The sequence below is a fragment of the Amborella trichopoda genome, chromosome 2 (assembly GCF_054954075.1).
Source record: "Amborella trichopoda isolate Santa Cruz 75 chromosome 2, AtrichopodaSantaCruz75HAP2 v2.0, whole genome shotgun sequence".
Taxonomy (NCBI): Eukaryota; Viridiplantae; Streptophyta; class Magnoliopsida; order Amborellales; family Amborellaceae; genus Amborella; species Amborella trichopoda.
In genome coordinates, this window is record NC_142337.1 from 22,988,160 (window position 1) to 23,060,248 (window position 72,089).

At 41.5% G+C, this 72,089-nt stretch overlaps 2 long non-coding RNA genes across 3 annotated transcripts; both read right to left on the minus strand.

Annotated features, from left to right (window-relative positions):
• Window positions 1-31,709: 31,709 nt before the first annotated feature.
• Window positions 31,710-35,786, minus strand: LOC110007782 (uncharacterized). 2 transcript variants are annotated; one of them, XR_002281967.2, is made up of 2 exons: window positions 35,656-35,786; window positions 31,710-32,104 (listed from the first exon to the last, which is right to left on the minus strand). It is a non-coding gene; the product is annotated as an uncharacterized LOC110007782 (long non-coding RNA). The 2 variants fall into 2 exon arrangements; XR_002281968.2 differs by having other exon boundaries at window positions 31,710-32,112.
• Window positions 35,787-36,459: 673 nt separating this feature from the next.
• LOC148783166 (uncharacterized) lies at window positions 36,460-51,223 on the minus strand. The gene is made up of 2 exons (XR_016050473.1): window positions 51,146-51,223; window positions 36,460-36,684 (listed from the first exon to the last, which is right to left on the minus strand). It is a non-coding gene; the product is annotated as an uncharacterized LOC148783166 (long non-coding RNA).
• Between the last annotated feature and the right edge of the window lie 20,866 nt (window positions 51,224-72,089).

Sequence of the window (72,089 nt, forward strand, 5' to 3'; positions counted from 1 at the left end):
TTGTTGGTAGTCTGCTGAAGGGCCTTTAGTTGGCGACCGTCTGCAAAGTGCACCAGGTTTGTACTCAGTTGGGCGGGTACACCATGGGTATAACCCCTGCCCCTTGCTAACATTTTTGTTTGCATAACAGGTCCAAGTTCTGGTTGACTTTGGCGTTCTTAGAGCATTTAGCATTTTGGAGTGTGTTTGTTTTTTGTTGTTTGTTGTGGATGGTATGCTGAAGGGTCTTTGGTTGGTGTTTGTCCTCATGGTAAACCAGATTATACTCGGTGGGCAAGGTACCTCAGTTTATCGAGGTGACCAGCTGTGGGTATAACCCCTGCCCCCTGTTAGCAGTGTCGTTACATAATAGGTCCAAGTTCTGGATGACTTTGGCCTTCTTGGGGCGTCTTCAGCATTTTGCAGTGTGTTTGTTGACCTCGTGAGAATAATTCTCTTCCTCATGAGACTTGTCTTGCCTTCTTGGCGAATCTTTTGTCTTTTCTAGTCCTTTTTGTAAATGGACTCAAGCTGCCGAAATCTTTCTTGATGCTCGTATTTTTGGGTCCTAGTATTGTGACACCAAGGATTTTTCCCTTGAATGTGGGCTAAAGCCTTTTGTTGTGGCGAGTGTTTCATCAACCTGTTTATGGGTCCAAGTGTCCTTTGCAGATTTTCACTTGGACTGGGAAGCGACGCCGTAGAGACGATTTTCACTAACTTCCTTTATTTGGAGCTCTTTTACCCATGACCTTTTGGCTATGTCCACCCTTATTTTTCCATTTTTACTTACGATGCCCTTTCACGGTTTTCACCGTGCCTGAGTTTTTATTTTCAATGAACTCTTTTACTCATCATTTCATGACCATGCCCATCCGTCGTTTTTTCTCATGACGCTCCCTTGTCTAGGTATACACCATGCCCATTATTCTTTTTTTTTAAAGGTGTATTTAAGGTCATGCCTTCAAGACCTGTGCGAAGCCTTTTAACATCATGCGGCTAGCATGTGCATTACAGTTTAAGGTCATACAGCTAGACCATAGTGGAGATGGATGGCAGTCTATTGAGGCCATGGAGTGAGTATTGTGGTGGTTTTGACTCAATTTGAGGAGATGGCACAAGGCTACCTATGAAGGACGGATGATGTATGAATGGAAGGTAAAAAGTGGTGACTTACTAGCTGACGATGTGTATGGATGGCGGGATGGCTTGCCATTTTTTGAGTGTGGGTGAGACTTATTGGGGAATGATGAATAGTAATGAAGGAATGGACTCACTTGAGGTGCTAAAGGTGATGAGCACACATAAATGGGTTGCTTATCGAAGACGTGTGTGAAAATGCATGTAAAGGGCCTATGCGTGTGTGTGAGGGTGTTTTTAAGGTCATGCCTTTGAGACCTGTGCAAAGTCGTTTATCATCATGCGGTCAGGATGTGCACTATAGTTTAAGGTCATATAGCTTGGACCGTGGTTATGCAGTTCAGAGTCATGCGACTAGGACCATGCAGTTTAAGGTCGTGCAACTAGACCTCCGCTACAGTTTAAGATCATATAGTTTGGACCATGGTTCTAAGCCTTTTAATGTCATGCGACCAAGACATGCACTATGGTTTAAGGTCATATATCTTCGACCATGGCTATGCAATTTTAAAGTCATACAACTAGGATCATGCAGTTTAAGGTCGTGCAATTAGACCTCCACTATAGTTTAAGGTCATATAGTTTGGACCAAACAGTTTAGGGTCATACAACTAGATCGAGGCTGTGCAGTTTAAAGTCATCCAGTACGAACCAAGGCTGTGCAGAATAAGGTCATACAACACGGACCAAGGCTGTGCAGTTTAAGGTCATGCAGCACAGACCAAGGCTATGTAGTTTAAGGTCATGCAGCAAGAGCCATGGCTGTGCAGTTTAAGGTCATGCAGCACGGATCAAGGTTGTGAAGTTTAAGGTCATGCAGCACAGACCAAGGATATGCACAACATGGACATGGCTCTGAAGTTTAAGGTCATGCAATACGGACCATGGCTATGCAGTTTAAGGTCATGCAACATGGACCATGGCTGTGCAGTATAAGGTCATGCAGCACGAACCATTGTGTGGGTCGCCTAGCAGGTGAAGCTTTATAGGGGATAGGTCTGTGGATAGTGATTTGACTCCCTTGAGTTAAAATGATAACAGGGGTTTTAGATGAGAAGCAAACTTCACTGGGGATTAGGGTACAAGTATGTCTCCTTAATGTGACATATGGAACTCCATGGGGTATAGGCTCATGAAAGGTAACTCGACTTTTGGGGATAAGAGAGCTTGGTGCGAGACTGACCAACAAGGGATTGAAGGGTTAAGCACGACTTTAACTCCGGTGGGGATCAATGGGTTGCAATACGGGTGTAATTCCTACTGGGGATGAGGGACAGTGACCTGCTCCTGACTCCATTGGGGATGACCAGTCATGGCCTAGGTGGAATGGCTTGGATGCAACTCCATTGGGGATGACGGACGTTACGGCTTTGGTACAACTCCACTAGGGATAGTGGTAGGTGCTAGCACATGCATTGGCACACATGACACTAGCATAAGCGGTGCAAGTATGCATGGGGAATGGTCATAGGTGACAGTAATACTGGTACGCATGGGGCTAGTATATGCAGCATTAGTTGCACACGGCGTTAGTCATGCACAGCGATACAGCCAGCGTTAGCCTATGTTCAACATTGGATGCACGCGGCGTTAGTGACGAGTGGCGATAAGCCTCTATTCGGGCCTAGGGTCTGAGAAAGACCCGGTCCAGCCCATTTGAAGGTTGGTGCTCGATTTGCACGGTCGGCGGTAAGCCTCTGTTTTGGGCTTCGGGTCTGAGCCCGACTTGGTCCGACCCATTACCTCTTGACCTTCAGGGACCTGTCTAGTATTCTAGCTTTGTGAGGTGTACCTTGGGGAACCGTCTTCTAAATAAGGGGGGAAGACCCGTTTTTATTGTTTTATCGAAGGTAAAATAGTGAGAGAGAGAGAGAGAGAGAAGAAACCTCTATAAGAACTCCTGCAAGGGAAAGGTATTCCGGCACAGCTAACGGCTTTAGCAGGGTATCCACAGGAGTTTTTCGGGGAGCACCGAGGTTTCCACTGTGGAATAGAAGTTTCAGGTGAAGAAGGGAGGACACTGGTAGGTTGCAAAGGTATTCCGGTAGAGGTTCTTCGTCACCAGAGTGGTGGGAAAAGAGGCAAGCGAGGGTCGTTGGACAGTTTCGTGAACTTCAAGTGGTTCCCGATGGTTTTCGATCACCGGGAGTAGTGGGAGAGTAGCAGCGGTGAGCAAAAGGTTTTTTCGACGTCAAGAAAAAGTGAAAAAGGCGTCACAATTGGTTTTCAATGAGCAGGGAGACGGTTTCCTAGTGGGCAACCAAAGGTCACTGGGAAAATGAACATCCACAGGTAGTTGGGCAGTCGCGGGGAGATGAAAGGTTGCCGAGGATTCGAGTCATCGCAGGAAAGCAAGGAGTCTCGAAAAAATGCATAATCTCCAGGGAGACAAAGGGTCACAGGAAGGTGAAAGGTCACTGTCACGAACGAACACGTGGCGACAGTGAACACAGCTGGCGTTACCCCCTTTATCCAACACAATCGACATTACCCCTCTAAGTCACAACCGACGTTAGTTCTCATGTAACGCAACCGGTGCTGAGCTTTAGAGACACAAGCGGCGCTTATCAGTGCCTCAGTCAGGCATGGCTAGCGACATGACTCATATGACGTTGATCAAGTGCGGCAGTGGCTGGTCACTTGACAATCCTTCATGAACGGCAGTAATTTCCTTTCGACTGTGATTATGCTAAGCGAAGAGTCGCGCGTGGCAATTGTCACACACAACAATGACTTGGGTAGGCAAAGGGTGATGGCCAATGGTAAGGTCGGGCTTATGATGCCTGTTGAAAGCTAAGTCCTCCTGCACAACAGTGAAGTCCATGTTGTTCTGTGGAAGGGCCCTCATTGTGAATAGGGTAGGCTCTCCATCATTGACCAATTCCTTGCCAAAGAAGTCTGCTTCGTATGTCTGGTATACCCCATCAAGCGCTTCCACCTTCTCCTATTGTGAGAGCCACTTTTGGCCTGTAACCGTCCTCTTTTTCTTAAATGCACGAGTGACGCTTTTGATGGTGAGAGAAATTTTTTGGCCTGTAACCGTCCTCTTCTCAGATGCAAGAGCAACGCTTCGGATATGAGAGCAATTTTTGGCCTGTAACCATCCTCTCCTCAGATGCAAGAGCAACGCTGGGGGCAACCGTTCTCTTTTCCTCAAATGCTAGAGCGACATTCCGCCACAACTATTTTCTTTGTGAGAGCAATACAGCAGGATAGATTTGTAACGTCCCTAATAGTGGCCTCTTTTAGGTTGTACCTCCTTCTAATGCAATAAAAAGAGTTAAACCTTGTTTGAACTGTCTCGCTTGTCTTCTTTTTACCATCCTTTTTAACTCTTTTCTGTTTGTACATTGAGTCTTTTTTAGTATGCATCATGGGTAGTATTTCTTTAGGTATCACCTATTGATAAGGGGCATTGCCTCCTTTTCATCAGGATGTGCCAGTATGTATGCTCTATTTGGTGAGACCTTGTTTACTATAAAGGGACCTTCCCACTTGAGTTCAAACTTCCCTTTACGTCGTCCATGCATAACAATTGGCCTTTTGACCACTAAAACCATATCTCCACAGGTGAATGAGCGAACCTTGACTGACTTGTCAAAGGCTCTCTTCATTATCCCTTGATTGTGCTTAAGATTTTGCACAAAATACTTCTTCATCAGGAAGGTCACTTCATAAAGGGGATTCTACCGGTATGGGGTGTGCTACGAGAAAATCAGCCAAAGCGTGGCCCTTAATCACCTTTTGTGGGACATATGTGATGTCAAATTCCATCAGCAATAATGCCCACTTAGCAATATGTCTTGATAGGCGTGGGCGTGTCATGAGAAACTTTACAGGATCTGCCTTTGATATAAGTTTTACTTCATGATCGAGCAAGTAGTGATGGAGCTTTGATATAAGTTTTACTTCATGACCGAGCAAGTAGTGTTGGAGCTTTTGTATCGTGAAGATTAGGCCCAAGCACGTCTTCTTTATAGGGGATAATTCTTCTCGGCCCCTTCGTCATTGTTTTGCACCAACATTGCCCTGAGCGACTCGTCCAGAGTGGTCACATACAGGATGAGAGGGCTTCCTAGTATCGGTGTAGATAGCACTGGAGGATTGAGTAAATACTGCTTGATGTCATCAAGGGCTGCCTGACATGCTTCATCCCAGATGAATGGGGTATCTTTCTTTAACAGGTGCGTAAAGGGTTCACAGCAACTTGAGAGGTTTGAGATGAACCTGCGGATGTACGCCAGCTGCCCTTGAAAAGAGCATAGCTCTCGCAGTGCGGTTGTTGAATGCATTTCTTGGATTGCCTTGACCTTGACTAGCTCAACTTCCAGCCCTCAATGTCTAACAATGAACCCCAAGAACTTTCTTGAATGCATGCCAAAAGTGCATTTCAGCTAGTTCATTTTAAGCTAATGAAATCGTAATCGCTCGAACACCTTTTCAAGGTCTCTCATATGAGTGTCTTTCTCTTCAAATTTTACCACGAGGTCATCTAGATAACATTCAACCTCCTTGTGCATCATATCCTTGAAGATGGTTGTCATCGCTCTCTAATATGTAGCACCAGTATTCTTCAATCCAAAAGGCATCATTGTGTAGCAAAAGACCCCTTTTAGAGTCAAGAATGCGGTGGCTTCTTCCATATTTGATTATACCTGGAGTATCCATCCATGAAGGAGAAGATCTAACAATGAGCCGTAGAATCAATGAGCATCTCCATGGATGACAACGGAAAGTCATCCTTTGGGCAAGCGGTATTCAAGTCATGAAAGTCAATGCAAACCCTAATTTGACCATTTTTCTTCTTAACTAGTACAACATTTGTCAACCACTTTGGGTACTTGACTTCACAGATGAAGCCTATTTGCTTGAGTTTGGTTACCTCAACATCTATCGGCATTTCAAGATCAGGCCTGAACCTCCTTGATTTCTGCTTGATGGGCTTGACAAAGGGATCGATGCCGAGATGGTGAACCGTGACTTGAGGATGTAAATTGGGCATGTCATGGTAATGCCAAGCAAAGACGTCTTGATTTGCTCACAAGAAAGCAGTAAAATTCTCTTTCTCCTTTGAAGACATGTTTGTCAAGATGAAAGTGAGCCTGGGATCGGCTTTGTCTCCTAGATTTATCTCCTCTAGCTCATCAGCTATGGCTTGACTGCTTTCTTCTCATTCTTCTGGGACCTCTTGCAACTCATCACCATTGGCTTCAGAGCTTTTCTCATTAACCTCAAGTGTATAGACCCTTGATCCTAACATCTCTGCTTCCAATAGAACTCTAGCTTAGGTCATGATTTCTGCACCTTGCTCAAACTGGGGCACAAAAGGGTCGACCTCAACTATGGATGGCATATCAAGCTGCAGGAGTTTGAGTTGAAATTTACTACGAAGTTGAGATTCAGTGATGGTGGGGCCAGAGGCACCCTCATATTAATCGCTTGGTCTTTGCACACGTGTTTGCGATGTTTTCCCCGTGCTAACTGATACTTCATAGACATGTACCATGTGGCAAGCTTTCTGAGAATAGAAGCTCTGCCCTCTTGATTCTCTCAGTCTTTGCTCAAAGTTAGACTCAGGAGGCCATTGGGGTTTCTTTGACTTTGACTTCTTGTGCTTCCCGGTAGAAGAGGATGGCTCTGACTTATCTCGAGCCGCCAAGGCATTAGCAACTATTAAGAATTTAGCCACCTAGGCTAACATCTTCTTCAAACGTCTCTGGTGCGTCGTACTTATATTTCCTTTGAGCGCTCTGTCAATAGCCTCAAAGTTTATGCATTTCAAGAATAAGAAGAAGGAGAAGGGTTAGTAGGTGAGGGACTTTTAAGGTCGTTCCCCTCATTTGACCCATCTGGCTAGCGTTTTACGTCATCACTAGAGTTGGACGTGTGCAGAGGGTCTTTCGGGTCGTTCCCTTGCTTAGACCATTGGGGAGTGCTTTTAACATTGTCACCCTCATTGAACATGCCTCGAGTAAGAGATGACTCAGGCGTATCCAATTGATGAGATGAAGGAATGAGGTCATTGACGATCGGGATAAAGTCTTTTAAAGTCGATAAGGGAGGAAGAGGCGTAGAAATTATGGCACGACCAGTTACTCAGGAACTTTGTTCTTCCGTCGAGCAGCCCTTGGTACTCGTCTTTTTCTAGTCGCCTTTGGAGGTGCTTGGTTCGTCTTGCTAGGTTTGTGAATAGCCCTAGCTTGGCGAATCGTTTCTCACTTTAAAGACTTGAGCGTGCTCCGCCCGTGATGGACTTTCCATGGTTGTGAAGTTGAGGGTTCAACGAGATCAAAGGCTTCATCATGGGGGTCTTGTATTGTGACACTCTTTTGAGTGGAAGTATCAACTTGTGGGTGTTCAGCATAAGCAATGTGACCTGCCCGGACTTTTTCAGTAACCACAGCTTCGAACCCATAACATTCATCCAGCTCATGGCCCCAAATTTGATGGTATGGGCACCAGTGATTCTTGGTCCCTTAAGCAAGGTGCTTAGGTTGCCTCGCAGGCTTAAGAGTGACAAGTCCTTGCTCAAGTATCTCCTTAAACAAGGCTAGAAGGGGGTTCGAATTACCATTTCCTTGGTCTTGGGTCGAGTGGAGGAGAGACTTGGGGATCTCTGTCTGGAATGTCACCAACTTCTTGGCCTCTCTACATTTTCTTTGCTAATAACTTGTGAAAGTTAGAGCAATTGCTTAGGTCATGCCCCGATATCTGATGATATGGGCACCAGAGACCCTCGGCTCCTCGAGTCCAGTGCTTTGGTTGTCTTGTTGGTTTTGGTGTGATGAGGCCTTCTTGAAGCATCCTAGCAGATAAGGCATGAAGGATGTTAGGTGCCGCATCTTCATCCAGAACTGTCACTGCGTGGGACGCTTCTTCTGCCTTGATTGCTTTTTTGAGTTCTTCGAGCTTGATCTAACCCTTTTGGATCAGAGCCTCAATGTGATCTTTAAGTGTTCAGCATTCTTCCATGAAGTGGTTTACCATTCGATGATAAGCACAGTATCTTGCATGCGTATCGAGACTAGCTTGATCGTGAAACTTGATCTCCGGCAGCTCAATCATATTTTGTTCCAGCAACAGTCGGAGCAACGCAGGAACCCATATCTTTTCAAAAGGATAAACCTTGCTCTGATGTCTACTCCAACAGTCATTTCGGTTAAGGTATGTTGGTGGGGGTACCCAGTTGTATGACGGTTGCTATTTTCCGGTCTGAGGTGCTATCTTTGTTGTGCTTACCCCTTTGGAGAGGTCCAAAGTCTGAGAGGCAGTCTTCTTTGGATCACTAACAATAACAGTTGCACTGATTACCCCTTTTTGTTGGTTTCCCAGGGCGTTGGCCCGAGAACTACCATTACCCTGGTTGTTTCCTGAGCTTGAGGACTATTGTCGTGACCCACCATGGTGGTGTGACAGACTCTCTATGCGAACTTACTTAGAGATCAGTGTTTGAACGTATCTTTCAGCACCTTGGTCATTGATAGGAAGCAGGTCAATAAATCCTGCAAAACAGTGGAAACTCCTGGCAGTCTCACAATGGCCCCAAAATTGGTCAAGATCTTCATCAGCACTTCAAAATACCACCTGCCAAGTTTCATCACGATCAGACATGTTTAAGGCAGTGAACACAAATAAACAATTTCAGCGAAATCAATCTCTAGTGCCCTGAAATGGACCCTGCAACTAGAGTCATACTTTTGGTGCGTCAAACAACTGTGGGACCACCGCCATTGGATTCGGCACGATCGAAAGCCCTTATGGGTCAATTTCAGCTTAATCAGGCACTCCAAGAAAAAGTTTTGTGTGAAATGCTGAAAAGGGGTAGGTCGCACACTATTCCCGTGTTGCTTCACTGCATCAAAAAAATCATTAAAGGTGGTTGTTTTTACAATCACAACCAGTCAATTTTGGAGCCTATATCACACTCGTTCGAAGTCGGATCACTCTCAAATTTGGTGAGTATGTTCGTCTCATCAAAACGAGCAATTTGATATGTGGTACGCCCTGTGAGGATGCTCGAACAGAGAGAAAAACTAAATGAAAGTCACTGATCCATGAAAGAAGTTGCAGAAAATTCAACAAACAGCACACCTAGTTTGAGCAGCCAGATCATGATGCTAGCATATCGATCGAAATGAAACTAATTGTATTATGTGCGTGAGGTTTGAGGTTATCTCTGGTCCGAACCTCGCGTATGATGAACTGTTGGATTTCACACATGAAGGTGTCAAAATTGCTATTAATTTCAGTCACCGGATTTCAAGATTCCAGTCCAAAACTCAAGACAACAAAATCTTCATCCGGACACAAAATCAAGCTACATTTTTTGCAATATGATCTTGACGACATGCTCAATATGATTCAATGAAGAAGTCACGAAGAAACATCAAGGAACGAGTGCTCAATCTATCTGAAGCTTTCAACATTCATCCAAAATTCAAGTCTCATGATCATGGCTCAAAAACATGATTCATGGCTTGAAGTTGGTATCAAAATGATCACCATGCCGAGCCCTACAAGAAAACAAGAATCCTTCTATCAAATGGGCATCAGAACGACCCCGGGTCAGCCATGGAAGATCACGCAAGTTCTCAAGCAACAGTAGGGACTGTTCTGGAATTCCACACATTATTAGGTCGGGGCAAAACAGACCTTTTGTACCCATTTTTAGAATTTCTTTAAATTCAATTAAGTTGTTATTATCTTCAATTCTAGGTAGTTTTTGGGCGTACACCCACGTTTTAGGCCAGCTCTATATAAACAGGCAATGCCTCACTGTACAAAGAACGGATTCATTCCTCTTGGATCAGTCAATAAAATTCTGAATTTTGCTAAAGCTTGTGGGTACATCTTGGAGGGAGATAGAGAGAGGAGAAAGAAGAAAGGGGTCGGTACCCTTCAGGTATGTAACTTTCTCTCCTCCCCTCTTTCTCTCTCCTCCTCTCTTTCTCGTCTCTATCTCTTTCTCCCTTTTTTTCCTATCTCTATCTCTTTTTTCTCTTCTTCTCATCTCTATCTCTTTCTCTCTCTTCTTCTCGTCTCTTTCTCTCCTGCCTTCTTTCTCATCTCTATCTCTTTCTCTCTCCTCCCCCTTTCTCATCTTTATCTCTTTCTCTCTCTTCTTCTCATCTCTATCTCTTTCTCCCTCTTCTTCTCATCTCAATTTCCCTCTCTCCTTTTCTTTTGTTACAGTCGGCGAAGCGTAGCACTAGTTGGATTTCTCTCTCTTCTTCTCTTATGTTGCACTCGATAAAGCCTAACGTCGACTAAATTTCTCTATCCTTCTCTTCTATTGCAGTCGGTGAAGCCTAACACCGGATTGAGTTCTCTCTCTCTCTCCTCTTGTATTGCAGTCGGCGAAGTCTAATGCCGGCTGGATCTCTCTCTCTCCTTTTCTGTCACAGTCGATGAAGCTTAGCAATGGCATGATTTTTCTCTCTCTCTCTTCGGAACCATTGGTGAATCCTAATGCCAGTTCGATTTTCCTCTCTTCCTTTTCTTCCATCACAATTGGCGCAAGCCTAGTGCCGGCTGGGTTGCTCTCTTTCTTCTCTTCTGTCACAGTCGGCGAAGCCTAGTGCCGACTACACCTTCTCTTTTTTCTTCTTTCACAGTTGGAGAAGCCTAATGCTGGCTCGATCTCTCTCTCTCTTGCTTCTCTTCCATCTCAATCGACGCAAGCCTAGCACCGGCTGTGTTGCTCGCTTTCTTCTCTTTTGTCACAGTTGGTGAAGCCTAGTGCTAACTACACCTTCTCTCTTTTCTTCTGACATCGTCGGTAAAGTCTAGCGTCGACTATGTTTTATCTCTCTTCTTCTGGCACAGTCTATGAAGCCTAGCACCTACTGTGTCTTCTCTCTCTTATCCTCTGTATAGCACAATTGGTGAAGCTTAGCATCGACTGTGTTTTTTCTCTCTTCCTTTTAACACAGTCAGCAATGCCTAGCGCCAAGTGTGTCTTCCTACCATGTCTCTCTTTTATTCTCTCTCCTTTCATACTCTTCTCTTCCTTTCTCCTCCCTCCTTCCTTTTATTCCCTTCTTCTCTTATTTCATTTCTTATTCTTTCCTCATAACCATCATTTTGTTATTCTTTCATTCGACTAAGAGGGATTGAGGTTAGCCTCTCAGGGTAATCCTGTCATCTACTCGTAATATTGTTGTGCCAAGATTACTTAGCTCGCTTTATTGCCACGAGAGACTAACCATCGTGTCTAGCTAGTCGGTACTGGTAATGACGTCTAGTAATAATCCTACGAGTCGGTCTTAGTTACCAAGCCTGTTTATCTACCACGTCAGACCAATTATCCATCAGCTTAGTCACTGCTCTGATCCTCCTGCTCAGCCGAATTCTTCTCTTCCCTGTCTTTCTTCTCTTATTTTTCTCTCCTTCTTTTTGAGTGTGTATGCTTCTGTACGTTCATCAAAGAGGAAAAGGGTGAGGTCTGACCCACCTGTCTTATAACCTTTACCATATGTGTGTGATTGCAGAAAACAGAAGAATACACGCTAAGGGAGGCGATTCCGAACAAGTTTTATTACTGAGGGCTTTCTTCGTGATGTATGAGGGCCCCCACGCGAGGCAGCCCAAGTAAACCCACCTTAAATTCTTCTCTCACCGGCTGGTAACACCTGTCCTCGTTCTTGAAAGTGATTCCCTAGAGAACAATCTCAAAAACATCCCGGGTCGTCCCTTGAAGCCCGAGATACATGCCGCTGATCCTCAAAACGAGATCAAGGCACCTAACCAGCTTGGTGACTCCATTGGGGACTTACTACCCCTTAGTTGGATCGTTCTTGTTCGGCTAGTTTCTTGTTTTATTATTTGCTTTCATTATCTTTTCACATTTTATTTAAGGCTTGCAGGTTCTGTAAGGACTCTCTTATCCCCACATTCGAGAGTGTCCCAAGGGAACAAGTCCCTTCGACTTCGTTCCCAACCATCTTCTTGAGCAAAGGCCCCTTGTCTAGCTCTCAGGTCTTAACTTGGACCGATGTGAGGAGAGACTTAAAAGTCCCTTACTGCCCATCTTCTCACACTGGTGGAAACTCCACCAAGGCGCCCTACATCGACAACACTTCAGTTTCTTCACACAGCATGCACCCAGCCACCAGCAAGTCACTTGCCGGTCGTGTTCCTGAGGTACGTTGAAAGGCTGCCCAGTCCCTTTCTGCAAAAGGCTTCTATGGGTCGCTATAAGGCTACCCCCCACATTTCTGCACCATTAGTCTCTATCCCTAGAGGCTCAACACGTAGAGGCTGAAACCCCACGATCTCCACCCCTCACGGACACCACATGGCTCGTGGGTCACCCACTCGAGCCACATTTCAGGGCAACCCTTGTGCTACCCTGAGTCAGCATCCAAGATCTGACATTCTAAGGTCATATCCTGTGCACGCTGATCACGTGCATCTCACTGCTCTGGGCAACACTGTCGTTATGCCAACTCCAGTACACATGAGATGACCTCCGCATCTTCGTATTCAGCCCACACAAGTGCACTCTGTAAGGGGCAGGCCTACGCCTGTTCTCTTACAGACAGTTGCTCGTAGTTCTCGGCCTCCTAAGGCAAACTCACTTGCACGAGCCCGGGCTGACCCTCAGGTCTCCCGTAATCCTTCTTCAAGGAGCGCACACGCGTCGCCATCACAGACATCCCCTCGCCCTAGACTCGGGCCTTCTCATGACTCAATCTTGCTCTGAATCACTCCTTCATCGAGCAAGCACCTTCAGCCTTGGCACTTGAAGGTTTTCCCCAAGAGTCCTGAATGAGCCCCGTCACGTTTGTCATGTCCCTAGAGCTCATAAGAGAGCTCAAGGAATTGACCTGATGAAAGATCGAGTCCTTCATCCTCCCCAGCCTAAGATGACTCCAGTTCTTGGCCCTCACCTTGCCGCACCTGATGGAGATAGCTCTCTCCTATGCAAGAAGAGCTAACCAACCGCAACCTAGATCGCAGTTTTGGAGTGAGGTCCATCAAAATTTCAAAGCTAAACGCGATGGAGGTTTGCAAATTTTGACTAGGGAGGTGACCAAGGCAGTCAAAACAACCAATTCTGATAACCCTCTTCACCTGAATCCCTTTTACCCCCTTCAGACGATGAAGCCAGAAGCGGAGCTTCATGAGCCCTGTGCTGTGGTTATTGTCGTAGAAGAAGACCCAGCCACTTTGCAGCTACTGTCCCAAGACCGTCGAGAACCGATGCAAATGCGATTTGCATACAAGAGTAGAGTTCAGTCAGGGCATGCTGACCCCTGCTGACTGGCCTACCACGTACAACCCGTCATGTTCGCAGGCCCTCAGTTGCCACTAACATTGGCCTCCTTAGAGAAACTGTCAGTGTAATGGTTGTAAGCAATCCTAGTGATGCGTAGGAAGAGCGCATGAACAAGTTTGAGGATATGGTGTGTGCGATGACGGAAAAGATCGATCGTATCGACGCCGCACTACAGTCGGCTAACCATAAGGTCAATTCCCATCACTCTGATGGTGCACCTCCACAGAAGCCCCCTCCTTCTACCTCACAGAACAATTATGTCCCTCATCCCGTCTCTTAGACAGATATTGACGCTATGGTCACCCATAGCCTAAAGAACACACAAATGTTGGGGATACAAGGTGCGACTCCTTATCAAAGGCTATACCCCTCGTATATTGATCAGGTCCAGTTTCCCTCAGAATATAAGAAAGGGAAGTTTCCTTTATTCAACAGAACCACGTCCCCAAAGCAGCATATTACCCACTTCTAGGCAGCATGTCGAGAAACAACGGCTGACGGGAGACTTCTTCTTCAACAGTTCGTTGAGACCCTTGATGGTTCAACATTTCAATGGTATGCCCGACTTCCTCCAAACTCAGTGCATACACAGGAGGAGATGGAGAAACTGTTCTATCAATGCTTCTATGAGGTCGAGAGAGAGTTCAAACCATCGAACTTCTCACCCTAACTCAAGACGCCGAGAAGCCTATGGATCAGTTTATATCAAGATGGAGAAATTTGGCTTCCCGCCATTCTAATCCAATGCTTGAGAAGGAAGCAATCCAAACTTACGTGCGGAACATCCGACCCAAGATCGCTCTACATGTCGAGACCTTTAATCGGACCTCCATGTCAGAGTTGATCTCTAAATCAGTTTGCATAGAAAGGTTATCATGCCACCATGGTGGGACACAACAACCATCTACAAGCTCAGCAAACAACCGGGGCAATGGTAGCTCTCGGAATAACACACGGGACAGCCAACAGAAAGGGGTAATCAGTGCAGCCGTCATGGTCATTGATTCATAGAAGGCTCCCTCCCAAACTTGGACCTCCCTAAAGGGGTAAGCATGGCAAAGGTAAACACCCTAGGCTGGTAAGCAACAACAGTCATACAATTGGGTACCCCCACTAGCCAACCTTAATCGGGGTGATTATTTCACCAGACATAAGAGCAAGGTCTATTCCTTTGAGAAGGAATGGTCCCCGCGCTGTTTCGGCTATTATTGGAATAAAATATGATCCAGCTTCCAAAAGCCAAGTTCCCCGAGCAACCTGGCCCTGACACTCAGACGAATTATTGTGCCTACCTTCGGAGGATCAATCATCCTACAGATGACTGCTACACACTGAGGGATATTATCGAGGCCCTGATTCATAAGGGTCGGATAAAGCTTGAAGACTTAAAGAAGGCCCTTGGGGCAGCTGAGGCTTCCCATGCCATAATCATCCAAGAGGAAGACAAAATGATTGATATCCTTTACGCCTTCTTCATTATAATGCTACAGGAAGGCATAATCACACTGAAGCAGGCAACGCAACCCCGTCACCTTGCTAAGGGGACTAAAGATCGTTGATGCTTGAACCATCAGATAAGAGGCCATTACTTGTCAGAATGCACAAATTTCCTCGATATATTCGCATAGAAGATGCGTGAGTGTTAAGAGTTTTACAATCTACCTGTAAGTGATCCCCAAGTCATTCCTCTATCAAGGCAAGAAGATCTAACAAAGCAAGACCTTCATATCAATGACTCGGACTCCACCAAATCCTCGACTTCCCAGCCATGGATAGTCTACCATGGCCGAAGCAGACGCAAGTCCTTAAGGCAAGAAGCAGTTTGCCAAGCTAGAGTTGTTTGCAAGCCCAGCGAGACGAATCAAACATCACCTTAGAAAACCAAAAAGAGACAGGCACCAAGGGCTACTTGCCAAAGAAATAAGACTGCTCAAGCCACAGTCGAGCAGGAATTTCTTAGGCCCCTTCCTCCACTGCCAACTTTACTGGACTTCATCCCTTACACGATCCTTCTTCCTTCTTGTAGACACCCCACTTTAAATCTAGAAAGTTATGTGGTTTTCTTGGACCCTTAGGATCACATTGACTTAGTGAAACCAAAATCCATAGGTCACACAACTTACCCTTAGACCATAACCATTCTACCAACCTAGAAAATCTCCTGTTTTGAAAATGCGCTGTTTTACAAAAAAAAACCATTAAAAATGGTAAAAAACTCCATTTCAACCCAAATGTTTTCTGGAAGCTTCACAAAGGTTCAACTACATGTGTGAAAATTAGTTTTCTAAATCAGAGGTGTTTTGACCTAGACGACACTCTGGACGATACAACCTGTGTCACCAAGGCAACACTGCTGCATTTTCACTAAAACATGTTTTTACGCATTCTCACGTGTTTCCCCTACTTTCTAAGTCATTTATCTTGGGCGTGGGGCTCGGGGAAAGCTATTTGTACCTCCCAAAATTTTTTTTTTTTAAATTTGATTGATGTTGACCGAGGATTTGTTGGTTGCGGGGGTAACACTGCCCAACAAATCCCTTGTTAAAAACAAAAACCATCTCGGTGGTCATTCGAGGGAGTGGGAACAAAGACTCTGGGAGACTTTTAAAAACCTAAGAGACTTTAGAAACTTTAGGCTGGAAAGATAAACTTGAGAGATACAGAGAGAGCCTTCACCCTGCTCTGCAACTCAAATCTAAACTCAACCTAGATCCAAAATAAGGGTACAACCACACCAATACTATCGAGACTTACTGATCATCAACACCTGAATCAGAAGGGCAAAGAGGAACCGGTTCTGATAGGGGAGATCCCTCAGGGGCTTGGGAGTCCCGGGCCATCTGGCCCGGTTAGGTACTCATTCGCCCTTCATTTCTTCTTTATTTTATTTTATTTATTTATTTAATATATGAATTTTATTTTTTTATTGAAAATCTTGTTTTGAAATGCTTCGGATCACGTTGGCTCCGCCACAGATCTGAGAGCAGGCTCCTCATTTGCGGGCAGATCTGATCTCAGATCTGAATTCGATAGTTCCCACTTTCTCTAACATATATTTTCCTTTTCATTTTTATTAGTTTTAAGTGTCAGATTAGGGTGATTTACATCGTTAGATTGCTCAATTATGCGCTGTAAATAGTTTGGCGCCCACCGTGGGGCATATCGAGCGTGATCCGAGCATCAAAATTTCGAAAATCTCATAATCTTTTGAAACTTTGCAGAAATGTTCTAAGTACCATTTTGAGATTGCTCCCAATTTTTTAAGTAAAAATAAAATATTTAAAAATACAAAAAGCATAGTTTTTTGTTAGATATGTAGTTCCCTCCTGTCGCTTTATTTTAATTTATTTTCATCAAAAACTATTTTATTTGTTGTTTCTAAAATTTTACAGTAAGATTATTTTATCAATATATACAAGAAACAAATATATATAAATATATTCTATGACCTCTATTGATTCTGTTGAAAAATGGTTTGATCAAAATAAAATTTTTAAAAATACCAAAAAATTATTTTACTCTATATAGGTATGTCCTATCTAAACTTCCCTGTTTTCCAGTTATTTTAATTTATTTGAGAAAAAATTGTTTTTAATGTTTCTGATAGTTTAAATTAGTTTCATTGCATCAAAATCCATCATTAAAAAATATAAAATAAATTTTTTTGTTTTGGCGACACACCTGGTATCGCGAAACTTACATGGGCGACACTACCTATGTCGCTCGGGTGACACGCCCTGTGTCGTCCAAACTAGAAAGTATCATATTGTTTTGAAACTTTGTAGGTATTTTCTTTAGAATCTTATCTACATTATCACAAAATTTAAACTTAAAATAAAAATTTTAAAAATACCAAAAAATGTTTTATTTCAGGTAGGTCTGCTCTATTCTTGACTTTCTGATTTCATTCTAGTTAGTTAATTTGGCTTGAATTCCTTTTTTTCCTGATTTTATCATGCTTAGTTTAATTATTTCTCATCAATTTTAAAATAATATATATATATATATATTGTTGAGGGTTGCTTGCAGTCTCCCTGAACCGTGTCCTGTTCGAGTCATCCTAGACTCGTTTCATGCTCGAATTAGCACGGACTATGCTTGGTTTCACTACTTTGACCATACATTCTTAGGAGTTGTTCACTCCTCCATCTATTTTGTGCCTCGAACAAGTTTCGCCTTGAAGTGCACATCGCTAGGCACGATCAGCATCGAGCGCTCAATTGATTTCTTTCTTATTGTGTGCCTGAGTGCTTGACTTTATTTTCATTTGCATCCTTCTTTACACACTCTAGCACACACCAACCGGGAATCTCGAAAAACCAGAAAACAAAGTTTTTGAAACCCCCAAAATCCGCGTTAACGGCTTGGTGGGAACCTAGCATTGTGAGCCGAGGCGGTTGGGATTCGTGTAACTTTAACTGTGAGCTCTCCTCCGTAATACTTTGCCTCAAAGAAATTCCGTGTGGAAGGAACTGGTGAACATCCTAAAACAGGAGGACGAGACCTATGTGGGGGCCCATATCAGCCTAGCCGCATTTAAATAGTTAGGAACCCACTCTCAAGCCAAGCTTACTCATAATCTGACTAGGTCAAATGTTTTCATGTGCTTGCTTGCTTATTTCTGATCGGTTAATCTTAGATTCCAGTCCGAACCCGCTTTTGGTCCGAGCTGAAGCTTCTGGGTCAAAGTTCAAGCTTACACCCAGCCTAGCCTAGGTCCGAACCCGGTTTCGCCTTGGTCCGAAACTAGGCCCCTTCTTGGTCTGAGCCGAAGGCTCGTTCCTAGCTCATCTTTGTTCCAATCCAGGTCCACGCCTGGTCTGATCATTAAAACTCTCTGGGTCTAAGTTCAGACTTGTACCCAGCCTAGCCCAGGTCCGAATCAAGTTCACACCCAGGTTCGAACCTAGGCCCCCTCTTGGTCCAAGCTGAAATCTCATTCAATGCTCATCTTTATCCATTCCAGGTCCACACATGGTCTGATCATTAAAACTCTCTGGGTCCAAGTCTAGGCTTATACCCATCTTAGCCCAAGTCCGAACCAGGTTCACACTCAGGTTCGAACCAAGGCCCCTATTGGTCTGAGCCAAAGGCTCGTTCCAAGTTCAATCTTGATCCAGTCCGGGTCCACATCCGATCTTAGTTTCAAAACCCTCTAGGTTCAAGCCCAAGCTTCCACCCATCTTAGTCTAGGTCTGAACCAGGCTCACGCCACTGTCCTAACCTAGACCCACACTTGGTCCGAGCCAAGACTAAGATCTAATCTAGATCTTAGTCTAGGTTCTAGTATAGGTCTAAGTTTAGAATTAGCTCTAGGATAGATTAGGCTCACCCTAGCTTAGGGTCTGAACCAAAACCCAGTGAGTCTAGATTCTAGTCTAGTCTTAGCCTAGGTCTTATTTAAGGTTTACCCCTAGAGTCAGGCTAGGTCCACCCTAGTTCATCAAGTCTAGATCCTAGGACCCTGGTAAGAGCAATCACCATGTCAATCACCCAAGGAGACTATGATGATTGTTCTACGGCCAACTCAAAGCCCAACCTTCCCAAACCTAGGGACCACTATGCTACAATCCCTCGGGATTATGGTCAGAACTCAGCCCAGTCCATAATCCGACGCCCCGGTCTCCAACTAGAGGAAGAGTCCCAAGGATCTACTCCCAATCCCGAGGTGTGTATGGTCCGAAATGTGGGATCTGCTCAGAAAATATAGGGAACCTTACATAGCCACAGTAGGAGCCCTGTAACCTTAGGCAACCAAAGTAGGAGTCGTGCGAGGGGAGAGGTCCATACAGTATCTAATACCCTCCAGAAGTCGCACCCAGATAACCTTGAGGCTCAACGGTCTCAAAACCAAGAACCATTTAGGTCTAGGAGTTCTAACCCAACCTTGAGTCACCATAGTACAGCCCATGACGTCCGGAATACGGTACGCAGCAGAGGTGCCAATCTAGGCCAACCCTTAAGTGAGATGGACGTCCAGGCCTCCCTTAAGAGTCTAGTTGATTTAGGTTACACTGTTCAGGCCCTAGTTCATGGGTTGATCCTAAACCAGCCTTATAGCATAGGTCAACCCCTAGCACAGCCAAGTCAGCCAATTCTTCAATTGGTCCCTCTGATAAATCCGGTCCAACGAACATTGCAGTTTTCGCAACTGGTGGCGATCCCTATGGGTCAGTACGCCTCTCAGGCACAAATGTGTCAAACCGCCCCGGTGACCGCGGGTCATCAATGTCAAGCACAAGAGGGCCAACATCTACACTAGTCTCGACTCATTAGTCTATGCTTGGTTCAGACAAAATATTCAACCAGTTGGTCTCTCATTACTGTGGGTCGACACGAAGATCTCTCTCCCTGGGTGAGATCAGTGCCACAAAAAAAACATCGGAGAATCATTCGAGGATTTCATTGGTCAATTCTGCGAGGCGGAGATGCGATCATCGAATGTCCACTTACAGACCCAGCTAAAATCTCCATGGCCTTAGAAAATGCCGCTCCCTAATACAGGACTTTCTTCAACGAAGGTATTGTCCCCCACTCTTTTGACTCTATAATCAAGCGGGTGGCATGACTTGAAAGGGCAAGAGGGACACCCCACAGCACTAGGCCTTATAACAAACCCATCACGACTTCCTAGAATAAGAGCAAAAGCAATGGTAAGCCGAATGTTTCCAATCAGGTTGATGAGGTTGTCATTAATGGACCGGCTCCAGGTTCAGCCACCCAGCATAACAATAGGAATCAAAATTGAAGGGGTCACCCTAGAGCTAATGCTCAAAATAACAATCAATGAAGAGAGGACAACTTCACTCCTCTCAAAGACCCGTTAGAAAAAGTGTTGGAGTTACTCTTGAAGAAAAACATGGTTCAACTCCTACCACAATCTGAACCACCATTTGAGGTTAAGGATAAGAACAGATGGTGCATGTGGCATAGAAACCATGCTCATGATACCCAAAATTGTTTCTATTTGAAGAGGGTCAATAAGGGCGACATCACTGTCGGACTTAGTAATCAACCTGTTGAAGAATCTAATCAAAAGATGAGTATCTTCACAAACCCTCTCCTAACTCAAAGGAGGATTTTATCATTCATATAATTAAGAACGGAGACGAAGCGGATGATCATAGTCAATTCATATTCGCTGACGATCATCACCTCCAAGAGGCTGAAGAAGATCTTTTAAGTCTTCTTAGAGGAAATTCTTCGTCCTCGAGCTCTAATGACCCTCCTAAGTGGCACCGGTATGACGATGATGATACCCTAGATGTTGACATGGTCAGAGTTAATGAGGGGGGATCATCTTCCAAACGAGGGGCCAACACCCCGAAGCCTCCCACTACGCGTCCAATAAGGGGCCAACACCTCAAATGTCAAAAGAAGTCAAACCTTTGAAAATTCTAAGGGACCCACCTGGGCCACCTTCGCAAGATTTCTTGAGTGATCCACCGATTATACTACCTCCTCAAGAGGCAAGGTCTCTAAAACTCATTAACAACATAAGCACAACTTCGATAATTGGAGCACCACCATGTTAAGAGAATGCATCCAGCTAAGAGCAAGTTCCCAATGGAACGGAAAGCCCTACAGTGGCAACCCCATCAAAATATTCAACAGGGGCAAACTCCTCTCATGAAGAGGATACAATAGGAACAACTAATGAGATTGAACCCTTGTTTGTTGATTCCCAACACGTCATAAGGCCGTTTAATACAACTCAACTAATGAGATTGAACCCTTCTTTGTTGAATCCCAACTTGTCACAAGGCCATCTAGTACCAACTCAACCACTCCTCTTGTGCAAGAGTCTCATCTAAGCTCGAACACTGAAAAGAAGTCTACTACGGAGTAACCCCCGAGAAACAATTCGAAATTTACAGTGAAAAAGATTACCGAAAAGGAATTGGGTAATCACTCACCCCTTGCTAATAACCAAATGAGGCATTCATGCCTCAAGCTCCCGAAGGCATTAATGCCTAATGTGTAACATAAAGTACTCCATTAATGGGAAAACCTTGATGAGCCTATCCGTCCATACAGAGGGCAAAGGGATTTGGAAACTAAGAGTGATTTTTAGTCCCAAAATCAAGGTTCAAGTAGACCAGTTTAAAGGAAAACATCAACAAAAATTCAACAACCATTGTCAAAGAGATTTTGGATGCACACTTGGGTCAAGGGAAATCAGAGGAAGACCAATATTAGAACCTCTCTGCCACTTGGAGGAGGGAAAGATGATCGAATTCTTACATGATCTTAAGGCGAATTGCCGAAAAGAAAAAAAGAGGCACATTTGACTCTTCTTTCCCCTCCTCTTCCTTCGTCATTCTTTTCTTCTTCGAAAAAAGAAAGAAAAACAGAGGAAAAAAAAAGAAATGAAAATCTCATCCGCTGGGCTAAAATCTGAAAGGATTTCCAAGTGATGGAAAAAATATCACAGATCTGAAAATCCGAAAGGAACCCTAAGCAATGAGAAAATAAATAAAAAATCTCATCCGCAGGGCCAAAATCCAAATGGACTCCCTAGTGGTTGAAAAAATGTCACCGGGCTGAAAATTCAAAAGGAACCCTAGGATGATGAGATAAAATAAAGAAGTTCTCTCCTTCTACTTTCCAAAGTCTTTTATCTCTAAACCTCTTCTCTTCCTTCCTTTGAGTCAAAGTGGTGTTAAAAAGAAATAAATAAGTATTAGCCTAACGATCATTGTTAAGGACCTAGATCTTCTCAAACTTTAAAAGGTGAGTGGTGGAGGACCGAAATTGGAAATCCAAAGAGATTCAGAATGCCCAAAGACGGTATACTGTATTTTCAGGACTCTGTTTCACTCGAAACTCTAGAGAACTCTCCTTTGAATTGCAATACAGGAATTGAGGTTGGAAGACAAAGAAATACTTGATGATTCCTTGTCCAGAAGATTCAAGTAAGGACCCGATACACTCACATAAGGTCCACCAAAGCGATCACAATCGGTTAAACTGTCAGACCTACATTAAAGGAAACCACTCCCCAACAGGGGCAAAATAAATAAATAAAAAAGTATATATATATATATATATATATATATATATATATATATGTATATATATATATATATATATATATATATATATATATATATATATATATATACATATATATATATATATATATATATATAATGAGAATAATAGAAACTCTACAGTCGTATGAGTATAATTGTGACTACACCCTTTATCATTGCATGACGCTAAACTGCTTAGAGGGCTCTATGGTTGCAGGAGCTAAAGCTGCTAACCAACATTGTTTTTCAAAATATCTCTCTTTTCAAAATTTTCACTATATGTTTTGTTCTTTAAAAAACTTTAATTTCTTTATTAAAATTGTAGCCTGTCCCTGCTCCGGGTTCTGTTTCAAATCCCTTTCTACATACAAAATTTTCTACAAAGACTTGTAAAAACGAAGGAGCTTGGGCACCCGTATATGATGAACACCGCTTTGCAGTGATTATCGCGTTGCTGCGATTATCGTGTTCTTGTCTCGCCTCTCTATTTGGAATTGATCAGAAAAGTCTCGTTCTATAGAAAGCCTTTTCTTATAGACAGCCTTAGGAAACCCCTAAGGAAATCAAAGAAATTGCGAGGGTTAAAATTTTAAACTGAGAAAACCCTAAGGTCAAGTGGCATGGCTATAAAATCCACCTTGAGTTTCAAGTCTACGTAACTCGCTGACACCCCACGCCAAAAACCCTAGGATAAAAATTCTCTAAGAGGGTGAGCATGGGAGTGCAATGGCTTGGAGGGATAGTTGGTATGCCATCTACCCAGGTGACGTCGGGATGACATTCATCTTTGACATCTCCTGTCTTTAAAAGGATAGGGAGCGTCAGAGAGTCTACTGTTTCTACTCACCTGGCCCTCCAAGGATAGGGAGTGCATGTTCGCCTGCCCCTCGTAGGGCAAGGAGCTACTGCGTGTCTACTCCTTTGCCACTTTCCTGTACCTTGAAGGATAGGGAGAGCCAAAGTGGGGCAACTGTAAACACCCCATAAATCTGGCAAGTTCTATGGTTTTCTTGGGCCCTTAGGATCACATTGACTTAGTGAACCCAAAATCCATAGGTCACACAACTTAACCTTGGACCCAGAACCATTCTGTCAGCCCAAATACCCTGTTACACCTTGCTTTGACCCAAAACCCTAAAAATACATTGTTTTACAAAAAAATCATTAAAAATAGTAAGCAAATCCGTTTTGACCCAAACATTTTCTGGAACCTTCACAATAGACTCAAGAACACATGTGAAAAAGAAAATCTCAAATCATAGGTGTTTTGACATGGGCGACGCAGGCTGTGTCACCTAGGTCTGAGCGACACTACTCGTGTCGACCAGATGCGTTTTCATTTAAATGCATTCTCACGCATTTGCCGGACTTTGTAGGTCATTTATCTTAGGTGTGGGGCTCGGGGAAAGCTATATGTACCTCCCAAAATTCGTTTTTTTTATATCTGAATGGTGTTGACCGAAGATTTGTTGGTTGCGGGGATAACAATGCCCCAACAAATCCCTCATTCTAAAAAAACCATCTCGTGGTCATTTGAGGAAGTAGGAACAAAGACCCTGGAAGACTTTCAGAAACCTGAGAGACTTTAGAAACTTTAGGATGGAAAGATAAACTTGAGAGATAAAGAGAGAACCTTTACCCTTCTCTGCATCTCAAATCTAAACTCACCCAAGATTCGAAATTAGGGTCCAGCCACTTCAATACTACAGAGACTTGCTGATCATCGACACTGGAATTAGAAAGGCAAAGAGGAACTGGTTCTGATACGGCGAGCCCTCAAGGGCTCAGGAGGCCTGCGCCATCTGGCCCAGTCAGGTACTCATTCTCCCTTCATTTCTTCTTTATTTTTTTATTTTATTTTTTTGATCTTATTTTGATTTTTTTTATTGAAAGTATTTTTTTGAAATGCTTCAGATCTCGCTAGCTCCGCCACAGATATATATATATATATATATATATATATATATATATATATATAGAGAGAGAGAGAGAGAGAGAGAGGGAGAAAGAAGAAAGAAACTTAAGAGCGTGATAAAGAGAGTTTGTTTGAGAGGGAGATAGAAAGAGCATGTTTCCTAGATAAGTTCATTCTAATGTTCTATCTTTCTATTTATATCTCTCTCTTTCTATCAATGCTCTCTCTCTTTCTCTCAATACTCTACTTCTCAAACGACAAACCAATTTAGGAACTTTAGATTTCATTCTCTGATGCTCTCTAAGTAATATCATGTTTCTAGATTGGTTCTTTCTAAAATTCTACCTTTTCATTTATCTCTCTTTTTTTTTCAACGCTCTCCGTCTCTATCCACACACTAATTCTACCAAGAGTGACACAGGGAAAGAGATGGAGGCATAATTATTTTGTCACCTTCCAAATTTTTTGCACATCTCCTAATCGTGTCCCATCAATTTAATCTCTTTTCAAATAATAATTTTCACCTTTCTTATCAATTGACAGGGAAAGAGATAATGAGAGGGAGAGAGGGAGAATCAGAGATAGATAAATCTGGGGGGAGAGATTTAAGGAAAGAAAACAAGGAGAAAAATATGGCATTAAGAAGAGGGGAAAATAAATTTTAGTTGGCAAGAGATCATGAGACAAAGAGAACATAGAGAGAGAGAGGTATGGTGTTGGGAAGAGGGAAAGACAATGAAGAGAGAGGGCAATTACAATGCATCATCATTGTAAATAGAAACACCAAATTCAAATAAAGTAAAGGGGAAAAAACCTGTTCCAATTATCAAATTTCATCATACTGAGAAAGAGCAAGGAGAGAAACTTAAGAAGATGATGGAGAGAGTTCGTTGTATTAGGAAAGAAAAGAGACAAATTTAAGAGGATGATATAGAGAGTTTGTTGGACATGCATGTTCCAGTTCTCTAAATTCATCATTTTGAGAGAGCAAGAAGAGACAAAATTAAGAGGATGACAGAGTGAGTTCGTTGGAGAGTTAGAGATAAAGATCATATTCCTAGATAAGCTAATTAAAAATTCTATCTTTTTATTTATATCTCGCTCTCTTTCTTTCAATGCTCTCTCTCTTTCTCTACTTCTCAATACATGCAACAAATTATGAATTTTAGATTTTATTCTCTCATGCACTCTAAAATTCTACCTTTCCATTTATCTCTCTTTCTCAGAATGCTCTACTTCTCTATCCATGCACCAATTTTATCAAAGCGAAAGAGAGAAAGAGAGAGAGGCATGATTACTTTGTCACATTCCAATGTTTTGCTCAACTCCTAATCACGCACCATCTAAATTTAATGTTCTTTTAAAATATAATCTTCACCTTCCATATATATTGAAAGGAAAAGAGAGAAAGAGAAGGAGAGAGATAAAATATGAGACAGATAAATGCGAGGGAGAGATTTAAGGAAAAAGATTTGATTTTGGCAGAGAGATTTAAGTAAAGGAAAGAGGGAGAGAAATATGACATTAGGAAGAGGAAGACAGAGAGAACGAAGAGAAAGAGAAAGAGAGGTATGACATTGAGAAGAGTTAGAGAGAGAATGGAGAGAGAGAGAGGGGGTAATTATAGTTTATTTTCATTGAAAAATAAAAAATTCCAAATTGAAACATAGTAAGAGGAAAATAACATGTTCCAAAGATCCAAATTCATTGTGTATAGAGAGAGAGAAAAGAGAAACTTAAGTAGACGATTGAGAGAATTCATTGTATAGAGCGAGTACATTAGAGATGCATGTTCCAATACTCTAAACTCATTGTATATAGAGAGCGAGGAGAGAGAAATTTAAGAGGATGATAGAAGTGTTCGTTGGAGACGGAAAGAGAAAGAGCGTGTTTCCTAGATAAGCTCATTCTAAAACTCTATCTTTTTATTATGTATCTCTCTCTTACAATCATTGCTCTCTCACTTTCTCTCAATGCTCTACTTCTTAATCCATACATCAATTTAGGAACTTTAGATTTCACTCTCTCATGCTTTCTAAGTAATATCATGTTTTCTAAATAAGCTCGTTCGAAATTCTAGCTTTTCATTTGTCTCTCTCTTTCTCTCAACGTTCTCCTTCTCTATCCATGCACTAATTCTTTCAAGAGCAAAAGAGGGAAAGAGAGGGAGGCATAATTATTTTGTCACCTTCAAAATGTTTAGCACATCTCCTAATCATGTCCTTTTAAAATTTGATCTTCTTTTAAAATCTAATCTTCACCTTCAGCATCTATTGAGAGGGAACGAGAGAAAGAGAGGGAGAGGGAGAGAATATGAGAAAGATACATATGGGGGGTGAGATTTAAGAAAAAAGATATTTGATTTTGGAGGAGAGTTTTCAAAAAAGAAAAGAGAGAGAAAGAGAATGAAGGAGTTATGGCATTGGGAAAAAGGAGAGAGAGAGAATGGAGAGAGAAAGAGAGAAATAATAGTTCACCATCATTGAAAAATAAAAAACACCATATTCAAAATAAGTACGAGAAAATAACATGTTCCAATCATCAAAATTCATCTTATAGAGATTGAAAAATGAGAGAAACTTAAGAGGATGATAAAGAGTTTATTGTATAGGGAAAGAAGAGAGAAATTTAAGAGGACGATAGAGAGTGTTTGTTGGATATGTATTTTCCAATGCTCTAAATTCATCATAGAGAGAGAGAAAAGAGAGAAATTTTAGAGGATGATATAGAGATTTCAATGGATAAAAGGAGAGAAGAGATAGAGTTAAGAGGATGATAGAAAGTTTTCGTTGAAGATGCATGTTCGAATGCTTTAAATTCATCGTATAAAGAGAGAAGAGAGAATTTCAGAGGATGATATAGAGTGTCCATTGGAGAGAGAGAGAGAGAGAGGAGTATTTTCTAGATAAGTTCATTCTAAATTTCTATCTTTCTATTTATATCTCTCTCTCTTTCTATCAATGCTCTCTCTCAATCTCTCAACGCGCTACTTCTCATTTCACGCACCAACTTAGGAACTTTAGTTTTCATTCTCTCATGCTCTATAAGTAATATCATGTTTCTTAAATAGGCTCGTTCTAAAATTCTACCCTTTCATATATCTCTCTTTTTCTCTCAATGAACTCCTCGATCCACACACCAATTCAACCAAGAGTGAAAGCGGGAAAGAGATAGAGGCATAATTATTTTGTCACCTAAATTTTTTGTACATATCCTAATCACATCTCATCTAAATTTAATCTCATTTCGAAATATAGTTTTCACCTCGATATCATTTGAGATGGAAAGAGAGAAAGAGAGGGAGAGCAGAATATGAGAGAGATAAATATTGGGGGAAACATTTAAGGAAAGAGAGATTGATTTTGGAGGAGAGATTTAAAGAAAAAAAAGACGGAGAGAAATATGGCATTACAAAGAAGGAGAGAGAAATAATTGTTGGGAAGAGACAGAGAGAGAGAACGAAGAGTGAGAGAGAGGTATAACATTGGGAAGTGGGAGAGAGAGGCGACTATTATAGTTTATCATTATTGAAAAAAATAACACCAAATTCAAATAATGTAAGAGGGAATTAACCTATTCCAATGATCCAATTTCATCGTTTAAAGAGAGAGCAAAGAGAGAAACTTAAGAGGATGATAAAGAGAGAGAAGATTGAGAGAGTTCATTGAATATGCCTCTTCCATTGCTCTAAACTCATCGTATAGAGAGAAGAGAGAAATTTAAGAGGATGATAGAGAGAGTTCGTTGGAGTGCGAGAGAGAAAGAGTACGTTTCCTCAATACGTTCATTTTAAAGTTTTATATTTTTATTAATTTCTCTCTCTTTCTATCAATTCTCTCTCTTTCTCTCAACGCTCTACTTCTCAATCCACGCACTAATTTAGGAAGTTTAGATTTCATTCTCTCATGCTCTCTATGTAATTTTACGTTTCCTAAATAGGCTCGTTCTAAAATTCTACCCTTTCATTTATCTCTTCGTATCTCTCAACTCTCTCATTCTCTATCCACACACCAATTCTATCAAAAGCAAAAGAGGGAAAGGAATTATTATTTTGTCACCTTTCAAATGTTTTACACATCTCCTAAGTATGCACCACTTAAATTTACTCTTCCTTTAAAATATGATCTTCACCTTCCATATTTATTAATAGGGAGCGATAGAGAAAATAAGAGAGATAAATATGGGGGTAGAGATTTAAAGAAAGAGAGATTTGATTTTGGGGAGATATTTAAGGGAAGCAAAGTAGGGAGAGAATTATAGCATTGGGAAAAGGGAGTGAGAAATATGGGTTAGGAAGAGGTACAGAGAGAGAACAAAAATAGGGACCCAGAGCTCAAACCAGAAACCACAAAAAGTTGGGTTTTTTTTTTTTTATATGTTTTATTTTTATACAATTGGGGCTTATGCGAAAACGCCATGGACTTTACAAAGAGAGCAGAAAAGGTAAGGTGGTTTTCTTCAGACAAGGTGCCTAGAATCAGAGAAAAAGGAAGCCTAAGAAACCACCATTGATAACACTAAAAACCGCATTTAAAAACCACTAAGGAGCTTTCACCTTAAAAAGTTGCCACTTTTCTCAATTTATATCAATGATCAAGATCCATACGAGAGAATCATGCACCGCAAAACTGCCAAGGTTTTAATGAGAGAGAGAGAGAGAGATAATGGCATAGGGTGGAGAGAGAGACGCACAACCAGAAGGGTAATTGGATGTTTCTTGTTGGAAGTATTGGCGTATGACGTTCAAATGAGAAATTTGGACCATTCAAAATATTGGGCAATTTATAAGGCTGCATTCTTAGCTTTGATGTAAGGATGCAACCGTATATAAATTTTTCCTTTCTTTCTATTTTTAGTTTTTTATTATCTAGTGTTTGAAATACCAGGCGACTACATCTTTTCTTTGTTGGCAAGATACCCGGCTTCTCTCTCTACCCCCTCTCTCTCTTTCTCTCTCTACCCACCCTCTCACTTTTTTATAAACCTGTTCATACACCTGGATTAACCCCTTTCTTTTTAGGTGGGTTTGGAGAGAGAAGGCCCTAGTCCACGAATCCCTTGTGCTTGAGAGGTATGGCTTTGTCTCTCTCTCCAAAAAGGTCATCACCATCATCAAGTGAATTGGGAGCTTCAGAAGATGGTTCCGGTGGGTCGTGTTCTTGAGCGATAGCAGCCAGAAAGATGGATTGCTCATCTTTGTATTTGTTATTGTCACTCTCAAGCCTTACCAGCTGGTCGACCCACTTGTTGGAACTTAGAGACTGCATGAGCAAAATCTTCAGGGGGTTCATCCTCAGCTGGGTCAGGGTAGAATTTGCCATCGATGCCTTTTGCCATTGAAGGTCTCAATGAGATAGGGATGGGTTTAAGAGAGATGGGTTTGAGAGAGAAAATGGGATTTTGATAGAAGGCATTGAGCTGCGAGGGAAAGTTTTGTGACAAAATAGGACTGTGAGAGGGGCCCATTGGTTTTTGAGAGAACGAAATGGGTCTTTTTAGAAAGAGTGATATTCGTTAAGGTAATGAAGTTACAAGAGAAGAAAGGAAAAGACAGAGAAAAACAAAAAAAAGACAAGGGGGAAATGGGTTCTTTAAAGAAGGTAATTGGCTCATAAACAAAGATGGGTTTGTGAGAGAAAGTGGATTGGTGAGAGATGATGGGTCCGTGAGAAAAAGTGGATAGGTGAGAGATGATGGGTTTGAGAGAAAAATTGGGTTTTCGAGTGGGCTTGTAAGGATGAAAGGGGACAGAAAAGGAACTGGTGAAATCCATGGGAGTTAGAGATAGGATGTGCGGACTGTGGAGAGAGAGTATAAAGAGGGAGGCAATTTTAAATGGAGCTTAGAGCTTTGGATTAAATTCACGACCAGTAGAATGGGTGGAGAGAGAGTAATAACAAAAAGCTATGAAAACGGCCAGAAAACATAGAGGAATGAAAAAGAGAAGCGTGTGAAGTTGAGAGAGAGAAAGAGAGCGAGAGGGCAGCTAGAGATAGAGGGGCTGGGTAGCGAGAGAGGCCAAGTATCTTGCGAACAAAAAAAAAAGGTAATTGTTCGGTATTTTAAACACCGAACAACAAATAATTAAGAATAGAAATAATAACCACATGTCCGGTATTTGCATCGCCGGACAGAAAGGCAACTTATATATTAAAAAGAAAAAAGAATGAACATTGTGCATATTGGACAACAAATGGTAATATACCCCCTCCCCTCCCCACCAATATAGTCCGAGGCAAGCTTTCTATGCTCCCCCTACAGCATAGAAGTTCTATCCTCCCCCTACCGTCCAGCCGTCCAATTTTGATCAAGAGAGCCACCCACCGTTTGATCTTAGATCCGACATCTCAAAGTATTTTATTTTTAGTTTTTTTTTATACAAATTATATGAATATGAAATTTAGTACGTATCATCTTCTCATTGGGGCACACTTATAAAATATATTAAAAATAATTTTTCGATAAAATAGAGTGACCAAAATACCCCTTGAAACTTTCAAGGGTATTTTGATCATTTTATTTTATTGAAAAAATAATTTTAATATTTTTTACGAGTGCGAGTTTACTAAAAGAATGGACGTCCAAAATTTGGTATCAAAACAGTTTATAGAAAAAAAATTAAAAATAAAAGAGTATAAAGACATGACATTGTGATTGGAGTAATGTTAGCCATCCATTCAAAATGAACGATTGGATAAAAAAAAGGATAGAACTTCTATGCTGTAGGGAAAGCATAGAAACATTTCCCTACAGTTTGTACATAATTCACTCTAAAATTTTAGATCGTTAAAGTGCCTCAAACAATTTCAAAACTTTTAGAGAGAACCATCTCAAAATTTTTAGAGGGTGAAACTCTCAAAAATTAAATTTTTGAGAGCAAGTATTTTTAAATTTTAGAAACGATAAACTATCCCAAAATTTTGAGAAAAATTATTTCAAAATTTAAGTTTTAAAAAGAAAAGGCATATTAAAATTTTATAGAGAGAGAATCAAAATTCTAAAAAAAAATATCTCAAAAAATTTAAAAGCCATCCCAAATTTTGAGTTTTACCAATAGAAAATATATTACAATTTTAGAAAGAAACTACATCAAATTTTGCTACCAAACAAATTATATGGAAATGACTATAAACAATCAATGAACTTTGCATTGTATGACCAAGCAAGAGATTTACATTACAAGAATCATTGATATTGAAAATCCATAAATTTTTTTAAATTTCAAATATCCAAAATTCCTAATTTCCTCCTATCCCAACGGCCCCAAGTACTTTTACTAAAATTTTAAGTGCAAATTTGTGCTTTCACTAGGACACATGTCTAACGGAATGAAATTGAATCGAGCCAAAGCAACCCCACCTAAACCACAGCATGCTTTGTGTTAGCATTTAGCATTTTTGCCACAAAAATAGTGGAGAGTAGAGCACCCTGAATAATATGATACACACTCACTCACGGCTGACGTGTAAGTTTTCACAAGCTTGGGTGCAAGTTTAACAAAATCATAATCGCATGAATTGCTTGTTGATATGAATACGATTTGAAGGAAGCACAGCAAGTAATATGACATGCATCACCATCTAAGGTCCACAGCAAAAAGTTCGAAAACTTAATTTGGGTGGCGAGCATAGAAGGATAAAAAGGAAAGCAGAAATCAAAGCCTGCTCCCTCTTCGTCCGCCCTTTCTTCGAGTGCTATCCGTAGGAATTGGTGTTCCATCCTCCGCAACCAATGCTAAACAACACCTTACAATAGCTGAATAACTATAATGAATAGTAATATAAGTGAAATCTCAACCATTCGATTTTCATGTGGTCCAAAATGCATATCATATAAATTTTAAATTTTTTTTTCTATAAATCTGATTAAGATAAAAATTTGAGTGTATATACCTAACAATATTGCGTACCATATACAAATATAAAAAATTTATTTTCAATAATTTAAAATGAACAAATTACCCCCATCATTTTTCAGGAATAGTTTGATCATTTTATATTTTGAAAAATATTTTTTATATATTTTTAATTGTGCACCCTATTTTTTAATACAAATCTAAAATTTCATCATGAATAGATTTCTAAAAAAATATTAAAATTCATAAGTGATATGCATACTGAACCATATGATGAAAACTAACCCCTCCCATTCTACTTTATATTACTATTCATTATAGCTGCCAAGCTATTGTTAATTTTTTCCATATACATATCCGCTGATCTGATGGTCAGTATTTTGTAGTTGAATTTTAATTTTTTTTTTTACAAATCCAAATAGCTTAAAATTTTGAACATCCACTCTTCTCATTAGGGCACACTTAATAAAAATATTAAAAGCTTTTTTACAAAAAATAAATTGACCAAAATACCCTAATAACTTTCAGAGGTATTTTAGTCAATTTATTTTTTGTAAATTGTTTTTTAATATTTTTATTAGATTCCTATTTTTCAACATTAGACACTCAAAATTTCAAGTAAATTAGATTTATAAAAATAAAATATAAAACCAAAATTCAAATACAATGCAATCATAACTATTGGATCAACCCATATTCAATCTGAGTCATTAGGCATATGGGATAATCTAAAGTTCACAACCCTTCAAATTACAAAAGTTAATGATATAATGAATTGTGAAGAGTGAATTTACTAACTTTGTGATTCATTTTACAATAAAAAATACTTTTTGATAACCCTTCATATTACAAAAGTTAATGATCTAATGAGTTGTGAAGAGTGAATTTACTAATTTTATGGTTCATTTTACAATAAAAAAATACTTTTTGAAATATCAATTTTAAGTAAGGCTAATTTTGTAAATATCACTATAAAGACAATGGGTACTTTTGTCATCTCTACTAGGGATAAAACTAAACATTTTACTAAAAGACGAGCTTTCTACAAATAAAGTTTTAGAGCACTAACTTCCAAAATGTCATTATACTTCTGTAGAAATTTCAAATTGTTTTTATTTAGTGGTAAAATTACATATTAAAATAATTTTTTAAACAAAAAGTAATGATCTTTTTGTTAAATACACCCGTCACAACCCCTTCCTTTATATTTTGAGGGGTTGATATATATATAAGGTTTGTCTAGAGTTAACATCTCAGAATACAAAATATACTCAAAATACAAAATATAAAGTTAAATGATCATTATTTTTTAATTAAAAAATTATTTTAATAAGTAGCTTTACCATTGAGCGAAAGTAAATTTGAAATTTTCACAAAAATACAATGGCATTTTGAAAGTTAGGATTCTAAAATTTTATTTATAGATTGTCATTCTCTTTTAATAGAAATTTCAACTATACATTTTATGGAGTTGACAAAAGTACCCCATGTATTGTAGTAATATTTATAAAATTGCCCATTTACTTAATCATGAAAATATCACAAAAATTAATTTTTAAATAATAAAAATAAACTACAAAATTAATAAATCCACACTTCACAACTCTTTTTATCTTTAACCTTTTTAATTTGAAGGGTTGTAAAATTTAAATTATAATAGTATTAGCCCAATGGCCCAGATTGAATTTGAACCAACTAGATTGAATTTGGGCCAATTCAATAATTACGATTGTAATTCATCTTATAATTTTAATTTTTTTCTATAAATCCAAATCACTTGAAATTTAGAGCATCTATTTTTTATATAGATTCGAATCTAATAAAATATCAAAAAAATAATTTGTAAAAATTAAATTAACCAAAATAATCCTAAAAAAATTCAAGGGTATTTTGATCAATTTATTTTTTACAAATTATCTTTCTAATATTTTTATTAGATGAGCCATGATGAAAAGAGTGAACACCCCAAATTTCATGTTATTTGGATTTATATAAAAAAAAAAATTGCAGGTGGATTTATGTAAAAAAATTATATTACGAAATGCAATCGTGACCATCAAATCGACCAAAATTTAATCTAAGCCGTTGAGCTTATACTATTCCATTAGTTAGTGGGTTGACCTTATCTTTTTTCATATATATCTATATATGGGAAAAGTTTATATAGAGCCGAGGCTCTAAACAATCAAATTTGAGCCTACCTCAAAAATTTCACTAGGACAAGTTGTTTTGATGCCAAAATACTTCAAATTGATCATCTCAACATCAAGATTGGACAAGAGAAAAAAACGGATTGCAAGTTTTGGAAATAGTGTATTTTGTAACGCATTTTTGAACCTTCAATTTTCAAGATTTCATAGATATGTCGATCGACACTATTTTTGAAGCTTTAAACTTTATAAATAAATATGAAAATATATTTTTAAGCCATCACAAAGATTTCCAATATTAAAACCACATTTTTCAACACTATTTGAAGGTATGCTCTAATTTGATAGTTTACAGCCTAAGCTCTATACAAACCATACCCTATATATATAGGGTGGGTGCGCTCACACTATAGAGCATTTTATAATTGTGCTCGACAAATTTGACACTTACATACCTTTATTTTGTAGTACGATATTTTTTAGTAAGAGTATTTTTTATCATTAAGAGAGGTGTAACATTATCCACATGAGATGTGACATCACCTGCATGGAGCATTAAATGCCACTAATGTACTCCATATAGATAATGTCACACTCCACCCCACCCCACCCCACCCCAACCCATGTGGATAATATCACAGCCCTCCTAATGACCCAAAATACTCTTACTAAAAAAATACTCCATGTACAAAACAAACGTATATAAATGTCCAAAATTTGTTAAATACAATTATAAAATGCTCTATAATGTGAACACCCTAACATAACCCTATATATATATATATATATATATATATAAAGAAAACTATATCATAATTAAACAAAACCACAATTACCATTTACAGATGACAAAATGCATGATGTCTAGTATAGATCTTAAGTGTATTAGAACTCGAGAATAAATAACCAGATACTTTGTCAAGAAAATACTCAATCAGATTATTATGCTTTGGGAGAAACACATTATTCAACAAGAATAGGTACAAGTCTGTCACCAAAAATATGGGGACAAAATGTTCCTACATTTTTAATGGATTTCATAAAATTCCCACATTCATCTCCTATTAAGGCTATTGGCAAGATTTTGTTTTTTTAATGGTTTATCAAAACCACAGTACTGACTTGTTATGGAACCATGAAAACCAGTAATATAAGGGAGCATAAGAATTTCTTTAGGGATTTTGTATATTTCCCACATTAGCTAGATCTTATTTTTTTAATGACTTGGATGCAATAGAATCATGAAAATCAACAATATAAGGGTGGGGATAAGAATTTCTAGAACAATAAAATGCCAATACCTATGCGACCAATCCTCATTCCAGATCTAGCAAGGGCTCGAAGTGCAGATTGCGCCCCAAGCCCAGGGGTCTTCGTTTTGTTTCCCCCAGTTGCACGGAGCTTGATATGAAGAGCAGTAATCCCGAGTTCCTATAAAACAAAATGTAAAAATAACACATTTACTAAACATAAATAAGGGAAAACAATGCAAACCATAAAAAATAATTAAAAAGCTTAATCATTGGGCAATGAGGAAATAAAAAGGCAAATCCTTCCCACGGCGCAAAAAAACACACACTGTTCAGAAGATCCAATCATTGGCCATTCTAAACAATCTCTTAGGGAAGCATATCATGGTCTGCTTGCATTAGCCATAAGGCCTGATTCACCGTGGCCGAACAGTGTGACAATTTGGACAGTGGGCTACTCAGTCCTCACACCTCAGACGTGAACAAAAAGGCAATGAAAGATGTTGCATGAACTTCAAGGGTTCTTTTTATCACCACCTAACAAAGACAGCCTAGTGTGGGAATCAAAAAGCAATGATGACCTTACCCTGAAGTCTGTACCAAACCATAACCTCGATTGAGGAGGAGAACTCAGTTGGTAGCTTGAGTGTGGTCTGTTCCTGCAACCTGAAGAGTGAAGGTGTCACGACCCCACTCCCTGGCTCCTACCGTTCTCGTCGGAGGGTAGCAGGGTACGGGTTCGTGATTCAGAAGTAGCGAACGTTACTCAAGACAGAGTGGCGCATTGCTTTGATGAAGCGGTTACTCAAGCAAACCAAGAAAGTAAAGAAACTCCATAAAACAATGCACCAGATCTCGGTAAAATAAAATTGAAACTTATATTATTACATAAACAATGTGGAGTAATATAATTGTTCAAGACACCGAAGGCCTGGGTACATAGTATCTAACTTCAATATATACAAAAACATGGCCCGCGGCCGCTAGACACATAAAAGCAAAAGATCTCCTCGACAGGTACGAGCCTTCGTCAACCAGATCGATCACCCTACCGATTGTTCTTGACCTGTAGCTTCTATTCTACAGGGATGGAAAAAGAGGAATGAGCTATAAAGCCCAGTAAGAGGATCTAGTTGCTATGCTCAGTGATATACCCATTCAGGCATCATGAATAATTCTTTTGACTATAAGCAATCACAGTGAAAAAAGCATTCAATTTAGCAATCTTATCAATATAATCATCACGGATGGCATATCCAATATCATGGCTATCATATAACCAATATAACTATCATCATTCACATTCACACATCCAATCATTAACCACTCACTCCTTAGATTCATCTATTCCCGAAATAGAAGCGTTATTCATCAAGCCAAGCCAAATCCCATTGTTTAGGACTTCTACCATCACTCGGGAGAGAGGGCAATGACAATGAGTGTTCTATTCGGTAATGCCCTAACAATTACACACATAGTCTCCAACATGCTTTAGGGCTTTGATAGACACTTTCCTTGTAAGGAACGATTTACTATTTACTTCTTATAATACACTAAATTTCGAGGGACGCGACCCACCCATTACACTTTCCACCTAATTTTCCTCCTGCCCTACACTCTTATCAAGTCACATCATACCACCACGGGTAAACCGTGAGTGGCGCCACTAAATCACTGCACTATTATCAATCACAAAAGAGGGTCATGCTTGGAGCATGCCTTCAGAGCACTCTTCACTTAGCATTCATTCTTTGGCACTCAGACCTTTCACATTGCCAGCACATAGAATTTCATTGCATAGCATTCATTATATGGCACTTCAGCACATGAATATTACATGGCACTCACTAATTAACATTCACACTCATGTCATGATACTCTCTACATAGTATGCACATTCACTATTTAGATATCACATAACATTCACTAAATAGCATTCACATCCCTTTCATGGTATTTACTGGATAGCATTCATATTCACCAATTAAATACCACATAACATTTATTAAATAGCATTTCATTCACTGCATGGCATTCACATTCACTAAGTGAATATCATATAACATTCACTAAATAGCATTCATACTTGAGCATGTACAATTTTTGAAAAGTTCTATCAATAGTGACCTAATCCTCATAAAATGGGCGTAGCTTTCAATCTAGGGGGGTTTTCACGAAAGTTTTTACATGTAATTTTGAGTGTTCCCATAAACCTCTCTAATGGTGGTGATTTGGAAAAAAAAGATCTCTTTTGGTCAGTCAAAATTGGTGGCAACAGTGACATCAGTTCTAAGTTTCCATAATAGCTACCCACAGTGACATGTCTTCACATTTAATCATGTAACTCTCAAATTAAGAAGAATTTCAAAAAGTGCTTAACATGTGATTTCAAGCTTACTCATAACTCTTTAAAATGACTATGGTTTAGAAGAAAACGGCATCATTTGGTCGTTTAAAATGCATGACCACAGGAACATCAATTCTGCACTTTATTAAAGCTGTCCACAGTGACCTATTTACACAATTAAGTGTATAGCTTCTCATTCATGAAGAATTTTAACATGGTTTTAACATGAATATTATAGTAGACACATGTACGGTTCAAATGGCAGTGATTTGGAGGTATTTGGACACTTATTGGTTGGCCAAAAGTTTGGTAAAAAGTAGGTGACAGTGGCTGGAATTTTTGTTGTCTGTCAACAGTGACATATTATGGACTGTAAATCCTAAAATATGAAGAATTTCAAGATAGTACAAGAAGTAAAATTATATTAGACAAGCATATCTTTCATTCAAAACTGATTTGGATCCATTTGGCCACCATCTGGTCACTGAACAATTCGATACAAAAGCACCCACAATTCATGAAAATTTCATTCCCCAATTTTACTACCTACTAAAGCATAAATAATGTCTTTCAAGCCAAAGTCTAATATTCAGTCAAAACCCTCTTCAACTTAACTAAATTTACCCGAAGATTTTACAAACATTTTCACAATTAACATAAGCTAACCAAGCATGGATTCTAACACTTAATTTCCAAGATTTCAGGCTTACTTTGCACATCCATACACATGATCCTACATTCAACTCTTCTAACCTCATGCTTGAATAAAATTAGTAATACATAGCTTTTAAATCCACCTATCTGATGAGAAACAGTGCTCCCAACTCCTTACATCATCTCCTCAAGCTTCCACAGTGAGCTCTAATGGAGCAGTGGGTAGAAAACTTAAGAGTTTGCCCTAGAGAGAGAGAGAGAGAGAGAGTACACCTAACACCTCATAAAGGAGGTGTCAAATTTAAATGAAATGGACTTGCTTAGTCGCCACGCCACTTAATGAGAGGTAAAAGTAAGAAAAAGATGGTGGACCGAATGTCCATTTTATAAAGATAAACCCTCAATTATTATGCAATGATATATTAGCAAGGGTGCGATCATGTTTTAGGGCTAACTTATTTAACAATAATATCACATTATTTATTGTTAATCAATATTTATATTAATAATATAAAAATTTGAGTTATGGTATCAGTGCAGCCAAGATAGGATCCTTGGCTTAGAGGGTTGTAGAAGTGTCTCTAGAATTGTTTTGGCTAAGCAGCCAAGATAGGATCCTTGGCTTAGAGGTTACAGAAGTGTCTCTAGAATTGTTTTGACTAGGTTGGTGACTGAGTGTTCCTAGAATTATATTAATAATTTTATATTATTAATATAAATATTGATTACCAATAAATGATGTGATATTATTGTTAAATAAGTTAGTCCTAAAAAATGGTCTCACCCTTGTTAATATATCATTGCATAATAATTGAAGATTTATCTTTATAAAATGGATATTCGGTCCACCATCTATTTCTTTTTCTCTTACTTTTACCTCTCATTAAGTGACGTGGCATCTAATCAAGCTCATTTCATTTAAATTTGACACCTCTTTTATGAGGTGTTAGGTGTAATCTCTCTCAAAAACTCTCTCTCTAGGACAAACTCTTAAGTTCTCTACCCACTACTCCATTAGAGCTCATTGTAGAAGCTTGAGGAGACGGCGCAAAGAGTTGGGAGAAGTATTTCTCATCAGGTAGGTGGATTTAGAAGCTATGTATTACTAATTTTATTCAAGCATCAAGTGTAGAAGAGTAGAATGTAGGAACATGTGTATGGATGTGCAAGGGTAAGCCTGAAATCTTGGAAATTAAGTGTTAGAATCCATTCTTGTTTAGCCTATGTTAATAGTGAAAATGTTTGTAAAATCCTCCTGTGAATTTAGTTAAGTCGAAGAAGGTTTTGACTGAATATTAGACTTTGGCTTGAACGACATTATTTATGCTTTAGTAGGTAGTAAAATTGGGAAATGAAATTTCCATGAATTGTGGGTGTTTCTGTATCGAATTGTTCAATGACCAAATGCACGCTGGGGACTGTGTGTGTAAGTATAAGGGCATTACCGAATAGGACACTCATTGTCATTGCCCTCTCTCTCGAGTGATGGTAGAAATCCTAAACAATGGGATTTGGCTTGGCTTGATGAATAGGGCTTCTATTTCAGGAATAGATGAATCCAAGGAGTGAGTGGTTAATGATTGGATCTGTGAATGTGAATGATGATAGTTATATTGATTATATGATAGCCATGATGTTCGATATGCCATCCGTGATGATTATATTGATAAGATTGCTAAATTGAATACTTTTTCCACTATGATTGCTTATAGTCAAAAGAATTATTCAGATGCATAGCAACTAGATCCTCTTACTGAGCTTTATAGCTCATTCCTCTTTTTCCATCCCTGTAGAATAGAAGCTGAAGGTCAAGAACAACCGGTAGAGTGATCGATCTGATTGACGAAGGCTCGTACCTGTTGAGGAGATCTTTTAATTGTATGTTTCTAACGGTCGTGGGCCATATTTTGTCTATATTGAAGTCACATGTTGTGTACCCAAGCCTTCAGTGTCTTGAACAATTATATTACTCCAAGTTGTTTATGTAATAGTATAAGTTTCAATTTTATTCTACCTAGATCTTGTGCATTTTTTTATAGAGTTTCTTTACTTTCTTGGTTTGCTTGAGTTACCGCTTTATCAAAGCAACGCGCCACTCTGTCTTGAGTAGCGTTCGCTACCTCTGAATCACGAACCCATACATGCCACCCTTCGACGAGAACGGTAGGGGCCAGGGAGTGGGATCGTGACTGAAGGGGCCTTTGCATGGCTGGTAGTAATGGACAAAGTTCTAACTATGGATCACTCAATGCATCAACCATGGTGCACCTATATATAGATGTTCCTTAACATGTGGTGTCAAGCACATGTATAATGTAGGGTAGTTACATACATACATTTACTTAAATACATACATACATACATACTTTCACACACACTCGCACATGTATACTATAGGGTGGTTACATACATACAGATACATACACACACATTTACATACGTACATATATATATACTTTTACACATACGCACACGCACGCACGTGCATGTACACACAATGCACGCATGCACACACACATATCTACATACATACATACATGCATACATACATGTATATCTATCTATATATATAATATTATATATAATATTATATATAATATTATATATATATATATATATAATATTATATATATTCTAGCTTTTGAAATTTACATCATGCATCCCAGGTAGTCAGCAATAAACAATCTTTCGTAGAGGATAGTAATGGGTTTCTCGTATGCCCACTGGATATTTGATAAGCCGTTAATCATTTTTGATAGGATGGATGGCCTCTTCTACTGCACCTTGTTTGTGGGAGAGAGCAGTGTTCCGGTCTGCTTTGGGCCACTTGATCTTGGGGTAAACTTCCCCTAGCTTTAAAACTCTACATAGTCGCTGGGATCTCCCAACCAAGGTGGCAATCCCACTTCGAAATCTCACTTCATGCTCCAAGAAAGGGATGATTCTTACATTATGAGATCTTGATCCCACTGTTAGGGATATCAACTTCCCCCCTTAAAGACCAAGACAATGACCAAACTGATGATTTTCTTTATTTATAGCCAACTAAAAATGCAACTATACTTTCAATATAGTTGTATTTTTTGCTGGCTATAAAAGATGAAATATCTATTTTAAAAAGTATATATAGTCCGGGACTAAATATACTCTTTTTAGTTTAAAAAAAAAGACTATATATATACTCTTTAAGATTGAGGAGCAATTCCCCCAAAATGTTGGGATCGAGATTCCAAAAAGTCGAGTTTGGGATCCTCAGAGAATGGATCTCTATCCTTTGTACTAAGGGATCTCAGTATCTAAAAATGCATTGTACAAACGACGCTCTCAAACACAAGGATCTTCTAGCCTTTCATGATCCCCCGCTCTATGCTTTTGTTCTCCTCGTTCTTCTTGTGTGAGGTTACCTTCTTCAATCAAGTCCAGTTTAGCAATATTAGAAAGGAGGGCTTCCTCCTTCCCCAACAAGAGGCCAAATTGGGACAACTCCACTGTTTAAACTTCCAGAACAGTTTGAGTCCAACCCAGCCATGGACTTTATACACAAACCACCATTAGGTGGTAAGTCGATGGAGGTCCTTCTCCTTGAGCCACATGAGCTCAAAAGAAAATAACCATCAATTACCACTTCCAAGCACAGGAGGATGAGAACACGGTCTAAGTTAAGGTTTTGGGAGGGTTCTAGAAAGGACACCGGAGAACTTGTTGGCCCAGTCTGGTGAACTGATCAAAACTTGGAGAGCATTGGGTTTTCCAAGTGATTTGACCACATGAATGAAGCACCATTAAGAGGGATGTAGAGGAGTTATTTGCTGGAAATGAAGTCCAAGAATCTAGCCACAGTAGTGGTGATGCAACCCCCTCTATTCTTTTCAAATGGCCATCTTATGACATTGAAGTCACTTCCCAAACACCAAGAGAGGTGGTTTAGGTGGTGGACTCAGTTCAGTTTAGCCCAAAATTTTTCTCAGAGGTTTGGCCTGTATTGCCCATTAACCACAGTGAAGAGCCATCCAAAATCATTAAAAAAAGAGAAGGATATAAATAGGATTGGCTAAAGTGCACAGACAGTTCGGGTAGGATAGTAGGATCCTAGTTGATGCAAGTGGCATGTAAGGCACCAGTGGAAGGTAGAACCTCCCATGGTGATCTCAGATGTGTCCATATTAATGGAACGGGAGACTCATTATTTCGATGAATCATTTCTTCGGACAGAAGAAGATTCTGAAATCATTTACTCGAAATCTCACTTATCAGATTCCATTGTGGAAGAATCGCCTACAATTTTTTCTGAGGAATTGACCATGCTGATCCATGCATAATATCATGAAAAATGGATACAAATTTGTGACTGCCCTTGGTCTTATTCCCCCAAATGGTGTGGAGGAGGTGTACGGCTGGGCATCTAATTTAGTTTTAGTTAGGGTAAGGATACCAGGATGGACAAACTTCGTTTCTGCAAGTCACTGGTACACTGAGATATTCCAAGCAAATGCTTTCATTTGAGGGAGGTAAAGGGGGTAGTTGACACCTTACAGAGCATCTTGTAGACTGGGTGTTAGTGGGTATGGAGGCAAGGATTGTAAACTTGAACTTGGGTCCATAGGGCTAGGAGTTGAGTTCTCGGTTCTCTGATAGTTGATGTGGCATGTGAAGTTTCTCTACTCTACATCGTCATCCATCTGGCCTAGCTTCTCTAAATGAGTTGCTATTGAATTTGTAGTTGACATCCCCTATTGGATCGTTGTAAGACCCATCATTTTTAGCATTTGATCTATGTCACCTGACCCATCGACCATCACCTTTAGCATTTGATTTGTCACCTTCTGCTCTATCAACCCTCTCCCTCTAAGTCCACTAAAAAGGAAGAATTTGAATCTAAACAAGTTTCACAGACCATTTGGGCAAGGGAGTTTAGGGTAGTGGGGTTGAGTTGTTCTAGAAGGTAGGGATATGATAGGGAGGCAAAGAGGAAGAAAAGATAACAAGGGCTATGCAATTTGAATCGGTTTGTGATTGATGTTTTGGATCTTCAAGATTGTGATTAGGTACAATCAACTTCTTGGGAATGATGGGTGGAGGGAAGAACGTATTAAGGAACCTTTCTTTGTGCAAGCAGTGCAAAAGAATCTAAGGACACCCATGGAGGTTGGGAGGAGGGAAGCGTGGTCGTATTTAATCTATAGGTTTCAATCTGTTTTTGACATTTTTCTTCTCATTGAAGATGTTTTGTTACGCGTCTGTGTGGGTAGGTGGATTGGGGGCAGGGAGGTTGGAGCAATGTGCCATATCTAGCGGAGAATCGAATGACCTATTGGAGTTTATCAGCAGGAAGGTGTGATTTGGGAATTATGATCTACGAGTTTCAATCAGTTTTGAGGTTTCCTTCTTATTGAAGATGTCTTCCTTTTTTCCTAAAAGAGAGGAAAGGGGGGAAGGAAAGGGGAAGGGGAGAGGGTGGTGGCTAAAGGTGTTTCAATATGTTGTATCTAGTTTCCATGTCTATAATAGTCGGGATCATCATGCAGGAGCACAGAGCCCAAGTTTTGGGGGTGTGCTTTGAGTGCTTGGGACACTCTGAGCATTGTTCTCTGCTTTTATTGGATAATTTGGAGTTTTCAACAAGGAGTTCGGGGCCAACTGTTGAAGCAGCTTCTTAAGTAATGATGATTTTGTGAGTGAGAGAGTTGTAAAAGGTGATGGTTTATGATTTCTTGAAGCATAAATGGGGGAGGGTCAAAGCAAGAAGAACTTATTCTGTAGGGGGTGAAAGAAGGAAGAGGAGGCATGTGGAATTTGGTTGGTTGATGTCAAAAAACCTAAATTTTTTTTTAATGCGGGGGGGGGGAGGGAGAGGTTAATAGATATTTGATGGTGATGTTGCCCTTCCCTATTTGCTAACTGTTCAAAATCTGTTAAGATCACACCATCTCATCTTCACCTTCTATCGGTTCTTAAGGCAAATCACAATTACCCAGTTTTTGAGGTCCTTGTCACCTGTAACGCATTGAGGCTAGAGTGATGGTCCTAGGGGGCATTGAACCAGGCCCCAGGTTTGTTCTCTGTGGGGAAGGGGCTGGATTCTCTAGCTTGATAAGGATGAAGAAAATGTGGGTATATATGGTTAAGTTAAGGACCTTTGGCAGGGTGGTTGGATCTAACCCTCTAGTCAGGATTTGGATGACACCCAGAGGGAAACCCAACCACAAAGGAATTCCAGTTAACCTCAAGTGGGTGTGTTTCTTTGATCTCTTGGAAGATAGGTGTTGCCAATCATGCAGAGGTAAGCCGATGGCTTTGATCCATAATAGTTAGACATCTTTGAGCTCCAAACATGGCAGCCCAAGGTTTACAGTTGAGGTTAGCCCTTCTGATATTTGCTCCAATTGACTTAATGGCCATTTGTACTTTGTCTTGTGAGACGGAGAATATTGCATTTTTGCTCTCCATGAGAACATACGACTTGGTTAAGAGCTCCAAAGGTGGTTTTCCCACACTATGATCCCCCTTAAATATCTTCTCTTGGAGGCTTCGAAGCGTTTAAAAGCAAGGGCCTTAAAAGTGTCAATCTCTAAGAAAATGCCTTCCCCCACTCACATGGTGATGGACTCGTTATAATGAGAGGAGCAGGTGGAAATCAACAATTTTAGAGCTGGAGGGTAGGGTTTGAGTATGTTATGGAAGCGGTTGTTGTAGAGTATTTTGACGCACTTGTAACTCCAATGTGAATAAAGGGCGAGCCAATGGCATAAAAACTGTGTTTTTCCAAAACGGGATTTCTTCCAAGTGGCATAATTGAATTTTTAGTTTTATATTCCAAGTGGCATAACTTCTTCATCTTGAACCTAATCGAGCCCAAATTTTAGTATGTCGTGCGTCTCATCAAGACGTACGTTTCGACATACAACATGCATGGTGGGGGCTCCCGGATAGGAAGAAATCCTAGAGAGAAATTGTTCGAAAACATGAAAAGTGCAAAATTTTAAGGTGTGATATCCCTTCACTCCCATGGTCATTTCTCGAAGCCCCAACATTGGATATAGGTCCACGAGCAAGTCTGTTGCGATCGTGACTCGAAGGGCTTCAATTTGAGGTCTGATTTGCACAAGATTGAGGTCGGGAAGGCACGCGATTTGAGAGCACAAGAAAGCACATTTTCCGGCCTCCGAAATCCCATTTTTCGACGATCTTCAAAATTATAAAAGTGATCAAACGGACTCCAAATCGAGGGGTTTTCGTGCAAAATGATCACAACAATTCCTCCCCTTAGATTTGTGATAAAAAACATGACAAAAAACATGGCGAAACGAGCAAGATCGAATATTTCGAAACGTCTAAAAGCAAGGGCCTTAAAAGTGTCAATATCTAAGAAAATGCCTTCCCCCACTCACATGGTGAAGGAATGGTTATAATGAGAGGAGCAGGTGGAAATCAACAATTTTAGAGCTGGAGGGTAGGGTTTGAGTATGTTGTGGAAGCGGTTGTTGTAGAGTATTTTTGACGCACTTGTAACTCCAATGTGAATAAAGGACGAGCCAATGGCATAAAAACTGTGTTTTTCCAAAACAGGATTTCTTCCGAGTGGCATAATTGAAGTTTTAGTTTTATATTCCAAGTGGCATAACTTCTTCATCTTGAACCTAATCGAGCCCAATTTTAGTATGTCGTGCGTCTCATCAAGACGTACGTTTCGACATACAATATGCATGGTGGGGGCTCCCGGATAGGAAGAAATCTTAGAGAGAAGTTGCTCGAAAACATGAAAAGTGCAGAATTTTAAGATGTGATATCCCTTCACTCCCATGGTCATTTCTCGAAGCCCCAACATTGGATATAGGTCCACGAGCAAGTCTGTTGCGATCGTGACTCGAAGGGCTTCAATTTGAGGTCTGATTTGCACAAGATTGAGGTCCGGAAGGCACGCGATTTGAGCGCACAAGAAGGCACATTTTCCAGTCGCCGAAATCCCATTTTTTGACGATCTTCAAAATTATAAAAGTGATCAAACGGACTCCAAATCGAGGGGTTTTCGTGCAAAACGATCACAACAATTCCTCCCCTATGATTTGTGATAAAAAACATGACAAAAAACATGGCGAAACGAGCAAGATCGAATATTACAAGATTATGGGTTTAGTCAGATTTTGTGTTCGTCATCAAAAGTCTGATTCAAGCCTCAAAATGCATATCGAATCAAAGGGAGAAAGAGCGGGAGAGAGAGAGAGAGGGAGAAAACCAAGAGAGAGAGAGAGAGGGAGAAAATCGAGAGAGAGAGAGAGGGAGAGAGAGAGAGGAGGGAGAAGGAAAGAGAAAGTGAGGGAATGAGAAAGAAAGGGAAAGAGAGAGAAAGAGAAAGAGAGATGAGAAAGGGAAAGAGAGAGAAAGAGGAGAGAGAAAACGATAGGGTACCTAGTCATGAGCCAATGGCTCGAACCCGGATGCTAGGTGCAGTGCTAGTATGCTTTAAGCCCTTCTTGAGAGTGACTAGGGTCTTGGTGGAGAGGGTTAGGGCAAGTGGGTTAGGTAGGTATGAGTTTAGGAGGCTAAGGTGTAGGGAGTTTAGGCCAAAGGGGTGTATGAGTTGAGATAAGTCCATGGTCTTTATGAGTTAAGCTAGGTGGTCTATGGAATATGGTAAGTTTGGGTAGGGACTATGGTCTAGGATTGTGTGCTTAGTGGTCTATGGAGTATGGTTGGGTTGGGTAGGGACTATGGTCTAGGGTTGAAGGTTGGTGATCCAAAGGGGTAACTCAATGTAAAATATTCTCTCTCCTCTCTCTTGAAGTGAAAAATGAAGGTACAACACAAGAAAAAGCTTGATCTCAATCTCAATTTTGCCACTCGGCATGCCCCCCTTGGAGATTATGGCACATCAAGCTCATTTTCGACGGCTCCTCCCTAGGCAAACCAGGTCTGGCTAGAATAGGGGGGATCTTCCCTGACCACACGAGCATCACCCTCCTTGCCTTTGCATCCTCCATTGGGATTTCAGAATCCACGGAGGCAGAGGCACCTGCTCTCTTAGAAGGCCTAAGATGCTTTGATCCATCCTGGGGCCCATCACTCATTATAGAAGGGGACTGCAAGAATGTTATTTTGTGGGCATCCCACTCGGCTTGCCCCCCTTGGAGATTATGGAAAATCTTTGATCAGATTTACATTCTACGCAGGCGTACACAGGTCGCTTGAAGACATATCTAGAGGGTGGCAAACCGAACAGCGGACGCATTAGCTAAACACAGAGCAACGATGGAGTGACAAGGCCCGCCTTACACTAGCGCATCATTTTTTCTACGAGACCTTTGTTGTATTGATTGGGTTTTTTTGTGGTTTTCCCTTCGGTTTTCTGTTTTATCTTATATTGTTGTTTACTTTTAGTTGTTTCTTTTAGCCGTCACCTCCCTCGGTGAAATTTGTCTACCCGTTTAGGTTTTTGCTATGTTGTAACATTCTCTATCAGAGATACAATGTCAACCTTTATCAAAAAAAAAAGATTTTGCCCACTTTTCAACTTAGGGTTACAAAATGAATAAAAGAGCTTATATAGAGTCATCACCAAATAAGGGTGGATGCTAAAAACTATGCCTAATTGCTAAATAATACAATAAAATGAATTAAAAAGTGATTTTCATTTTTGTGGGAAAATAACCGTTTTGCCCCTCCATACTTTTGTGAAAATGACAAGACCATCCTCAAAATGGGCATGTTGCATTCTTTATGGTTCGGGGCCATTTTTTGAGCTTCTGGCAATATTCCGAGCAAACTAATACCGTAGAAGTGTCGGCCTTCCAGAGACAATCGATTTGATATGCATTTTGAGGCTTGAATCAAACTTTTTGATGTCGAACCCAAAATCCGACCAAACCCATAATCTTGAAATTTTCGATCTTCTATCTTGCTCGTTTTGCCATGTTTTTGGTCATGTTTCTTATCACAATCGAAGGGGGTGTTTGGATCGAGGTGAGGGATGTGCCAAATGTGGAGCTAGGTTTCCGGTACTGAACATCTAATGATGAGGTTCTTAGTGCATGGTGAGGATGGAAAGAGGTCTATGTGTGAAGCTTTACAGCTTTTTATGTGTGTTCTATTCTTAATGAGCTTGTTTGGTGGCTGTGTGAAAGCTTATTTTGTAGGCTGGAGAGTTGGAGAAAATTGTTCGCTCGTAAAACCTCAAGCTTCATTGACTATGATACGTTGGAAAGTCTGAATGTAATCTCAAAATTCGAAGCAACACAGCTTCCCAATAGAAAGGCTTAACTTTTATTTTTATTATTTTTTTCCAATTACATACTAAACAACTCCCAAGTTCTAGACCATGCTAGCACAATGCAACAAATGACATCCATATGTAATTGTGTCATGAACACATAGAGTTGCAAATGATATCTTCTAAGTTGTCATGTCATGATTTCATCTCATAAGCATGCAAATTGTCATCAGTAATGATCAAGGTACTTCACTGATACTAATTTCCCACACAAAGCACCAGGCTTCATTGGCTCTGTGATATGTAAATAAACTTTGAAAGTAATCTCATAGTATAGAGCAAGTAGCTTCCCATCAAAGAAAAGTTTTTCTTTCCAATAAAATGAATCAACTCTCAAGTTCTAGAACATGCTATCATGGTGCAAAAACTGACATCTATCCGTAACCACATGTCTACAATACCCAGATTATTTCCTAATTCCCTGTGATAAAATCCTTTAGTACATGGACACTCCTTAATCCTTTTATCCAAATGGGTTTTGACATATATCATACATGCTCTTATCACTTGCAAACATGTGATAATCAAATCAACACTATGAACAGCAAAAGCTCATATTTAAAATGCAAGCGTCCATATAATTGGGTATGCAATAAATAAGAGAAAAACATATCATTAAACCAATTGCAACATTTTCAGAGTACATAATCATGTAGATCAATTTATAAATCATCATACTTTCACTTAGCAAGATAAACATATCAATCATAAATAAAAGGAAAAGAAAAAGAAAAGGAAAAGAATAACAAGATAAATTTCATTTAGGCTTGAGTTAAAATGAGCACCAAACTATGATATGTGAGAAATGGTTGGACCAGTTTCTCGTGAACTGTAATTTCAAAGTTGCACACAAAGTATTTGACGAATTGGTTTATTGAAGACGACTGCATCACCAACTTTTGAGGACTTTAAAATATTTAAATTCAACAAGCTCGAGGTCAAGCTTCTCCCAACCCCTAGAGAATGATGCAAATAAAAAATTGATTTTTAACTTTTTTTTATTTTTATATTTTCTAGGACTTAGGAAATATGTTATTTGGATTTTTAGTTTTCTTTAAGGTTATTTTCTTGTCTTTTTCAAGTTGTAGAGATTTAAGGGGTAGAATTAGAAATTTAGTTTTTTTAAAAAAGATGGATATGGATAGGATTAACATGGTTGGGTTGGTTAAGATGTGTTAAACTTGTTTTTAAGGATAAGGGAGCGAGAGTTTAGTTTTCCATTCCTATTTTATTTTTATTTATTATTCCTTTTAATTTGTATTTAAAGTGAAGATATTCCTTCTTTGTAGAGATGGTGAATTGGAGAACAAAAAAAGAGTTTGATCTTGTGAAAAGATGTTAGGGTGGACTCCCTTGCAAACATAAGGAGAGGGTATAATCTCTCAACCCCTTTAATATACCTGTGGCTTCCAAGTAGTTCTCTGAAACACCTCATATATTGAGGTGCCTAGGCTCTAAAGCATATTTTACATCCAAGGCATTAGTTTTTTATCTCTAACCCCACAAACACCCAAAATCACAGCTAGCACAAGGCTGAAAAAACCCATTTAGATTACATAGCTTCAGAATTTAACATAGGATGCTCTCCCAAATGTATATTTCATCATTCACCCACAACATAGTGGCACATGAAAAAGTTATACCACAGTCCAAACTCATTTCCTTTTCTTTAAGAAAACCATGCAAACGATGAAAAAAGGTTTCTCTCCAACGAAAACCAGGTCTTAGGTCATCGTTTTTCCCAGGTCAACATAATCTCTAATGTGTGCATTCTTCTGCTATGTTCTACTTGTAGCAAGTTAAACTTATAACTCTTTTTCTGCCCGAATCAGTAGAATTTAAAAGCTACAATCTCATTGGACTTTGCAGCGCCTGAAGCCATGAGATTGTCCTCACAAAAAGTAGACTTTTACCACGTTCTCGATAGAATAGATGGCTTTTCGAGTAGAATTCTTATATCAGTTTAAATATATTTTTCTTCTCTGTTCGAAATCTAATCGGAATCAGCGATTATAAAACTCAGTAATTTTAATATACATCTTCTACCTTAGGAGTATCTCAAACAGGCAGCAGCCAGATATATCATAAAGAAACTATTCTCTTTCTAAAATGCCAAACAAAAGAGGGCATAGAGTGATCATCTACTGTGCCCAAGACCTCCACTAACGAAGATGGTGTTTATGCTTGTTTCTTGGTTTGCTTCAAATATCTGAATATATGCTCAAATGCAGAAATAAGAAACCTTCGGAGATCAAAATTTAGAGATGGAGACTTACCATATTGGAAGGTATTGAGAAAGTGAATGGAAGAGCTCGTCTACGACAAAACTCCAAACCCTAGAGCGGATGGGGCTCAATTGCTACTGCCAACCCTAACTCCAAGCTTATAAGGGATGCGATTTTTTTTTTTTTTTTTTAATTTAGTTTTGGGCGTAGTGGAAGATGCTGTGTGTGGCTTATGATCGGCCGCAACTAGCAACCAAGATCATGCGATTTATCACCGTCCAACTCACTCAATACACGATAAGCGAGAGAAATTAGGAATCGTACAATCATTTGTGAATGTGTGCGATGAGACCATCACCCCACAATCGCCATTTAACCCATTGTCATAGGGCTGGCAATGGGCCGGCCCGGGGCTAGGCCAACCTGAGTCTAGCTTGGCCTTAGTCCCTGTAGGGCTAGCCCAAGCCGCCCCGGCCCTACTAGGTTGAAATGGGCAAGCCTTATGTTGTGGTTGCCTAGCCCTCATGCCATGGGTTGAAATGGGCAGGGCTTATGTTGTGGTTGCCTAGCCCTCATGCCACATTTTGTGGCCAAGGCCTTAGTTTGTTAGGGTCTGTTGGGCCATGCCACTTACCCATTGCCATCTCTACACTATTGATGGAGGTGATAAAATCCAACTATAGTGTCCAAATGTATCATATTGTACACGCCAATGAAGGAAGGGAAATGTTTATGTGGCCCTAATAACATATAAGTTGTGACCCTATTTCTTAACCATGTGATCTGAATCAAACGGCTACGATGGTTCATACGCTAATGTAATGCCAAACATTGTTTTAATTTTCATTAATTTTTTACAAAATATTTTTGGATGAAATTTTGGACGTCCCATCATAAAATGAGCATGAATTTGGAAAAAATGAAAATAAAATTTACTTATAAAAGTAAATAACCAAAATACTCTTGCAAATTTCAAGGGTATTCTGATAATTGTTCATAATCGAAAATATTTTATTATTATTTTTATCATGTGCGCTCCTGTCAAATCTATGCATTCCCCAAATTTTGCCTCAAAACAATTTATAAATTTAAATTTTAAAATTAAAAACTCTGAGCCGTCTGATCAAGATCTGACTGTTAAAAACCAATTTGTGACATTGTGACCTAAGCCATCCTAACCATCTACTTAGATCTGATAGCTGAAATTAGGGGTCACATATACTATACATGTGGGTGGGGTCACATAGAAAGCCTTCACTTAAAGGGACTATGAGAAATCGTGTCAATGCCATCTAATTTACGGTGATATTGAGCCACTATGTGATCATATTTTGATTTACTAGGTGTGCCTTATCATTGTACATTGGACAACTGAGTGACTTAGGGTTTTTCCCTAGTCTACTTACTGGAGGGTATTGTAATCCTCATGACCACTGAGGAGGATATGTGGTCAGTATTGCAGCACGATAGAAATTAAAAATCAGTTGTAAATATTCAAAATCTGAATAAAGACATTGGCATATATGAATTATATATTATCGTTATATGTATTTTTTTTACTTGTTTGATTGTCTTATGTAGGAAGTTCTTAGAGTCCCTCGCACATGGTAGCATTTTCTATCTTAGCTCTTTCTATAATTGTGCCATAACCCGCTTTCTCTAAAAAAAGGGCTTGATGGCTGCCCAAAATCTCTCTCTCTCCACTAAATTTCTCCCTCATTTTCGAGCTACTTTCTCTCTCTACATTTGTGAAATCAATTCCATTAGCAAATGGCATCTTAGAAACACTTTCACAAGTTCCTAAGGATGCCTCTATGTTCCAATGGCTTTTTGATGCAAACCGCATCCCATTATTTATTTTTTATTATTATTTTTTTTTTTAGGAAAACTTTTGTACGGACCCTTAATTCCCCATCTTATTTCACGGTAGACCCTCCTTCCATTTTTCTTTCAAGTGGCATAAAAAAACCTCGAGTATTTCACCGTACCCCCTCATCTCTTCTCTCTCACGTTTATTCACTTTTGACTACAACACTAGCCCAACAAATTATTTTATTCCATCTCAATCCAAAAGCCTTTTTAACCCTATTTTGTACTTTTTCAACCCCATCTCTCTCGTTTCCTTTCCCTTGTTTCCATTCTGATTGTGGTAATCTCTCTCTTGACTATGGCAAGGGCTCTCTCTCTCCATTCACCACAGTGACAAAGTATGCTCACCTCTCACCCTCTCGCTGTAAGTTTCTCTCTTTCTCTCTTCTTTCTCACGCATCTATCTCTCTTTACTCTCTCATGCATCTCTCTTTCTTTGATTATTGAAATCTTTTGTAGATTTTAGATCTGTTCACTGGGTTCATCTTGTAAGAAGGGGAATTAGGTTTCTGTACAAAATTTTCCCTTAAAAGAATAAGGTGGTGCGACAATATCCAGGTGAATATGATTCCTCCTCTTTTAATTTAACCCATGACATCTCACAATGCCATGTGTCTTTGCTAGCGAATTGCTTTGCCTCTGGCTTACCAGATAATGCATACACATTATAACAATAGAAAATAATTAGAGGTGATAGGGAAATGGAGATGATCGTGTTGCATATTCTAATTCATCTAAACCTACTTTATGTGTTGTGGCTCCTATGGTGAACAAGATTTGTTAGTTTGCAAGTTCATGTGTAAGCTTGTAAGCTAGCCTCTTCCCATATTTTTCCAATAATGTCCTTTGCAAAACCAACACGATCCAAAGAAATTGTTGGGGATTGGTCTATAATTATTACGATTCTCACACTTGGCAACTACATCCCTACTACCAAGGGATTTATTGTTGACCATCAAATATCTTTGTAACTTACATCCCTACTATCAAGGGCTGGATTGTTGACCATCATCTCTGCAATCAAGGGATATATCCCCACATCAAGGGATTATACATGTTGTATCTCTATGTTAACAACCTGTGTGGAATGAAATCGTTGCTCAATAAAAAGTTTTTCTCTTTTAAATTCAGTATGGTATCAGAGCGTATCAATCCTCTTAACCCTCCACCTTGAGGCCATTTCTCTCCCAACAATAGTCTGTCTCTATTTTCAGTCTTCTATCATCTTGAGTATTTTCAGTCTTCCATATTTTTCTAGCTTCTTGCTTGCATACAATCTTCCATATTTATCATCTCTACGTAGCATCTTCCTTATCACCATAGTATATAACATAGGCATTGAATCACCTCTTCCGTATTTTCAAGTTTCCGTCTTTATCATATCCACCTATTTCCTCACACTCCACCTTAATAGAAATGATATAAAAATCTCTCTCTATACATAGCTCGTGTTCCATAGAAAACTTGTTTTATTTGGCATTCCAACACAAAAGAATGGGACACTGAAGTCTCCGTCCACCTCAAAACTGACAACACCCCAAAGCCCGTCATTTGTCTATTAGTTATGTGATGCGCTGGATGACTTGCAAGCATGGGTAATAGACACGAGAAATCTTGGGATGCACCTCTAAAAGTCGGGCCATCCTCATTGCTGTTGAATTATGTTGTTGTACATGAAGATGCAGTGTCTTCATGCCGTGAATGATCATATATGCAGCATTCGGATTCAAAATGCCACCCAAGATATGATGCAAAGCCCTCACAGTGTCAGCCAGTTTTTTTTTAACCACTAATGCATCTTGCAATTACATCGCTGAGGTGAGGGTTCCATCTGCCCCCCAGAGTCTCTCTTTCTATCTCTACATTGTTGGTTGTGCAGCACGCGTCGTCACGACAAACTTAAAACTCAATCCGTATTTCTAAAGAGAGAAAGGGTCGGTCCCTCTTCATATGAACCATGGCTGGTGTGCTGGATTTCGTGAAGGCCTCATTTTCATGAGTTTTTAAGCATAGATAGTGGAAATCTAAATGGTGATTGCGCAACAGCAGTAGCAGCAGCAATTCAATGGTGCCACCTTCTTCCTCTCCCTTGCGCCACCTTGTAGGTCGTTGTAACTTTCTTAAACCTCTTCGTTTTCTTCTCTGCGTCACCTTCTTTGGGGTTTTCTTGATCCTTGGCTTCTTCTCAGTTTGGGTTTTCTCTACTAGTTTCTTCTCAACGGACTTCTTACCAGCCTTTTGTTAACTATACCTGAAAAAAGAGGTGGTTCAGAGGTGGTCCATAGGAACCATATTGGAAGACAAGGAAAAGAGGTGGTCCATAGGAACAATATTGTATCACAATCATGTTGACAAAAAGTGGATACGAGTAATGCGATAGATTTGGGCTGCATTACCTTGTGAAAAGCACTCCTGTAGATCCTCCCATGCTTCACTCGCTGTGTTGAAGTAAATGATGTTGTTCGAGAGTTCTTTGCAAATCGTGTTCCAAATCCATGAGAGAACCATTATGTTACAATGACTCCAGGAGGGAAAGGAAGGTGAATTCTTTGTTCTACAAAAAAAAATACCTCATGAAACCTTGTTCAATGTCAAACCAACCTGCTAACGCCTACACGTGTTTGGATGTCTGTGTTGTGCCCACACCAAATCACATGACAAGTTTCCCCCTCATGCACGCAAATGTGTGTGTACTGGTTATCCATATGGACAGCAAGGATACAAAGTCATTGACCTTGACGTACAAAAATTCTTTGTCAACAGGGATGTCTCCTTCTATGAGGACCAATTTCCTTTCCTATCCAGTCCAAATACTACAAATATTGATATTCTTGGTTAGGTGCCCCGATCTCGCCTCCCCGGATCTAGGTGATCGGGTCACACGTGTCTCAGGATCGAAAGATCTAGAACCCGAGACCTGAGACCACTCTCTCAGGAAACTTGTTCACAGAACAAGGGCAAGTGCCCAACTGGTGAGAGAGGAATTTGATTCATGAGGTGAGGACCAACCTCACCTGGGTTCGTGACTTACTCGTGCTGACTCGCGCGGGCGCCTTCTTAGATCACGATGAAAAGCCCCCAAGCTGCTTCAGTTGGTTCGGAATCACCACCCTTGACCTGCAATCTTCTTGTTTTCTGCACAACACTATCATGTTTTCTGCACAACACTATCATGGTTAATTTGCAAGACAAGTGGGTCAGGGACCCACCCTTGTCTTAGGGCAATGCACACTCATGTGGAAAAGAAGATGAGAAGTTAGGGTGATGAAAAAGAGGGATTAAATAAGGGGAGAAAAGAGAAGGAGACGAGACTAGCATGATAGCTGGACTAGCAAAGAAGATGAGAAGTTAGGGTGATGAAAAAGAGGGTTTAAATAAGGGGAGAAAAGAGAAGGGGACTCGACAAGGGGATGAGACTAGCATGATAGCTGGACTAATAAAGTGATTGACTCGGAGTGGTAGTAAGACAGGCACTGTAACTCAGACAGACGCGGCAGCAATACTACTTGAAACCAAGGTAGATATGATTGTACTAATTTGGCATGGCAGCAAGACGAACATGGTACTCTGGACCAGCATGACGACAATACTGCTCAACAGCCAGAACGCTATGATGGAGCTAGACTAAGTCTATCCTTTAGTCAAGCGAGAAGAGGAGAAAAGAGAACGATAAGAAAACACTAGACAACGAAGGAGGAAGGTCCCGGTGGCGTTAGGCATCGCCACCCACAGCCGTGGAGTAATAGTGTCGTGGCCCCTAGAGGGAGTTGGACACTGTTACTCATGGCGAAAGGGCGAGTAGTGAACTGCAAACGACATTAGCTATCGCTGTCGGCAACATAAGAAGGTAGCACGACCCTTCAGAGGGTGCAATAGACAGTATCGCGACCCTTCGCGGGCGATGATAGGCATCTCCGTCTGCGATAGGGCACAAGTGAAGCCTGCAAATGGTGATAGGCATCACCACGACCCTTCATGGGCAGCGATAGACAATGTCGCGATCTTTCGCGGGCGGCGATAAGCATCACCATTTGCGATAGGCATAGGGCACAAGAGAGGCCCGCAAACGACAATAGGCATCGCCGCGACCCTTCACGGGTGGCGATAGGCATCGTCGTCTACGATAGGCATAGGGAGCAAGAGAGGCCCGCGGACGGCGATAGGCATCGCTGCGACCCTTCATGGCGGCGATAGGAATCGTCGTAGGTGTGGGACACATAAAGCGTGTTCGCAAATGACGATGACTATCGATGTCTGCGCTTGTGCAGGACGTCAAAGACATGCTTGTAAACGGCGATGAGCAACGCCCTTTGTGACCCATGAGAAGAGGGATGTGCATGGTGTTGTCATCGCCACGACCAGTGAAACCATACAAGGGAAAAGAGAGAAAGAGGAATGCACGACACTACCACTGCCGTACATGACCTTTAAGAAAGGCTCAGACGAAGAAGAAGAAAGAGAAGAAGAGGGAAAAGAAGAGAGAAAATAAAAGAACAGAGAAAAGAAAAGAAGAGAGAGAAAGAGATTTACCTTAAGCCTAGGGGTACCGACTTAAAAGTTTCTCTCTCCTTCCTCTCTCACAAAATGTGACCCAACAATAAAAGAAAGATGGAAATTTTATTAAGCAAAGTTCTCCTTTGTACAACATTTTTACTCATGGCGTTCCCTTATCCAGGTATACAACATCCCCGTTATTTTCTCTTCTTCTTCTTCTTCTTCTTCTTTTTTTTTTTTTTTGAAGACATGTTTAGGGTCATGCCTTCAGGACTTGTACGAAGCCTTTTAACGTCATGTAGCTAGGACGTGCACTATAGTTTAAGGTCATTCAGTTGGATCGGGGTGGTGATGAATGACAGTATGTGGAGGCCATACAATGAGTATGGTGGTGGTTTGACTCACTTTGGGAAGATGGCACAAGGCTATGTATGAAAGATGGATGATGTATGAATGGTGGGTGAAAAGTGGTGACTCATTTGCTGAGTATGAGCATGAGTGAAAGTTACTGGGGAATGATGGATCATGGTAATGAAGTGAATGGATTCACTGGGAAAGTAATGAAGGTGGTGAGTGCACGAACGGGTCGGTTAGGGAAGGCATGCGTGAAGATGTACGTAAAGGGCGTATGCACGTGTGTGGGGGTAATTTTAAGGGTTATGCCTCCTGGACCTGTGTAAAGCAGTTTAACGTCATGCAGTCATGATGTGCACTATAGTTTAAAGTCATATAGCTTGGACCATTACTATAGTTTAAGGTCATATAGTTTGGTCCATGGTGCTAAGCCTTTTAACGTCATGCAGCCATAACGTGCACTATGGTTTAAGATAATATAGCTTGGACCGTGGCTATGAAATTTAAAGTCATGCAACTAGGCCCATGCAATTTAAGGTCGTGCAACTAGACCTCTGCTACAGTTTAGGGTCATATAGTTTGGACCGTGCAGTTTAAGGTCGTGCACCTAGACCATTTAGGTGAGTCGTCATGTAAGTGGAGCTCTGTAGGGGGGATAAAGACAATGGTTCGATGAGAAGCGAGGCCACTGGGAACTAATTGGATAAATATGATTCCATGGGGATAATGAGCAATGGTATGCATGTAACTTTGCTGAAAACGACAGACTAGAGCACAAATGTAACCCCACTAGGGATTGAAGAGACAAGAATGACCCTAACTCCACTGGGGATATTGGGATGCAATATCGATGTGACTGCTATTGGGGATGAGGGACAGTGGCTTGCACGTAGCTCCACTGGGAATGACAGTCCGAAGCACAAGTGTCACCCCACTGGGGATAGTGGTAGAATACACCCGGTGGAGAGGTGCATCCATTTCACAGTTTAAAGTCATGTGTATGGACTATTTGTCGCGCCATTTAACATCTTGCTACAGGATGTATGTTACAGTTGAAGGTCTTGTAGCTCAGACCATGGCTATGCAGTTTAAAGTCATGCGACTAGGACCATGCAGTTTAAGGTCGTGCAACTAGACCTCTGCTACAGGTTATGGTCATATAGTTTGGACCATGCAGTTTAGAGTCATGCATCTAGACCATTTAAGTAAGGGGATGTGACTCCATGTGGAACAGAGACAAGACTGAAGACTTGATGATGGCTGTGGTGTAGAGAACGAACTCCCTGCGGACACAGAACAATGGTCCAGATGGAAGTGCCATAGCATGCGCACAACGCTAGGTTTTGAATGACGCACGCGACGTTAGACCCTTGATTGAGTACACGCAACGTTAGCTTCTGATGAGGCACACGGCGTTAGCTTCTTATGAAGCGCATGACGATAGCTTCTGGCAATACCACTACATGAAGCGCACGGTGATAACACTTAGTGAAGCACAAGACGTTAGCACTTGGTGAAGCACACGACGATAACATTTGGTAAAGCACACGACGATAACACTTGGTGAAGCACGTCGCGATAGCACTTGGTGAAGCACGCAGCGATAGCACTTGGTGAAGCATGCGACGATAACACTCAGTGAAGTACATGGCGATAGCATCCCAAGGACGCATGACGTTAAGGCATAGTGATAGCAATAGATGGCAGCAGGTTTGCGAAGCACAACATGGAAGTGATTCGTATTCGGGCCTCGGGCTTGAACTACCCCGGCCTGGACTTATCGCCATCTGAAGATGACGTCTGGAGCGTCATTTCAAACTTGTGGGGGGCCCCATTTTACTGTTTTACCTTAGGTAAAACAGTGAAGAGAGTTTAGAGCAAGCCAGAGCTTCCGTTGAGAGACTCTCGACAAGAGTTTCCGGCTAAAACTTGTAGTGTACAAGCATTTAGGAGCTTTCTGGCGAACTTTAGCAAGTTGTGAGCCTTCGCGGAGTGCTTGTGGAAGTTTTCGAGGGTGTCAAGGCTTTCTCAAGCAGGTAATAGGGGCTTCACAGAGATTCACCGAGACTCTGGCGGAACTGTGAGAGTCACAGTGGTACCCTGCCAGAGTTCCAACACTTTTTATGGGGGTAGAAGAGGACAAACCAGAGTTTGCCAGCTACTTCCAGGAGCCTTTAGTGATTTTTCCATGGTTATCGACAGGTTGCAGAAGCCTCGGGTACACCAAGGAGGAAAACAGGGACTGTTGACACTTGCAATGGGCTATCTGGTGACGTCGGGACGTCTTTGCGATTGCTGTCAGGCAGAACAGAGGTCGAACAGTGGTTCTGCCAGAAGCTTAGTGATTTTCTGGCGAGCAGAGGAGTGCGAAGAAGGGAGAAGGAAATCTGTAGGGTCACAGGGGAGCTTTTATCGAGATTTCGGTGGTTTTCCAGTATTCTTGACCGTCAGTAAAGGGAAAGAATAGGGTCAGAAGGGGGTCCCCTATGGACGGAGAAGTGTTTCCGATGAGAAGAGGAAATGTCGGTATTGGGAAAGTCATAGGAAGCTGGACCATCACTGTGAGGCAATGGTTGGTGAATTCGAAGATGCACGAAGAGTTAAATGCCCCCTGGGATTGGGGATGGTGGGAACCGGAGCACCACAAGGGCATGCGCTGCATTAAATCGCATGCAGTGCTGCTGCCTGCGTGTCGCGCTAAGATGCACACGGTGACAGCCAAGCTTAGTAGTATGCCGGTAGCGGCGATGGTCGCGTGCGGCGTTGGCCGGTCCGTGGTGATGGTAGCACGCAACGCAGAGCTGCTCACGATAGTGGTCATCCACGGCGTTGAGCCATGCACGACAATGATCACGCAGCATTGAGTTGCATGCGATGATGACCATGGATGGCGATGCCTTGTGGAGGTCAAGAGTGATGGTAAATAAGAAGGCTCGATCACTGTGGTCTGTTGGAAGCCAAGTCCTCCAGCACAACAGTGAAGTCCATGTTGTCTTTAGGAAGGGCATCCATCATAGGCCAGCCCCTTGCCAAGGAAGTCTGCTTTGTATGTCTGATAGACTCTATAAGAGTACTTCTTCCCTCTCTTGGAAACCAGCCATATTTCGTCAGATGAATTGAAGCTGACTCTAAAATTGTTGGTCTTTCCCAGAAGCAAGAGCAATACTTCAATGTGAACATCTTCTTTTCCTCTGAATCAAGAGCAATTGTTGATACTATATTTATAACCTCCCTGATAATAGGCTTTTGCAATAAAAGAAATGAATTTCTTTTGATTTCGGTTGCTATTTTTTTTTCTTTTCCATTTCTTTCTTTTTACTGCATGCACTACATTTTAAGAGCACATAAGGGATAATACTTCTTTAAATATCGCCCATTGATAGGAGGCATTGCCTCTTCCCCATCAGAGTTGGCTAGTATATAGGCCTCGTACGGTGTGACCTTTTTTACTATGAAGGGACCCACTTGGGTTCGAACTTTCTTTTACAGCGTCCATGCATGACAATCGGCCTCTTGACTGTTAAGACTAGATCTCCATGAGCGAACAAACCTTGAAATACTTGTCAAAGGCTCTCTTCATTCTCCCCTGATTGAGTTCAAGGTTTTTCTAGGCCTTTAACATCTTTTCATCAAGAGCATCCAACTCCTGATAACGGAACTTAACCCTCTCATTTTCAATTAGTCCTTGATGTATAATGACACAGAGTGAGGGTATTTGAACCTCGAGGGGTAAAACTACCTCACCTCCATAAATCAAGGAATAAGAAGTAGAGTTTGTAGCATTCCGAGTGGTGGTGCGATAGGCCCATATAGCTTTAAGCAATTTCTCATGCCAATTCTTCTTTGACTTTGAGACGAACTTCCGGAGTGCTCTGCACAGGGTTTTATTGAACGCCTCAACTAAACCATTGGCTTGAGGGTGGTACATGGTCGAGTACCTCCACTCGAAACCGAACTGGTTAACTAGGTGATCAATGTGATGGCTTCTGAATTGGGGACCATTACCAGAGATTACGGTCCGGAACCCCGAACCGATATATGATGTGGTGACGCATGAAGTTGGCCATAGTGGTCCTTGGAACTTGCTTGAGAGGGACCACTTCAGCCCACTTGGAAAAGTAATCTATCACTACTAGCATGAAGGCATGACCCAAGGCAGAAGGGAGGTCGATGGGTCCTACAATGTCCATACCCCGCTAGGAAAAGGGCCATGATGTCACTGTAGGATGGAGAGGCTCTGGGGGCTGATGAATGAGGCTTGAATGCATTTGGCACACCTGGCATCGTTTAGCATAGTTTTGGGCATCAGCCACCATTGAAGGGTAATAATACCCGAGTCTGCATATGCGCTTATAGAGCATAGGGCAGGATCGATGCAGCCCACAAATACCTGAATGCACTTCTTCTAGTACTTTACTTGCCTCTTGTGCATCGACACATCTGAGGAGAATTTCGTCAAATGATCGGCGAAAGAGAACATCCCCATCGAGAAGGGTGTACTTGGTAGACATCCATCGTATACTGTTGCGTTCTGCTTGATCCTCAAGCATCCTTCCATGCTTTATGAAGTTCATGATAGGCTCCCTCCAGTCTTCCACTTATTCAACCTTTGCACATATCGGGTTGAAGAATTCCAGCTCCTACTTCTCTGCCTTGGATTCTTTACTTCAGGACATTTCTTGTTCTACCTTAATGACATCCTTGGCTACAAGAAGTGCTCCTAATGGATAAGCCGGGCATTTAGAGAAAACATCTCTCTCATCATTTGCATCAACTTCGGTTCTCAAGTCAACATGTCTCCATTCTATTACCCAGATAGGCTTGGGCCCTGATGAAGATAGTGTAGTAAAAGACACCTTTTGGGGTCAATAATGCAGTGGCCTCTTTGTCCTATAGTGCCATCCTGATAATCAAAATATCCACCTATGAAGGAGAAGATCTGGCAATGAGCCGTGGACTTAACAAGCATCTCTGTGAATGGTAGGGGGAAGTTGTCCTTGGGGCAGGTAGTGTTCAGGTTGTGAAAGTCAATACAAACCCTAATTTGGCCATTATTATTTTTTACTAGGACAACATTTGCCAGCCATCATGGGTATTTGACCTCACGTATGAATCTAGCCTGCCTGAGCTTGTTCACCTCAGCAGCGATCTACATCTCGAGGTCAGGTCTAAACCTTCTTGATTTCTTCTTCAATGGATAGGTCAATACCGAGACGATGGACAGTGATTTGAGGGTCTAAACCGGGCATCTCATGATAATGCCAGGCGAAGACGTCGCGGTTTCCTCAAAGGAGGGAAATATAACTTTCTTTCTCTTCTGGGGACATTTTTTGCAGAGATGAAAGTTGGCCTTAAGTCAGCTTCGTCCCTTAAGTTTATCTCTTCAAGCTCGTCAGTCGTGGCCTGACTACCTTCTTCCCACTCTTCCAGAGCTTCTTGCAACTCTTCGTCTGGGGATTCAGGATGCTTCTTATCAATATCGAATGCAGAGACCCATGATCCTGACATTTCGACCTCTAGGAGGGTCCAAGTGTGGGAGACGATTTTCGGCTCCTGACTGGACCAGGGAATGAAAGGGTCAACATCGAACGTGGCGTCCATGGCATCATGACTGAGGTCACTCAATGCTTGCCCCGAGCTGGGTGGCGCTTCATGAACTTGAACCATGTGACAGGCCTCATGGGAATAGGAGTTCGAAGATGGCTTGGACTTGGCTTGGGCTGCCAGGGTATCGGCGACAGTTAAGAATCTAGACGCTCGGGTCAGCATCTTTCTTAAGCGCTTTCGGTGCGACCTGTTGATGTTGGTGCCTTTGATTTCTCTATTTAGAGCGTCAAAATTTGGGTACTATCGAGCTGCACCTGTAAAAGAGGTGGAAGAAGAGGGAGGAGAAGAAGAAGATGCAGAGTTAGAATGTTCTGGGCAGCTTTTTACATCGTCACCAGAATTGAATGTGTGTAGGGGGTATTTTAGGCCTTACCCCGGCTCTGACCATTGGGAGATGCATTTAACATCGTCACTCGTATTGGACGAGTCCCTAGTAGTTGATGACTCAGGGACGTCCACCTGATTAGATGAAGGGATAAGACGAGTTGCGTCTGTGATGAAGTCCTGTAAGGTCAGCAGTGAAGGAAGTGGCCTGAGAAATTCTTCCTCGACTGGTGGCTGAGGAACGTGGTTCCATCGGCGGGCTAACCTGGGTGCTCATCTCTTTCTGGATCCTTGAGGAGGTGTTTAGTCCATCCTATCGGGCTGATGAGTAGCCTTAGCTTCGTGAACGACCTCACGCTTCAGAGACTTAAGCCTACTTCGTCCACGGTAGACTTCCCAAGGCTGAGAAGTTGAAGGCTCTGAAGGGTTTAATATAGGCTCATAGGGGACTTGTAGTGGAATTTTCTCCAGGAAAGGAGTGATGGCTTGGAAGCGTTCTGGCAAAACGACGCAAACAATGTGGCCTTTTTGTACTTTCTCCATGACAATAGCTTCAAATCCAGAGCATTCCCTCAACTCATGGCCCCATACCTGGTGATATGGGAATTAGAGATTTTTTGCACTCTGGCAAGATGCCTAAGCTGCTTGACGGGTTTGGAAGTGACGAAACCCTGTTGGAGCATCGCCTCGAAGAGGGCCTATAGAGGGTCTATCTCAGCACTTCTTTGAGCTTGTGTCAGGAGGTCTTCTTGCACTGGTGGAGCAGGGACTTGAGGTGTCCTTTAGTTTACCATGAACTTCTTGGTGCTGTTGCAATTTCTTTGTCAAGATCTCATGGAAGCCAGTGCATTCTCTCAGGTCATGGCCTCGTATCAAATGATACAAACACCAGAGGTTTTCAGTTCCTAGAGGCAAGAACTTGGGCTACCTTGTCGGCTTCGACGTGATGAGAGCTTCTTCGAGCATCATGGAGAATAGTGCACGGAGGACAGCGGGTGCGTCGTCATCCTCTTGGATTGTCACTAGGTGGGAAGCCTCAGTTACCCCGAATGCTTTCTTTAGCTTTTCGAGCTTTATCTGACCCTTGTTAATAATGGCTTAGATAATGTTTTTGAGTGTATAGCACTCTTGAGTGGGGTGGCTTACTCTCATGTGATAGGCGTAGTATCTCTCATGAGTCTCATGTACAGCCTACTCCGGGGGTTTGACCTTTGGCAGTTGGATCATGTTTTGCTCTAACAGTAACCGAAGCAGCACATGGACTCACTCCTTTTCGAAGGGGTACACCTTGTTCTGGTGTTAGATCCAATAGTCACTTCGATTTATATTGTTAGGGGGTAGGACCTTGTTGTAGGACTGCTGCTGCTTACCTCCAGCTTGAGGTGTTTGTGTCTTAGAGAGGTTCAAGGTTTGAGGGGCATCTTTCTTAGTATCAGTCACGGTGACAGCCGCACTAATCACCACTTTTTGCTAGTTGCCCCGATTGTTGGAGCGAGAATTTGAGTTAGAGGGTTGCTGATGAGATCCACCATGGTGCTTGAACATACCTTCTATACGAACTGCTTTAGAGATGCGCTCTGACATGGAGGACAGATTGGAAGCCTGAACATGCAGGGTGATCTCAGAAAGCATATTTCGTATGCAGATCAGAACTGCTTATTTTTCAGTCATGGGAGTGGCATGAGAGATTGCCAACTCTCTTCATCGGGTGATGAACTTATCAACTGGCTCACCAGGATCTTGAGTTAGAGTGAGGAGCTCAATAGTTTCCACATTTCTCTGGACTTCATAGAAGCGCTGGTAAAATAACTCGCCCATTTCCTGCCATGTGTGTACTGAACTTGGAGGTAGTCGAGTATACTACTAGAAGGCTGGCCCTTCGAGAGTCTCAACAAACTGACAGAGGAGGAGTCACCCGTCAGTTGCCATCTCGACAAGCAGCTTGGAAGTGAGGAGTATGCTGGTCTGAGGATGTAGTACCATTGAACAGGAGGAGCTTCCCTTTTTGAGAGTTTGAGGGAAGCGACACCTGGTCGATATACGAAGGGTACGACTTTTGGTAAAACGGTGCCTGTTGCATGCCCGGGACCCCTGTTCTTGAGATTGTGGGTCACCATGGCATCTATATCGGCTTGCGAAACTGTCTGGGGAGTAGAGCTATCTTGGGAGACCGGTGGGGGAGTTTGCCTGGGAGCTTTGTTCTCACGAGCTAGGAATTGGCCTCATGGTGAAAAGAAGGGGACATGGAGGCGTCTAGGCAATCCATCCTTTTGAGAATGGACTGCATGATCACGTCGAAGCTGTTCATCTGATCTTCTTGGACATCACTCGGCTCATTGATCATCATGACATTGACCATTTCTTCTAGAGGGTCAGAGCCAGGTGGAGTAGTGGACTGTCGGGATTAACGAGTCGTATGTGGCAAGTCGGTCTGTAGGGGCTCAACATGCCCCCACTGGACTCGAGTCTTGTATGTTGACGTGTGAGGAGAGGTTCTTGACGGCCTTGAACCATGATTTCTTAGAACCTCGGTCTTTTCTTGTGGCGGTAACCACCGAGCAATGTTCTTAGACTTCTTCAGGTTCTAGGATCCTAAGAGGGAAGAAAGGATTGTGACGCAGGTGGTCATCTAGAGTGGTAACCTCAACTGCCTTGGGGGCCTCTCTAGTCAGGAGCTACGGGCCTCTCCTCTGCTTGATCTTGAAGCTGTAATCGACTTCACTCTAAAATCGAGCCTGAGATTTGGACTGCCCTTGTCTTTCTTGAGCATGTGCGGGCTGTGTCAATCAGCTGGAGCAGAGAGTGAGATCCAAGGATAGAGGGCAACCTGGGCTGCTGCCTTTAGACTTCTGTCTGACATCAGGCCATTACTCCAAATTCCCTTGTGGGGTCCGGGTGCATGGCTGACTTGAGGTGGCTAACTAGAGGTGGTCCCCTTAAGGAAAACCTTTGAGTACCAGGTCTCGAGGTGTTTTCCAGACAAAGGAAGGGTGATAGAAAAAGGAACTAGCTTGCGACTCCACTTGAGTCGGGATTGGGGATGAACTTGTGAAGCTGGTGTGTGTGCACCTTTAGAGGTAGCCGTCCGGGTGACTTGGAGGTTAGTCAAGGCTCAGTCAGCTGGTTCGACCTTAGGAGGCCAAGACGTACGACCTCATGTTCGTGAGGGACATGATAAGAGCTGATCTCTCACAAGGTGAAGCTGTGTATGCTAAGAGGGAGGTCCAAGTGGTTAACTCCTGTGTGCTCCGGCTAGCGCAGAACTGATGTTACCTCGAGCTGTGGGATGCAGATACATGACATGTGTAAGGTTTGGCTCGAGAAGGACTAGCCTTGGATGCGAGCTCAAGGCAGTATGAAAATTGCCCCGAGGTATGGCTCGAGTGGACAGACCATGAGCCTTTAAGTGTGTGCGAGAGGTGGAGGGCACAAGATCCCCACCTCTGTGTGTCGAGCCACTAGGCATAGAGGTTCGGAGTGGCGAAGGAGTATAGGGGGTGGCCTTGCGGTGACCCTCAAGAGCGATAGCAACCTGCTTGCCTTTCGCGAAAGCGGACAGGGCAGCCTTCCGGCGTACCTTAACAATGTGACTGGTAAGAGATTTACCCGAAGCAAGGTGCGTGCTATCGGCAGTAGCAAACGTGCTACTCATGCAAAAGGGCCTTGGTGAAGGGTCCACCAAGACTATAGAGTGGGGAGTTAGGGACCTTAAAGTCCCTTCTCACACCAATCCAGCAAACAACCTGGGAGCCAGACTATGAGTCTTGACATAAAAGGAGTGTAGGAAACGAGGCCTGAGAAGCTTGCTTCCCTAGGACGGTCACGAGTGCGGCGATGAGATAATCCCTAACTCGGATGAACGGTTTGAATAACCTAGATGCTAGAGCATGCAGTGCAGAAAATAAAAGATGATGTCGATCAAGCAAGAGTGAACTGATAGAGGGGTAGAAGTCCCCAGTGGAGTCACCAAGCTGGTTAGGTGCCTCGATCTCACCTCCCCGGATCTATGTGATAGGGTGACACGTGTCTTGGGTTTGAAAGACTCGGAACCTGAGACCGCTTTCTCCGGAACCTTGCTCGCAGAACAAGGGCAGGTGCACAACTAGAGAGAGAGGAATTTGATTCGTGAGGTGGGGACCAACCTCACTTGGGTCTATGACTTACTTGGGCTGACTCGCATGGGCACCCTCTTAGATCAAGATGGAAAGCCCCCCAGCTGCTTTAGCTGGTGCGGAATCACATTCCTTGACCTGCAATCTCCTTGTTTTCTGTACAGCACTATCATGGTTAATTTTCAAGACAAGTGGTTTAAGGGACCCACCCTTGTCTTAAGGAAATGCACACTCATGTGGCTAAGATGATGAGAAGTTAGGGTGATGAAAAAGAGGGTTTAAATAAGGGGAGAAAAGAGAAGGGGACGAGACTAGCATGATAGCTGGACCAGTACAGTGACTGACTTGGAGTGGTAGCAAGACGGTCACGGTAAATTAGACCGATGCGACGACAATACTACTCGAAACCAATGCCGATATGACTATCCTAATCTGGTGTGGCAGCAAGACAGGCATGGTACTTCGGACCAGCATGACGGCAATACTGCTCGACAGCCATACCGTTATGAAAGAGCTAGATTGAGTCTATCCTTTAGTCAAGCGAGAAGAGATGAAAAGAGAACGAAGGGAACATGTGAGACGACGAAGGAGGAAGGTCCCAGCGGCGTTAGGCATTGCCACCCACAGCCGTAGAGCAACAGTGTTGCGACCCCTGGATGGCACCAGACACTGCTGATCACGACGGAAGGGCAAGTAGTGAACTGCAAACTGCTTTAGCCATTGTCGTCGGCAACACAAGAAGGCAGCATGACACTTCATGGGAGGCGATAGACATTGCTACGATCCTTCGCGGGCGGCGATAAGCATTGCTATCTGTGATAGGCATAGCCGTCTATGATAGGGCGCAAGAGAAGCCTACAGACAGCGATAGGCATCACCGCGACCCTTACGGGCGGCGATAGACATTGTCGCGACGCTTCACCGGCAGCAATAAGCATCATCGTCTGTGATAGGCACAAGGAGCAAGAGAGGCCCACGGACGGCGATAAGCATCTCTGCGACCCTTCGCGGGCGGCGATAGGCATCGTTGTCTGCGATAGACATAAGGCGCAAGAGACGCTCGCGGACGGCGATAAGCATCATTGTGACCTTTCGTAGGCGGCAATAGGCGTCACCGTCTATAATAGGTGCGGGACACAGAAAGCGTGTTCACGGATGGCGATGATTATCACCGTCCGTGCTTGTGCAGGACGCCAAAGACATGTCTGCAGATGGCGATGAGCAGTGCCGTCTGCGACCCATGAGAAGAGGGAAAGATGCTCGCACATGATGCTACCATCGCCATGCATGACCTGTGAAACCACAAGAGGGAAAAGAGAGAAAGAGGCATGCACAGCACTGCCACTGCCGTACATGGCCTCTGAGAAAGACTCAAACGAAGAAGAAAGAAAAGAAGAGAGAGAAGAAGAGAGAAAAGAAGAGAGAAAAGAAAAGAAGAGAGAGAAAAGAAGGGAGAAAAGAAAAGAAGAGAGAGAAAGAGATTTACCTTAAGCCTAGGGGTACTAACCCAAAAATTTCTCTCTCCTTCCTCTCTCTCTCAAAACGTGACCCAACAATAAGAGAAAGATGAAAATTTTGTTAAGCAAAGTTCCCCTTCGTATAATGATAGTACGTGATATATATAGTCCTTTGCCCAAACATGGTTGGATTGATCAAAATTAAACCTAATTGCTGAAAATTAAGATTTAATTAAATTAAAAGAAATTGTAAAAATGGGTGCAAAATAATAGATTTGCCCCTTTCTAATAATTGGGTAAATTCCAAAATAGTCTCTGCTGCTGCCCTAGAACGTGCATGATCTTTCATGGATGATCCGGGGTTTCTCTGGTGCCTGTTTGATCGAAAGATGATTGTTTTCTTGTAAGGCTCGGCATGGCGATCGATTTGATACCAACTTTGAGCCATGGATTGTGTTTTTAAGCCACGATCATGAGACTTGAAATTTGGATGAATCTTGAAAACTTCGGATCGATGGTATGCTCGTTCCTCGATGGTTTTCCATGATTTCTTTACTGGATTACACTGAGCATGCCTTCATGATCGTGTGGCAACAAATACAGGTTAATTTCGTGCCTAGACGAAGATTTCGCAACTTTTGGGTTTTGGCTGGAATCTGAAATTCCAGCCCCAAAATTTACAGTCAATTTAATGGCATCGTGTGCAAAATCTGACTGTTCATCATGTACGGGGATCGGACCAATGGTAGCTCTAGCCCTTAAGCACATGGTGGAATTATTCTCATGTCAATCCTATGTGCAAGTGCTGTGATTTGGCCGCTCGAGCGAGGCATGTCGCTGCTGATTTTTCTGCAACTTTCTTCACATATCAACAACTTCTCTCTAAATTTTCTCCCCGCTCGAGTGTCGTCACAAGGTGTGCCACATATCGAAACGCTCGTCTTGACGAGATAAACATGCTCACAAAATTTGAGGACAATCCGACTCGGGACGAGTGTGATATGAGCATCGCAAGTCACTGTTCATGACTGTTCCTTTAATGGAGTTTACTTACAGGGTGGCGGCATGGGAATAGTTTGTGGCTGTTCCTATTTCACTCTTTTGTCTATAATTTATTCCTAGAGTATCTATTTAAGTTGAAATTTGATCCCTGGGGGTTTCCAATCGTGCCGGATCCAATGGCTGTGGTCCAACGACCGTTTGACTCTCCTAAAGTAGGGTTCCAGTTATAGGGGTCCATTTCAGGGTGCTAGAGGCTGATTCTACTGAAACTGTTTATCAATCTGCACTGTCTTAGACATGTCGGATTGTGACGAAACTTGATAGGAGAATTTTGAGAGTCCTTATGAAGCTCTTGACTTATTCTGGAGCCATTTTAAGCCGACGAAATTTCCATTATTTGTCAAGCTTTATTGACCGGCTTCTCTCTTTTTTTTATTCCGCATCGGGGACCCATGGTGCTGAAAAATATCTTCAAATAATTCCAAGTTCATCTATTCCTGTTCCCATCATCGAGGATGTTACAACAATCCAAGACACACCTCTTGTACCCTAATCATGCACACACTAAGCCTCTGTCATCTCCTACCATCACAGAACTACCATTAATCACCATTAGAACAACTGCTATGAATTCCGTTCTCACCATCCACACACCACCGCCACTATCCTCACGTAAATCTGCACGTGTCCACCGCCCTGCGGGATGGCTTGCTGGTTACATGTGCTCTCATGTTGCCTCCTCACCTACGGACCATCGCATTTCATCTGCTGGGTCTGACACAATTACCAAATATCCACTGGTTCACTATGTTTCCTAGGACAATTTTTCCCCTACTCTTCGAGCCTTCCTTGCTTCCATATCCTTTAATCATGAACCTAAAAGTTTTTCTACTGCCATTAAAGATGTTTGTTGGAAAAATGCCATGACTGATGAGATCAAAGCACTAGAGGCAAATCATACTTGGATTGTTGCTCCCTTGCCACCCAGAAAGCATGCTATATGGTGCAAGTGGGTCTACAAAATTAAGTACCATGCTGATGGAAGTGTAGAATGCTACAAAGCGCGGCTTGTAGCTAAAGAGTACACTCATGCTGAAAGCATCGATGACAATGAGACCTTTGCCCCTATAGCTAAGCTCATCACAGTTCGATGCTTACTTGACATCGCTGCCACAAAGGAATGCCCCTTTTTCAGTTGGACGTCAATAATACTTTTCTCCATGGAGATTTAGCTGAAGAAGTATATATGCTGCTTCCCCCCGGCTTTCCTCGAAAGGGATAACATGGAGAACATCTTGTTAGTCGCTTAAAAAAGTACTTGTATGGACTCACGCAAGCGTCCCACAACTGGTTCTCTAAGTTATCTTCTTCCCTTCTTCAAGCCGGATTCAAACAGTCTAAGGTCGATTACTTCATGTTCACACTTAAGAACAAAGATCGAATTATTGTCATTCTCATCTATGTTGACGACATAATTCTCATCGGGAATGATTCTTCTACCATTACTTCCATCAAGCAATTCTTACATTGCCAATTCAAACTCAAACATCTTGGTTTACTTAAATATTTATTGGGAATCGAAGTTGCTCGCTCAAACAAAGGCATCTTCATCTCTCAACGAAAATACACACTGGACATTTTGGAAGAAACTGGGTTACTTGGCACCAAACCCATCTCATTTCCATGGAACAAAACCTCAAACTGAGAGCTGAAGATGGAACTCTACTCTATGATCTTAGCCTTTATCGACGACTTGTTGGTCGCCTTATGTACCTA